The sequence below is a fragment of the Melospiza georgiana genome, chromosome 4, assembly GCF_028018845.1.
Source record: "Melospiza georgiana isolate bMelGeo1 chromosome 4, bMelGeo1.pri, whole genome shotgun sequence".
Classification (NCBI taxonomy): domain Eukaryota; kingdom Metazoa; phylum Chordata; class Aves; order Passeriformes; family Passerellidae; genus Melospiza; species Melospiza georgiana.
The window spans coordinates 29,636,917-29,709,005 of record NC_080433.1 but is presented as its reverse complement, the minus strand read 5'-3'; positions in this window follow the sequence as shown (position 1 = coordinate 29,709,005).

The following is a 72,089-nucleotide window of genomic DNA, read 5'->3' as shown; positions in this document are numbered from 1 at the left end:
CAGTCTTTGCAGCACCTATACATGCAATTTTAAGAAGTTTATAGTGGGGAAGATTAAAATAATTTGTGATTTTGTCTGTCAAATACCACAAACCATACTTATCTCACAAAGTGAAGGGAGTGAACTGATCCTGAATCCTCTTGCCTGACAAGACCTTAAGTATTATTTCAGGATGAGCTGGGATGGTTTGTATTAATTTCTTTACAGGTCCTGAATAGAAATGGCAGGAGGGCATGAAGATATGTCCTCAGAGTCATAACAAATGTAGTCCCAAGAGGAGAATAAAGTCTTTTCTGACAGAGAAATGAGAGCAATAGATAATGAAGTCTTAATAGCAGAAGATTCTGGGCAGGAGCAAGACACATCTGCAGAGCAGACTGGAGATATCACCCTTGCAGCCTGTCCTGTCAACACATCATCTTCATCAGTGCTAAAATTCAGGTCAAACTCCATGAAGAGAAAGTAAAACAGATTGCACTGTAGCAATTCATTAGTTCTAATTACAAAACCTGAAGAAAATGTCACTTCCAAGTTTAGACAAAACATCAAAATTTCAACCTCTGCCAGGGACAGTCGTGTTAGGCAGGCCAGATGGCAAAATGGCAGAACAAACTAACAGTCCACTGAGGGCCTGCAAAAATCTTGGGAGAGCACAAGACATCCATGTACAGACTAGAGAAGGAAAAATATCACCTGCAGGCACACAAAGGAGACATTCTTCCACCTGCCAAGGAGGTACAAATCCCTCTTGCCTGGCAGAGCCCACACACCTCCCAGGTTCCTTCCCTCCACTTAGACAGCACTGCAACTTTCCCTGTCCTATCCATGGGGATCCTGAGAAAATGATGAAGTGCACAATATTCCTAGGCTCTCAGCATTTTGCTTTGTTTAATGGGCTCCTGTGGGAACTCCTATTACTCCACTCTGGAGGGAAGAGCTTTTTTGTTTTTGTTGCTGCTGTTGTTGTTTGCCCCCTTTTGCCTGAGGCAGGTCATGAATTATGTGCCTGATGTTCTTCCTCACTCCTGGACTTCTTGTGATGCCCCTCGGGGACCCATTAAGAGCTTCCTTGCTGCATCCTTCCAGAGAAAGGCCAAGTGCTGAAGTGGCAGAAGCAGGGGTAGAAAGAGGCTCTTGTGACTCAAGGATCTTTGGAGGAGAGCAGCAAGTCACTGTCAGGGTTTGGATGGGCCCATGGGGGTCTGCTGGGAAATTGAGTTGCATACCAAAGTAAACTGTCCAATTACAGGGCAAATGCGTGGTTTGCATGGTTTTTCTCCTGAGGTTGCTCTTTGAATCATGGTGTTTCCACTCATGTTGTGGCACCAGAACTCAAACTTCAGAGAAATGGGCACTTCTGATCTGCAGCTAACTGCAGATCCTTCTGTGGATCGGCCCACGGACTGCACACACTTGAGCCAAAGTTCAGATCCAGCTGCTAAAGCTGTCTATGCCTTTGAGGCAGGAAAGCCCTAGTTTGGTTCCTCTGGGTGACATCTAACACAGCCACTTTCATGCACTTCAAATACATTTTCTGCAAGAAACCATCTCATGTTTTTATAACCACAGACATTTCAAACATGTTTCTGTATTTTCTGATGTGCCATTGGCACAGGCTATGAAAATTGTTTGGGCTATATATAGTTGGACTTTTTTCTTTTTCTTTTTTTGCAGTTTGTTACAGGAAAGCAACATTTCTGTAGCTGTGTGCCAACCCAGCCTCTCTTCAAGTGAACTGTCTGCTTTTTATCCATAACATCACACACCAGAAAGTCTGCCTAAAGAACATTATTAGCTGAGGCTGCAGAGTCAAGTACTGGAAAGCTAAGGCAATGCCAGACTTGAGATTGCTTCTGCTCATACATTGAGGGGCAGATGCATTAGGACATACGAAAAGCTTTTATAAATGGCCAGAGTCTCTGCAGAAGGTGGGATGATCTGTCTCACGGGCAGGACTGATGAATCACCTGAAAAGTGACTCATTGAGACAGTCTCCAGCTACCTCAGGGAAGGGATAGGTTGGATATTAGGAAAAAATTTTCACCAAAAGAATAATGAAGCACTGGAATGCTCTTCCTAGGGAGGTGGTAGAATCACCATCTCTGGATGTGTTTAAAAAAAGCCTGGACATGGCACTTGGTGCTGTAGTTGAGGTGTCAGGGCATAGGTTGGACTCGATGATCTGAGAGGTCTCTTCCAACCTCATTATTCTGTGATTCTGTGTGATTTGCATGAACTCTTTCTTCCTCAGCTGTGGCCCCCAGCCCCCTTCCCTGCGCTCGTTTTGGTCCCTTGTCTGTGTCCTCAGCAAGTGCCACTAGGTGCTAAACGCACCGCGGCTGTGACACACGCTATGGCACTGCCACAGGGGGAGAAAGGGGAGGAAGAGGAGGGAGCAGGTGAGAATTGTCTGGTTCAGACAACTTGTGAGGGGATGAAAGGGCATTTTCTCAGCCCAGAAAGCAAAAGACAAGAGCTGCTTGATAGATCACCCCTCTCTGTGGTTTTTTTTCCTGACTCATTCAGCCTCCTTTGCTGATGAGCTCTCAGTCACTGGTGAGACGCTGAAAACGACTACGAGAGTTGTTATTTTATGATCCAGTAAGTATTTCCACAGCCTGTCCGGAGGAGAAAGTGAAAATTTTCCCCCATTACATATCAACAGAGCAGAGGGGAGCTGAGCTCTGCGTGGCCGGGACAAGGCACTGAGGAGCCCCTGCACAGCCAGAGAGGAATCTGGGCACAGATTGGTGAGCATTGCTTGGGGCAGCTTGTGCAGGGTCTGCCTCTCTCCCCCCACCCCTGCCTACAATAGCGGTAATGTAAGAGGACAGTTAATTTCCTTTCTGGCCGAACACTGAAGCTTGTTTGCAGTTTAGGTTGCCAAAAATAAAACCAATTGTCTGATATATTCCATTTAGCTGCCTTATTATGGGAGTAAGCTTTGAAAAATGAAGACATTTTCAGATTGTCAGTGCTCTTGTTATGGAATCCATGAAAATGGAATTTTTAAAAATGAAAAATCTTCTCTGTCTTCTTTATTTAGGGGAAAAAAGTCCCTGTGATTTCCTTTTGGCTTTAGATACAGCCCTTCTCTCTGCTGGACGCTGACAGCAGATTCAAGCAGATGTTGCTCTATCCATGACACACAGGTTGTCATTTCCAGCTTTCCTTCATGGCCAGGAGGGCTAAAAGCATTTCTTAATAAGGAAAACACAAATGTTGTTGACATCAAAGCAGAGTTGGAGCCCCAGGCACACTCCTGTGCATTAATCTGTCCTGGGCATCATGTAGATTTGTTCCTCTGCATCTGCAAAGGCAGGTACAGCCTTGTGCTCTATCCACTGGATCTTCCCTGCAGACTACATACTAATTGCCATCCCTGCACTGGAGACACAAGGCGGTCACTGCCAGCTTTGGTAGGGGTTTTTTGGGTAAATACTCTCTAAATTTTTAATTTTTTTTTTACAGGATAGTACACTAATGGTAGGAATGAAATGTGGTTAAGAATCAGCTTGTTATTACCTATCACTTTCTGTTTTAAAGAATAAGTTTCTGTTACTTCTTTGATGAACTATGAAGAAAATGGAGAGCAAAGTCACATTATTTTACATTATTTTTATATCTCCAAATCTGTCACATTTAGTTCAGTGCTCAGTTAACCACACATGTAATGTCACTTGACTAACAATAGTGACATGGGAAGTATCTCTAGATCCCACTTCATGTTCTGGCAATGGTTATTTAGAAATTGTGCTACATAAACCAAAGTGTAGTGCCAAGTAATTTGAATGCTGCGTTCAAACATCCTCCTGGTTATACATGAAGACCTCCAGTTTCACTTAAATATTTTTTAAAAGTTATGGACCCACCTTGAATGCCATAAACGTAAAATAAAATGTTCCTTTGATTGAAATGCTGGTTGGATCAAGCTTGCAGCATGTCTGTGTTTTATCATTATTACAGAAGTGTTACAACTACCAAATACATCTGAAATTAATTTTCTGAGAATATTCTGAGAAGAGTTCTGAAGATGCACATTTTGGACTTGGGGCTTATAGCTCATAATAGAAATACCACATTTCAATAAAAATTCACCTCAGGCGTAACAAGCTAAATCACTAAATATTCAGTTGGCATTACCTTAATACAACACAGCTACACAGCAGTAAAATAATTACACACACATAAACAGTCATACATAGGCAAGGACTTTTTTCTCCTGGTAATGCAAGGTAAAAGTGATACAGAAAGGCATAACACAATTCACAGAAAGGAGTAAGACAGCTGGCACTGAATGCATTTCAAATAGTGTGGACAACATGCAGGGAGGAGACAGTAGAAAAAAGGATGTGGTGAGGGACCTTGTCAGTGCAGACGTGTTGAAGCTTATGTCCAGCAGAACCAAAGCCTCACTTGGGACACTGTAGCACCATGCTGATGTTCCCTTTGGACGTGGAAATAGCATAGTTGTTTGTGTGGAGCATCTACAGGTGACTGCACAGTTAATATCCAGCCTATGGATAATGGACATACAGAAAATCAAGAAGAGCTGCAGCCTTATCTTTTTGTTACCTTCATCTTCAAAAAGGATAGTCCCTGCCTTCCACAAAAATCTTTTTACTAGGAACTTTTCACCATCTGTTACTGAGCTAATCAAATCCAGAATACTTCAATCCAAAGAGATTGCATGGGTCCTTAGTGTGTGGACCCTGACAGACTCCCCTTTTTTTTATAAGAAAGATTAAATTAGCTTGCACGTCTCTTCTATTTGCAGCTGCAGCAGGGAGAAAGATGAGGAAACAACATGTTAAACCTTAAGTACAAGCTGGTTGCTTAACCTGGCTCATCCCTACCCAATTTGCAGTTGCTTTTCAGTGCTAATGGTCAGCTTCTCCTCCCGCTATTGTCTCCACAAGCAATTGTTGCTGAGTCTTCTCGGTAACACTTTAGAAAACCAAATACAGAGAGTGTGTTTTAAAGACACAGAGAAAGAGAATTTGCACAGCCTTGAGTCTGTCTTGAAGAAGCTGCTATAAATGCAGTTTGAGAGTATTTTTATTTGCTTTGTGAGAGATAAAGAGAGTGATAACAAGTAATTTTTTGTTACAAGCCAAGCTGGATGGGGATTTGAGTGACCTGGTCTGGTAGGTGTACTTGCCCATGGCAGGGGGACTGGAATTAGATGAACTTTGAGGTCCCTTTCAACCCAAACCATTCTATGATTCCATGGTATGCTTAGCCACCCTCTGCATGACAAAACACAGCTAACAAATGATCTGTGTGATTTTTATGATCCATTCAGTCAGGCTTCCTGCCTGGGATGATGGCTAAGTATCCGTGGACCACACACAGCTCAAGTACTAGATTTCAAGGGCACTAAAGACCTTTACACATGGAGCGAATAAGATTAATGCCCTTCTGCATTCCTCATATGGACCTAGTTCACAGCTGAAAAAAGCACTAGGTTTTGGATCACACTATTGAAGTGCAGTGGCAGCAGCTGGAGGAACACAGACAAAAAGAGTTTACATTTATAAATTGTGCAATGTACATGATTCAGGTGTTGGCTGGCCTGGAATATTGATCAGGTGAGGGTTTTGCTTTTTGGCTTAGAATTGCAACTGTTAACAAAACTTTCCAATTGAGGTTGATTTAATGCCTCATTTGGCACCTGAAGTTTCCCCCGGGCCAAATAGTATACGTGCTAGGTCAGAGGAAAAGGGAATGGCTCTGTGTCTTCCCAGTCACTCTGCACATCATGACTGCATTCAGCCTTGCAGTGGGCCCTTTCCATGCAGTTCAGGCGTGTGTCTTTCAGACGAATAGCCTGCAAACATGAGTAAAGGTGGAAGCTGTTTGCTTGGAAATGTGCTTCAATCTGATGCATTTTTTCATTGTGTATACTGTAGTCATATTATTCATTGATTTTGTGTTCTGTGCTTGTTCAGTGCTCCAAAATGTAGCTTCCAAATGGGCTTCTCAAGGCACTAGACTGAGTTTGCAGCTCACCCTCTTTTAACACCTAAGAACCTCCTTGTGCTAGATACTGGAAAAGCACAGAACTAGGAAACACTTCTCTGTGTAAGATGAGAAGTGCCCAATTAATGCAGTGATCTCAAGGGGGAAAAAAGCTACAAAAATCTTATTATGTCTTCACACTGCCATTAATGGAATTGGGCTGAACTGAGATGAGCTAAACCATGGCTGTACTTTCAATGTTTGTATCTGAACTTTTTTCTATGTGCATAGGGCATGTTGCACCATGCAGTTCAGAGATGTACAGAATCGTTTCAAACATGCTGGTTTCTCCAAGTAGAATTGTGCTGGACTTTCCTGTACCATGATGCTGTTTCTGCTGTGGAACTCAATCTTTTAACTCAGACTGCCAAACAAATGCTTTAGTCCTCGGGTGTGAGCCTGAGAAGATAGTTATTTTTTTCAGCACTGGCTTTTGGTTCGACACACAGTGCTGCCCAGAGTGAGGGAGATGAACCCCCCTGTTCTCAATGCAACTTCTTTTTCAGTGTTTCTCACTCTGCATTCTACAGACACAGCTAGTCTTCCCTGAGTTAACAGCATGCTGACAAAAGCACTGAGCTCTGAGTCACAGCAGGTAAGTTCTCAGCTGAAGTGTGCTACCCTGGCAGGGTCCTGGGCTCCCTGTTCATCAGCTATACCTTTTCATGGCCTTCAGTTAATTTTTCTTCATCCACCTCCTCTAGAAGAAGATGGGAACAGAATAGTGAACAGGATTTTTTGGGCTTTTTTGCCTTGTAAAAGTATTCATATCCCACTGTTGCTGGGACTTGCATAATTTCTGTGACAGTGCTATGGCTTGGGAAGGACTACGGCAGCAAGTGCAGCAGGGAATGACTGGCGGTCTCAGCAGGGCTCTGGGACCGTGCCGGCCGGTCGCCGCGAGATGGAGCCCTGGGCACGGCCGGCCCGGAGGCTCCCGAGGGGTTGAGCCGCACGGGGCTGCCCCGGCCGGAGCTCCGGGAGGGCGGCGGGCGCCGAGGGCTGCGCCCGCGGGAGGGCGGGGCGAGCTTCTCTGGTGAGACACAGCGGGAAGAAAACCGTAACTCTGGGCGTCACCTCCCCGCGATGGGCTGGGACCAGGAGGCCTGGCTTTGTGAAAGGTAGTTTTAGTATAGGAAAAAGGCATGGGCTATGAGTCTCTACAAAGGAGCAGGAAAAGTCACATGGCCTAGGTACTCCAGAGATATTGGGTGTTTCGGAGACTCACTTTGTAGACGTTAAAAGGTAGGGGCAGCTTCACAGAAGAGGAAGGTTGTTGGTGTGGTCCCACAGGCACAGCATGCCTCTAAATACTCTCCTTGAAAAAGAAGTGAATATCAATTGGCATATCCAGCTGCTGACATCCCGTTATTTACCACAGTTAAAGATAAAATTGTTTGTGAAGGCTTAAAAAAGGAGCTCAAGAAACTGAGTGATTGGGTAATAAAATGGCAGATTAAATTCAGTGTCAATAAATGCAAAGTAATGCACATGGACGAAAACAACCTTAACTATACATCCACAGTGATGGACTCTGAATGAGCTATTACCACTCAGAAAACAGATTTGGGAATCATTACACATAATTCTTCAGAAACAATCACCTCAAAGCTAACAGTGGTCAAAAAGACAAATGGGATATTAGAAATTATTAGGAAATAAATAGATAACATGATAAAATACTTTTTTTATAACCATGCAAACCAATGCAGTGCTCACATCTTAAATGCCAGGAGGGAGGGAACAATTTCTCAGACAGTTTACAAGAAGTACCATATGTTTTCAAGAGATGACACTGTGGAACTCATTGCCACAGGAAACTGTGAAAGCTCAATTGAAATTAAATTAAAACAACAATTAAATAAATGTGTTGGCATTAGGTAAAAAAAAGTTTGCATCAAGTGATGTAGACAGATCTACAAGCTCAGTACTCAGGTAACAACATACTTTCTAGCTGCTGGAAAGGAATGGGGATAATCACTCTATGCCACCCTTGCTTCTGCTCTTTTTATTCTTTTTTTCCCCCCCTTTTTGTCTTTTCTTTTTTTTTTTTTTTTTTTTTTTTTTTTTTTTTTTTTTTTTTTTTTTCTTTTTAATCTGTTGGGCTGCACAGACCTTTGCTTTTAACCATCAAGGCCATACTTATATCATTATCCTGAAGATAAAGAAATATTTTGGTCCTAAGGAAAATCAATGGCAGAATTCATTGATTTTGAGAACAGGAAAATCACTTCTGCTGTAGCTGGGTCATGTCTCACTGTGTGAGGTGTTGCATTGATTGAAGCAGGACTGCTGGCACAGCATGAGCAACTTATAACAGGTATCTTTGAGCTGCCCAGAAAGCAGCAGTGACGAAGAGCAGGATTCATTTCAACCAACTTTAGCTGGTGGTGAGAACTAGGTGCTGAGGTACTTCTTCCTATCACAGAGTGTCCATGGTATGAGTTTTGACAGAGGAAACAATGACAAAATACATAGCATGTTCCACAGAAATACAACTAAGGCGTCAGGAGCACCTTACTGACTCTTTAGCATCTGAAATAGGAAATTAAGATGGTGTTTGGACACCTTGGGGTAAAGACATAAGATGAGAACTTAAGTTCCCGGAGGAAAGTAAATGTGATACTATTTGCTTTTGGTACGTAACAGACCACCCATCCTTTTCAAGTGTCTCAGTGACAGAATGAGTAAGCAAACCCCAGAAATGTTGTTTGCATTAGAAACAAAAATATTTCTGTTTGGTGCCTGATTATTGAATAGGGATCCCACTTCAGGGCCATGGGTGAGCTGCTGCAGAGCTCTGACTGCTCCCTCCAGCATGGTTTCATCCCTGTCTACTGGAGAAAGACCTTCTGCCAGCGAGGAAGCATTGCTTCTCAGAATTGGTCTTGACTACCGGGGTAAGCATTAGTAGCAGGCAAACTCAAAGCAGAATATTGCAAAAGGCAATACCAATGAAAGAATCCTTGAAGCTTTATGTTTTAGGAAGGCAGAAGAAGAAGACTAGGTATGATGGAATCTTTTACAGGGATATAGATTGTCTCTCCTTTTTTTTTTTTTTTTTTTTAAATTTGCTCATGTAGCAGTTGATCTCCAGTTCTTCCCCTTACACTGAGGGGTTTTTTTCTGTTTTCAGTGAAAAGCATAATGAATCAAAGATTTGTGAAATAATGAAAGTCTAGTATGGTTGTTCCAGAAATAATTTTAAAAATTGAAGACACCATTTCAAAATCCAGAAAATGTCATGGCTTAGGAACATCCCTCTCATTCTTACCTTATTTTTAAAATGGCCCTTTTTAAAAAATTTTTTCCATAAAGAAGAAATATGTATATACAGTTATGTATGTATTTAAGAGCAAAGAGAATAATAAAGATCTAATCGTCTTTTCAGAAGTAGGTACATAGGACTTGCCAGTCAGCTGATTTCTTTGGTATATACAATTAACGCATATTAATTATTATGTATTACACTGGTGCTTAGCAGCTGCCACTGAAACTGAAGGTGCCCTATCTACACAAACACTGGAAGAATCGCTGCCTTGAAGCCATCAGTGCTTAACTGAACGAGAGAAGCCGCGGGAAGAAAGATGAGATGTCTCCTCTGATTAATTTCATGTAACAATCCTCATAGTTTCTAAAGGAACATTTACTGAAAGCAGTGTTGGTCAGAGATCTCTGACCTAGTTAGTGCCTGAAAGCACCCCAGGGCCCTGCTGTGCAGAGACCCTAGGACAGAGCCTGGATCCAAACAAGCCTCACTGGTGAGGTGCTGGGCCACCAGACTGGTGTGGGAGGGCTGACAGGCTGATGTGACTTCCACCTCTACATCTAAAGCAAGTCTGTGGAGCATTGGCAGAGGAGCCATGACTCATTTTGCCTTCAGTGACAAACGCACCTCAAGTGGCAGAGCTGAGGCATACAGATGGGCAGCACTAGAATAAATTGCAGACCTGCCTGAATCTTCTAAATGAAAAGCTCCCAGTCCAGCAAACCTTATTCATGAGTGTGGTCACATCTAATTTCATGCCATTGTCATTGTGAATGACACATTGTCTCTGGGAAGAAATCATAGGTTTTTGCAGTGTATGTTGGTTCTGACTACACCTCCTGTTTCAGTGCAGTTTCTGGATCCTGCCTTGTATTTGTGTTAAAAAAGGAAAAGGCTTGCCATTAGTGCTTAGTGTTATTTCAACATAGTGGTAAAGTCTGCATTAAAAATGCATAGCTAGGTTAGATATTTAACATTCAGTTGGTGTTCTGGCACAGTCTGAGGGCATGAACTGTAGCCAAGAATATATGGATTCTTAAAACTGTTTCCTGTGCTAAATCTCAGCATCAGCCTGTCCATAAGTAATAAGGAGAAGGACGATGTAAAATAATGGTATTGTTAAAATTCTGTCACCTCTCCCTCCCCCACATATTTTAAAGAAATATATTGCAAAAAATTCATAATGCACCTGGCCATCTTTCTTATGTCTTCCTTTCTTCCTCATCCTGATAGAATCAGTTCTCTATATTACTCCTTAGATTCAAGAGATTATGGCAATCTTCTCTGTTTTTTTCATTAGCTAAGCTGATTCCATGCAAAAGCTGTTTAAGATTCATGAGTGATTTTGCCTCTGCAAAGAATAGGAATGCAGCTGAAGGAAAAAAAAAAAAAAAACCCAAACCATTTCCAATAGTCTAGACTGATGACGGGATACTGATGAGAAATATGCACACAATTAACTTGAAATAAAATGCAACAATTTCTTCTTTAAGACTGTCCGCACAAATTGAGGTGTGCCTAGCTTGCTGTACCCAAACCATCGCATCCTCCTTTTTGCACACAGGCACATGCCTACTTTACTGGGTAAAGTAAGCTTTACTAGTGGCTCTGCAGAGCCACAAGATCCTGACAATTATCACAGAATTTTCTCAGTGTGGGAACCTTGCAGTCTGTGGTTTCTGTGGCCAGGACCCATTCCTTTTGGCCAAGTATCTTATTTTCTCACACCAGAAGACTTGCAGACACGGCAAATCAGATTCTGGTGGCCATTGATCCTGAGAAACTGGAGGGAGATGAATCCCCTCTCTGCCCACAGTTGCCATCGTGCCTGGGGTTGCTGCATGGGTGCCTGAACAGCCTGCCAGACTCTGGCCGAGGGTGAACTTGGGCTTAGAAACTTGCTGTGCTCCACATCTGTCTGTAGTTCCCACTTCCCACCTCTCAGTGGATGCAGGGATTATTCTAACTGTGTAAGTTTGGACTGATTGTCACGGACCTCACAGGAAGAAAAGCAGAACAAGTAACAAGATCCCTGCTTGAATGGGCTTATTGTGCTCAGAGGTGCCAGTTACAGCAGTGCAATGAAGTCCAGTTCAGTACAATGGCTTGCCCAGGAAGTTAAAGAGGCTGATGTAAATGATTCACATCCCATGGATTTGCTCAGGAGACCATCACTTCAGGTGTTATGTAGTGTCAGCTGTTCCATACTTGGAATTTTTTGTCAAAACTGTTTGGAAATAACACTTGTCTCCCTTCCCTTCTGGTTTTCCCCTACTGTTTCTGCAAGGTGTTTGGAGCAGGATTATTCTAATGAACACAAGACAGTCTGAAAAATTACCTTCAGGCTTATGTTTAGGCCCACGTGCTTCATTACATTCTTGGATCAGGGCCTCAGCATCCTGCAGTCACCAAGTGAACAACCCTAACGGGAAGCCAGTGCCAACTTTGAGTGCCTGAGCAACAGAATGGGCACATTGTACTGATCTTCTCTTCTTCACTAAAAAAGATGATTAAAATATTATTTCTTGAAAAGCACCCAGTCTGTGAAAAGATTCAGACAATGTTGATGAAGTTACCATGGATTTCTTTTTGGACATTCAAGCTATTAAGAGCAGGAATGTTTTGTCTGAAATTTGATATAGAAACCTAGTAATAGAAATAATCCCTTCCTAGGCTGTTACCTTTCATCTTTTGTACACAAGTAGAAGTTTACCATGTTCCTAATAGCAGTGATTTTGATTAATTTGTCCTAACAAATCAAGCCAAGCCATTCAGAGAGTGAATATTTTCTGGAAAGGGAAGAGCAAAAAAGACTTCAAACAGTAAGTCCAGAATAAAAGGCTGTGAAGATGGGTGGACATGAGTCATAAAGGAGGGATACTGCAGGTGTCCTTCATACCACTGCTCAATGTTTTTCCTTCTTGTACAAATGAAATTAGTAGTGTTGTACACATTGCTTATCTTTATTTGATGACATAATTTATTGGAGCTTCTTAAAGAACTAGTCACTAATTCATATAATGATGACAAAAACATTTGAGACACCCTGGAGCATGCAGGTTCTATTGACCACAAGAAGATAATTTCTACTTTCCAATCCCTCTCTAGGAAGTTTCCAAAATGAACTCTGGAACACAACAGGAACCATAGAAATAATTTTGTTCACTGCAAAACGAAAAAAATGAGGGACTGGTCTAAGAAAATGTGTATGGCCCTTTGTTCTCATTTGCAGAAAGATCTTTAAACAAATTTTAGTAGTGTAGAGTTGAGTGGAATGTGACCACAGTCTAAGAAAGTGGGGAAAAAGGAGCAGCCACTCCCAAACCTGTGGCTAAGAGACTACATGGCAGCCAGTATGTGCTGTAATCAGACCTATGGCCCCATCAGCCCTTCTCCCTATAAGTCTGTCCCTGTCACAACAGCAAGGAAAATTTATGCAAAAATAGCACTTGCTCCACCTTAGTGTCCCACGCCATTGTAAAGGTAGGGGAAATTAGAATCAGCATTTCTATACATAAAAGGACTGCTTGTCATTATGAGCCTTTGCGCTGTCTTCTTCAGGGTTATGAGGTATAACTGCAGAATCACTCTCTGAACTTGTCTGAGGTTTCAAATTGTTCTAAATCCTTCCTCAGGTTATAAGTTAACACAAATATCTCCCCTCTAATTTAATCTAGAGGATGCCAAAACTGAAAGAAGCCCAGATTTCACTCACATCTGTGAATGGGGCAAGCTCTGGGGCAGAGCACTGTCACTTTCTAAGTGCCTCTATTGCAACTGCATAATTGACTGGGGTAGGACAGGAGGCAGCTGAAAATGTAAGAGCACTCCTTGGTGGATGCTCCCTGCCTCTGTATGTACTGGAGGAGAATCTGAAGGTTCACTGCTACTCCTTGGAAATCAGTTAGCTGCAGAGGACCAGTTGAGGATAGAGGTGCCACATTACTGTGCCTGACAAAGGAGACTTTGAGATTCATGATTTAAGCTCTCATGTTCCCAGAAGGACTCAGGGAGGATTATGACCTATCCTCACTGAGAATAAGGTGACTTTAGTTAATATTTTCTTGATTTGGTTTCTTACTGATTGATTGCACTTCCTCTCCAGCTGGGTCAGCTGATTTGGATGGGGATCCCCAACTTCTCTGCAGTTGAGAATCACTTGATGAGAAAGTTGCTGGGATGCCCTCATGCATCACTGGACACAGCTCCCCAAGGGCAGGGATATGGAGGCTGGGCTGTCTCTTGCATGGGTGCTACTTTTTTGTCTTGCCACCATTTTCAGACACTAATGTTATTTAGCAAACACTGCATGACAGGATCTTCAAACAGCTGGAGTTGGGCAAAGGGGAGAGATTATGAAGTCATGCTAAATCACTTCCTATATGAGAAAGGCTGCAAGATTTGCTCTGTAGAGGCACCAACCAAAAGAGAGTATTTGTTGTAGGTGCAAATGCTGCTTCTTCAAATACAGTACAGCCAGTGGTTTTGGGACCAGCCAAGACTTATGAGTTATGTGTTTCATCCAGGTATTCCTGTCACTTTTTGGACTGGGGTTCCCTGGATGGAAACACACAAGGTATCAGGAGCTAGACACTCTTTGTTTACATCACAGCTGCTAAGGGTGTATCTTGGAGGCAGAAAATTCATGTTTTTCTGGACTGATTATGATAAACAAAGATACTTGACAAGAAATATTTGTCTGAATCCCTAAAAAATACCAGACCCCAAAGATTTTGAAGGTCACTGGTACTTCAGCTTGTACAGGCAGAGGAGCAAAGAATATGACCCAAGTACTGTGGATAGATGGCAGCCATAGTTGAACAGTGTCTTTTCATTAATTGCAGATGAGACATCCCAGAACAGGGGAGAAGCTGGAAAATCAGATATACAGGATGGCACAAGACCTGTTGGTCCAGTATGTCCAGCCTGTGGGGGTGACCCAGTGCAGATAATTCCATGGGACTTTTTCTTTCCCATAATGAAAAAATGGCTCCTTAGATCTGAACTGCTACTTGACCTCTGTTCTACACCTGAGCTTCATTCTCTTCGTTCTCTTCATCAGCTTCCAGGTGGCTGCTGCATGATGATTTATCCTTGCCTTGCTGCCCAAAGTTTGTGCTTCAGGGCTACAATCACTTCTGCCACCTCCCATTTAAACCACTTAAACTGAGCTGAATGAATTGGCTTGGCACAAACTATGGAATGCTGACACAAACTGCTGCGTGGGCTGGTTCAAAAGGGTGCTTAACACTGGAGGAGGGAAGGGGTGGGGAGAGGATGGAGAACACCACAGATGAGCAGCTGCAGTGGAAACACCCAGCAGCACAGCTGGATCTGAAGGAGGATGTTTGTCCACAGCCTCTGAGAGCAATTAGACTGGAGCCTTGGGGGTCTGGCACATCTGAGAACAAGTGCTACTTATATTGTTAGCTAAATAGGGATTTGGATATCTGTCCTTATTTCCACAGTGCAACATTCATGAGCTTCTGTGTAAGCATTGAAGGTCTAGATGCTTTAATTACTGGTAGCTGCTGCTCCTGTATTAAATGTTGTTTCTCACTTGAGAAGACAAATGATACTGATCTCTTATGTGAAGTAGGGGCGAGGATAGTTTTGCTGCTGTTTCTTTTCTTCAAAATCAGACTGCCTAAACTCAAAATGACACAAAAATTCAGAAGAATCCAGCTTTGGAACAATTTTTTTTCCTGATTTCTGCATTATCCTTGCTTCTTGAGGTGCCCTGTGACTGCTGCATTCCAGAAACCTGTCCTCCCATTGCCTCCAATGCCTGTGACCATTTCTGTCTTAACCCCAGCAGAAGGTCAAAGGGACAATGCTATACATCCTTGAGCAATGTTATCTACATTTCTAACATTCTAGGCCATTTTCATTGTTTCTAATTCAGCTGTAGTAAATTATTTAATTGTGTGGCACCTCTGCTCCTCACAGCAAGCACAAAATGCTTACTAGTTTCAATCGGAGTTATGTGCATGTAACTATGCAAGAAATGAATATAACCCTTTGATTACAATAAGGTTATAAGCAGCAGGAGTCCATTATGATTTGCAGTAAAATGAAGAGTTCTTCATAAATCATAAACTTTACTGTATAAATTTCCATTCCTCCTTATCCTTTTTCTTTGTGTGCACCTAGAAAATTATATTTTGTCCTAATTGAGGCACCTTTTGTGCAATTGTCCCCAAAGCTGTTACTTATTATTACCCAAAATAATAAGAACAACAAATGTATTAAAATCACCTGATAATATTTGCCTGAATTGACTGTCTGCTTCTTTGCCCTAGGGTGAGATCTGACTTGATTGTATCTTTGCATCCTTGCAAAATCTACCACATCCTGAAGCACTCATATGCCCAAATGGCAACAGAGGCATGATTGGTATCAACTTAGCGACTCCAGAGCAGTACAGAGAGAAGCAGGAAGGCAGAAAATGCTACTTGCAGCTGTAGTGCTACTGCTGCTACCACAGTGTCTGATCGAGGCGGTACAGTGGGACATCTTTTCATTTGGTTGCGGACTTCTGCTCTCAAAAGGCGTTTCCCTGCCATTCTGCCACCTAGTGGTGGTTCTGGGAGACCAGGGTTTTCATAACAAAACCGAGGGGTGCAGTGCTTGTACAGGCACACTGGGACCCCAGTGGCCATGGAAGCTTTGGGGCAGCATTGGAAGAAAGGTGCGGTGGTTCTGAGGTGAGGGTGGAGCCGGGACTGTCTCCTGGGCTGTAGCTGTGCATCCACAGCTGTCCGAGGTAGGACCGTGGACTAGGCAGAGCTGCATCTCATCTGTGTCAGCTCCTGCATTGCACACATATCTGCATGAAACTGAAATTCAGGACAGTGCACGTGCTGTACAAATGGCCAAGAATTACATGATTTTTGATATTAAAGAACACCTTTATTCCAAAGGTCAGGGAATCAAAAAACAAAAGAGAAATTCCTTGGCAGTTCAGGTGCAGTTACATATCTCGGCAAAGAAGGCAGCCTTTCTCTCCTGACATAGGAACCAAATGGCAAGCTGTGTTTCTCGGGGGCAGATTTGGAATTCCTTGCTCTGGCACTGTGTGCTGAGTGTTTATCAGAAAGGTCTGTTAAGCCTGTTGACATTTCTGTTGTTTTTCCATAGCTGCTTTGGTGCTGGCAGAAGCCAGAGTTTATGTGCCGTTTTGGAAAGTGCCTGTCCTGTGTTTCGAGGACCAGCCCTTCCCATGGAGCAGGTCTGCTGCCACAAGGAATCATACTGTATCTTCCATTAAAAATTTTAAAATAATTTAAAAAACCCAAATGCTGTGTGAGTTTCTTCTTTAGTGTAGGAAAAGCCATGAGAAAAATCCTTTACAATGATCACATAAAAATCCTTACAAGATAAGAGCAGAATGATCTCACTGTAAAACCAGGTAAGTCAATGCTTATTGCAACACCTGCAAACACTAGTACTATCATGCTTCTTGTGCTTCAAAAGTAAATGGAAAAAAACCAACCTGAATTTTTTTCCAATTTCCTTCATATTTTGCACTTTCTTTTTGGCCACTTTTTTCATCCTAAAAGCCTAGATTCAAGATACTAGATGCAAAATGATGTCTTATTTCTATGTTTAGAAAGACATAGTATCAGCTATTAAAGTAAGAGACAACTATTTCTGTATTGAAGCGGGTAAACTTATTTATAAAAAAGTGTATTTTTCAATAGTTGTAGCTTGTGAAGTATCTACCTTGTAGACTGAAATGTGCCATGCTTGGTGAATAGTTTTGAAAAGTTTTTATATAAAGTATTCTGACTATTTTTAAGTGAGAATGAAAAGCAAAATGCATTTCTCCCATTGTATCTTGTGACCCTTCTCAACCACTCATGAGCAAGATGGCTGAAAGTTGAAAACTGTGATTTGCCATGTCAAAAGCTGTACTTTTGCACGGTGCCCAGCCTTATTTTGAAGGGAATTGATTTTTATTTAGCTGTGATTTAAAGGTTTGAAAATCCTACACCAACCATGCGCTGTAAAGGCTTTCCCCCCCCCCTAATTTTGCCTTACAACCCCAACTTTGGAAAGACCTACAGAAATGCTTAACTTTGCGTTCCTTGAGTGATTCCAGCAGAATGACCACAATGTGTACGGCCTGTGTGAGGAGCAGATTTTCATAAAATAGGTTTACATGCCTCTACTTTTTATTACTGAGATATCCTGTAACTAATCTCAATGCATAATGAGGTGGCTACATTTCAAGTGCTTCAGCAACTTAAAACATGTTGGAAGGACCCAGATTCCCAGCAAATGAAGGACTCTTGTCAGGGTGTACACATTTCTCTCCTACTGCTATACTGATCTATAGGGAGCATACATAGGACAGGGAAGAAAAATACTCCTGAATTTTATTCTGATCTTTCTTCTGTGATTGGACTTCACAGCTTACTGTAATTTATGGCCTCTCTTTGCTGCACTCTAAACAGGGTGTAATCTAAATTGTGGGAGCTGGAAATCTCTAGTTCAGGATGCAGGCTGGCATCAATAAGCAGCCATCCCTCTCCTTGTTCCTGAAGAAGTATTTGGCAATTGATCAAGAGATGAACATTTGCAATTCCTACACTGCAACTGACAGTGAGCCTTTGGCAAACAAAAAGGAGTCCAATCTCACAGGGCTTAAAGGTGATAAGGAAGTTGCCCACTGAAGGAAAATGTTGGGGACACTCTTTCTACTGGGCCTTGCTTTCCAGTCTCTGAGCAACTCTTGCAGACAAGAGTGCCAAAGGTTGTGAAGACAAGAGACAATATGTTAGAGACAGACATTGAAAGGTAGGTAGAAAACAAGGATTTTGTAAGAGCTCTGGAAGCACGTATGGGATGGTCTATCAGAGCGCTGCCACTCACTTGGGATTTCCATACATGCTCTGTTCTCTGCTCTTCTGTGGCACTTCCCACAATGATGGACTTGGGTGTCTCCTCAATGCAGCAGCACATTGCAAGGTGAGCTCCAGTGAAAGGTTTCAAATCATATTCATGTGGCCAAGCTAATAAGCTCAGTCTTGGGGAGTTGTTGCATTACATTTCAACAAATGCTCAGGGTAAAATTCCAAACCCGGACATTCTGCCTGCTGAGGCAAATGCTCCAATGAATGGAGTAGAGAGCAACAGAGCAAAAAGTATTTCCTTTCTGTCTGACAAGTGGTTAAGGGTTGGGAAAGCCTAAAAGATTGGGCAGGTTGTTACACAACTCAAATGTTGGAAAAGATACAAGTGTCTGTCTTTACTAGGCACAGAAGCAAACTTGGTTTCCCACTAGGAAGAGAATGCCCCAAACCCATCACTAGATAGGGACAAAACTTCTACTCTCCATCCTTGGGAAGTAGGAAAGGGAACATCTTCCTTTAATGCTGGGGACAGCCCTCTTACTCTCCTGAAAGACAGGACACACCAAGTGCTAAAGCTGGCACATCCATGTGCTCATTAAATTGCTCAGTGTCATATTCAGGCTGCTATGACACACCAGCCCCCTCTTTCCATGCACCATAGTGTTTGTGGGCCTTAGTACAGATTTTGGATGCCAGTCTGAGTATACAAGCCCAAAAGTTCTGTGCTGCAGCTGCTATGATCTCTCTGGGTTCTGGCCTGTAGAGCCATATGGTGGAGCTGGGAATGGAGAGCCATATGTGAGCTGTCACATTACTGACCCACATAGCATCTTCTAGGGAGGGAGGGAGGGAAATGGTGGGGGGTCTGTGGAGATGGAGTAAATGCATGATAGGACTGTGCTGGACATAAATAAGGCTCATTTTTTGATTTGCTAAGGGCCATTTGTGATCAATCTCATAGGGTGTAAGTGGAAGGAAAAGAGCGGGTGCATTACAGGCCATTGGCTCTCATCTGGCAGTGGGGCCAGGTATCAAACTGATTTTGCCTTATTACAGGCAGTCAGAGGGCTCACTGTTAACAACACCTTGTCTGAACAAACAAGCAATTGTGTACTGCACACATACTATTTTATCCAGAGGCTATGATAACTCAAGCTTCCTTTCTTGCAGCTGATGGCATCATTAGAAAGTTTCTGCTCTGGATGAGAACAGAAAGCCTGGAAGGAATAATAGCCCCATGATTCTTAGCCTGAGGTACTTTATTTACTGTACAAAACATTCAATCTCAGTGTATTATGAGGGTGAGCCTGGGTAGACTGGCAGGGGCTGAGGCATGACCACATGCAGGACAGCCTCTCTGGGGCAAACTTTAAGCAGGGTGGCTGCTTTCTTTATGCTGGAGAACTTACTACCCTCACCTCTTACTGGTGCACATTTTCCACCAGCTTTGAAGAATGGAGAGATGAGCTGGCCTCGCTCCAGTTGAATTTAATCACTCATAGCTCCTCCAGTATTTCCTAGGCTCAGCGAGTTGTAGAAAACTGTCATTAAACATGCAAAAGCAACACTGAGGTTTACTCTGCAAGGAGGGAGAGAACATATGGAGTGAGCTTCGTGCACTGCTGCACTTCAGAAACTGGATGAGCGTCTCTTTTTTCAGTTCTAGTTTGGCCTGGAAGGTTTGTTAATTGGCTAGTGTTGTTAGCATGGCAAACACATCCCTGTGTTATCCTGAATGCATCTGCAAGCATGATCCTAATGTAATTTTATATCTTCTGATGCATGATTTCTGGTAACTTCCAGTAGGTTATCACCAGTATTTGGCTGCTGATATCACCAGTGATGTTACACCTGTTACAAAAATGCTTCTTTCTGGGTATCTCTGTTTTTCATCACCACAGCCTCCCCTTGCTGTGCATCAACATGCAGTCATTGTGTGATAAAATGTTTGGTTTGGTATCACTGACAAAGGCTCCAGAAATACCAAACTTTGCTGCGACTGAAAACTCAGTGGAAAATACACAATTCAATTTTTACATGACAACATACATTCCAGGTATGCCATTCTGAGAAAAATGGGGATACCTTTTTTAACCCCCGTTCTTCTATGTTTGCAGTTTAATATTTTCTATTTGAGGTGAAAATGCAAGCAGTAAATAGTGATTCTCTTCTAGAGGGAATTGCTGCAATGATTACTTTGGAATTGGAGCTTAAGGTCTATTTTGCACTATAAATGAAAAAGATGGAAGGGGGGAGAAAGTCAGTTGTAATTGGCTCATGGATTTGCAGTTTCTTAACTCTCTTTTTCTCTCTCTCTCTTTATAAATATATGTACACATGCATGTATATTTAATGTACTGAATTATTGCTCCTTCATGACTTCCCCTAGTCCTTCCAACTCTAGAGGGAAAAAAAGTCTAAGTTTAGGAATCTTGATGATAGGAAAGCCACAGGAGAATCCTGGGCTTCCACCTAAACTCTTCATTTGCAACATCTTCCTGGGGCAATGGTAATGATGCAGGTCTAGTGACAGTGCTTTTGGAGTGAGCTCTGGAACAGCATTTGAGGTTAGAATTAAGTTGAAGTTGGGTGAGTTGGACTTCATCTTCTACAAGCTGCAGTCCTCATCTGAGCAATTTCCTTATTCAGCACTCATTTCCAAGTGCAAGAAATTAGGTTTATTGCTTTGACAGCTGACCTAGAAACTCTGGGTCAAGTTCTCCTGCTTATATGTAGAGTTTTATATTGCATCCATTACTGCAGCCTCCAAGCAATTTTCATGTGAAGAAAATTCATTAATTCCCTCACAGGGTTCAGGGGCTCTCCTGCAGCTTTCCTTTTGGGGCCAGCACTCCTCATGAAAGGCTGTTGTCTTAGGAGGGAATAAGGGCATGAGTGGAGAATAAAGGTTTTTCTATTGATGGTATCAATGGTGCCAATAAAGTTGCCTCCAAGAAAGCTGAGTGACACCCCTTAGAGACCTCCAGGCTTGGGAGTGTTTTTGATCTCCAATTAAACAATTTCCACACAGATTTACTTCCCGTCCATCAGAGCTCTTTTGTTGTCCATTCTCAGAGGCATTGGCTCAGAGGAGCTGTCCACCAAGGACACAGACTGAAATTTGGTCCTTCTTGGAGAACAGATTCAATCTTTCAGCTTCTTTGAGAAATGGGACCTTGAACTGATGCCAGATGCTACTGAAGAGCTGGAGAAGGGACTAGGAAAGAAGATCTGCATGCCTTCTGAGGTTTCAGCCAAACAGAAGGCAGCTTTTTTTTTTTTTTTTTTTTTAATTCAAAATTGAGTGGCAGCCTTAAACTGAGGCCCAGGTCTGGTTTCTTCTGATAATCCATCCAAATGCAGATAAATGCAAAGATTGCATTAGCCATGTCCACTCCTGGAAGGAAGAGATAAAGTTGCCTTGCAAGATGAAGATGAAAAAACAGGGTAGTTTAATAAGGACTCTGGTGGGACTGGACCACTCTTGGCAGATGAGCTTCACCGATGGCGCCTCGCTCAAAAGCCTGTTTGGCCCAGAGCTAACAGCAGGTGGGCCACTTTGTCACCAACTACATCAAGTCTGTGAAACCTTCTGTCTGCCAGGTTACAAACACTCCAGCTGTGGCAGGGGATATATTGCCAGGGAAGCAGCGGGGGTGGGTTGGTGGTGAGCCTTGGGTCCATCTGCTGGGGTAGGAAGGGGAGGCCCTTTCCAAACTTTCCAAAGGCCAGAGGCTGCCAAGTGTGTGGTACCACAAGGAGAACTCTGCCTGGGAAATCCTTTCTGAATCTGTGTGTCCCTTGAAGTGTAGATGTCACTGTAGGCAGGATGTTCTGAGGTGGCAAGTGAGAGCAGAGAGTGACACATTTTGTCCTGGGGCTCCCTGCCCTGGTTGCTTCAGCTGTTTGGTAACACAGACAGCTTTTTTAGGGATCCATGCAAAGCAACAGAGCAGGCTCTGTGGAGAAAAGTGGAGAGATGTCACAGTATGGTGTGGGGTAAATAGGGCAGATGTCCAGCCGAGGAGAGCATGGCAATCAGGAGCAATAAAAGGCTGGGTATCCAAGAATTATTCCCAGAACCGGCCATGGAAGAAACATCAGAAAATGTAGCAAAGTTAAGGTGAGAAAGTACCATTATTGGTGTGGAATTGAAGGCCTTTGGGCAGAAGAGATCCTGAGGTACACTGGATGTGAGGTGAAAGAATTGTTGGTCTGGTGCAAAACAGGCCATAGGTTTCCACTATGAGTGACCTTAGGGAGTCTGGCATCTCATGCTGGAAGCAAGTCTTACAGAGCAGCATTCAACCTCACCACTGAGATGGAGAACCCACTGTTTCCCTGGGTATTTTGTTCCAGTGATTAATCATCTGTGCTCCTAAGAAGTTGTGCCCCATTACTATGTTAGATTTGCTGGGCTTCACCTTCTGGTAATTAGTTCTTTTTATGTGTTTCTCTGCTAGATGAAAGATCCCTTTTGTAGCCAGTATTTTCTCCCCATGTGGGTAATTATACCCTGTAGCCACATCACTTCTCAATCTTATTTTTGATTAACTGAAACAGATTGAGCTCCTTAAGTCTTTCCCTGAAAGGCAGCAGGCTCTTTCATTCTTTCTCCACTCCCAGTCATTGAATTGCGTCTTGTGACTCCCCTGTCCAGTTTTGTGGTACCTTTCTAACAAACAGGCAGTAGAACGAGAGTCACTGTTCAGCAATGTTTGTAGTGGGTTACCAACTGGGCCAGAAGTTTTAATTTTAGTATTTTTATGGTAAACAGTATGTTATCATGTTTTGTTAAAAAACCCAAACAAAAGCCAACACACCAAGCAATCCTCTGGACTCTGAACTCTCACAGATGCTCAGATATCACCTGTTGGCTGCTGCAGACTGGGCCCTGGTGTCTCCTGAGCTGTTGTTGATTTGGGGCAGAGCTGACTCAGAAGTTGCTGCCCTGCCATCAGTCAAGGAATTGCAGCAGCACGGGGCATCTTCTCCTCAGTGCTTTGAAGACTCAGCAAGGAGCGTGGGGCTGCCTGCCTTACCTGGAGTGGGTTTGAGCTCTGTGCTTCCTCCCAGGGAGAGGCAGGGGCTTCCACATTCAACTGTAGTTCTGCTTCAACCCTCCTGGCTTGCTGCACATGCAGTCTGTTCCTGAAGGACTGGCCCCATGGAAGGGACCTGCTCTGGAGCAGTTTAAGAACTGCAGTCCATGGGAAGGACCCATGTTTCAGGAGTTCATGGAGGACTGTCTTCAGTGGGAGGGACTGCATGCTGGAGCAGGGGAAGAGTGTGAGGGGTCTTCCCCCTGAGGAGGAAGGAATGACAGGGATTGTGTGTGATGAACTGACAACATGCCATGCCCTAACTCCCTGTGCAGCTGAGGAGGGGGAAGAGAAAATGGGGAGTGAAGATGAGACCAGGAAGAAGTTGGGGTGAGGGGAGGTGTTTTAAGAGTTGATTTTCTTTCTCATTACCCTACTCTGATTTTGACTGGTAATAAATCAATTTTCCCAAGTTAGTCTGCTTCACCTGTGATGGTTACTGGTGAGTGATCTCTCCCTGTCTTTATCTCAAACTACAAGCCTTTTGCTTTATTTTCTCTCATCTGCCCAGCTGAGGAGGTGAGGGATAGAACAGCCTTGGTGGGCACTTATGTCCAGCCAGGGTCAAGTGGCCACAGCTTCACTGACAGCCAGGGCCAGTTCTTTCTGTTTGTGTTGATATTCAAATCTTCAGGCTGTGATATGGAACCGCTCAAGCATCAGACAAAGAATAAGATAAAAGTTTTAACCACAGTAGTTTGAACACGTTAACTGTTTTCTATTCCAGATTCATTTGTTACACATAAGATGTCATCTTAAGGCTTTTGTTAATTCATTACCTTCAAATGTAGAGGGTCTAGGTGCAGATAAGTTGCTGTTGCAGACTTATCATTATTTCTCAGGGTATTTTGCCTTTTGGAACATTGCATTTCAGAACTCTAATGTTTTACTGAGCCAAAAGGCTTATGCTAAGGTATGAAAATACTGTCATCAGTGTGCAAATTCTTCAAGTAAACATAATCCACAGCAGCAATCACCTAATTCTGATATAATTAAAAATAGGCAGACAGGAAGATAGTCAGAGAGAAAAATATTCTAACATATTTTTTGATGATATGTGCTGAAGGAAATATCAGAATAAACAGATATAAACATAGTTAGGAGCTTAGATCATATACTATTTTTTTCTGTTTATAACACAAAACTAAAGGCTCTTTCTGCCAAGCTTGTCTGATTGCTTGTGACATGATTTGGAGGGATGCCTTTAGAACAAATGGAGGTTTTTCTCTTCAGTGATCCCAGCCTGGGCACCTCAACTGGGCATCTGTGAAACGTGACACAAAGCTCCCTTGATCACAGTGCAGGCTTCTGAAGGAGGGCAAGATGAATGGTGTGGATACAGGGGCAGGGGACACACCTCCACATTAAGGAGATAGAGAGGCTGTGCTGTACATCACCTCTGTGATATGTGCCATAAAGCCCCTCGGGGGCTGGGGTTGTTTGTGTCAGTGCAATGAGCAGTCACCAGGGCACATCCCTACAGAGGGGGCACAGTGAGATGGGAGCCTGCTGCAAGCTGTGGGGGGTAATCTAGTTCTTAGATCTGGATTAGCCAGGTGAGCCCAGCTCAGAGCTGGAGGTAGGGCCTCATCCTAGGAGTCGCACACAGGAACACAGAGCAAGCAGAGTTACTCCTTCTCTGTACAAAACGTTTTACAAATGACAGATGGCAAGCTGACACACTGGTGGCACTGCACAAATCCCCCAAACACAAATGGTACACAAAAAAATTATGGTCAAGCAGGGCCTTGAACATAGATCATCCAAGTGCTGCACAGGGGCTGCTGGAGGGGTGGGAGCAGGCAGATGAGAGTCAGGAGAGAGGACTGTCAGGAGGGAAGAATCTTCAAGTGACTCCAGGAGACATGGCAAAGTCAGCAATTGGAAAGGGAAACACAGACCAAAGCTATTCTGTATTTAATCATTTTAGATGCTGTCTTTACTGTGAGCCAGCACCAGGGCATGTCAGTCTTACATGTATATAAGTCACACATTATCTATCTGGTACTTGTATATGCTCCTACCCTCCAGCCTCATGGACATTTTACAACCACAATCAATTCCCCCAGGCCATCAGACAGAGTTGTCTGAAATAATCAGACAATAGAGGGGACAGGAAAAGAAAGAGAAATAAAGAAAACAAGAAACAAGGGAAGAAGATGAGAAAGATCTTTGATCAAAGTGTTTTTAATAGGATTTATTACTATTTTTCTAATGCCTTTTACCACATTACCAATGGCGGACCTTTCTTAGCCAAGAGATGCCAGGGACAAAACAGGTGCAAAGCTGATTCACTTTACAATGTGGATTCTTGCCTAATAGAGGCTGAACTCCAGCCATCAAATGCATTTCAGTTGGAGTCTCAGGTTTGTCTCTGGACTGTCAGACAACTGTGACATTCAGCCAGCTATGCCCATCTTGCAGGTGAAGCCTCTTAGTCTGTGGGTTGAAGAGGGCTCAGCCAGGACCCATTCCCTTCCTGTGGCTAATTCAGTGCTCCCTTAGAAAGCAGATTTGGGTGAGAAATACAAACACCACAAGGTCTTTGCAGAATGGCTTTGGAAGGGAAGCACACCCACACTGACTTCCCATACCATCTCCCTCTAAACATGGGGTGCATTTCCAAGCTTTACTCTAGCAAGATGAGAAGCAAGGTTGAGTTTACAAAGACTGAGTGTCACCAGCTGAGCATCACCAATTTTCTTGGGGTCTACAGGAGATCGTTGCTGAGATGCATTCTTGGAAACTAAGTCACATTTGGCCAGCCTGAGTTATAGCAAGGGGAGAATTTTCATTCATGCCACTACTCCTGAGCATGGTGGCAGGAGGGAGACTACTGTCTTAGTCCTTTTCCAATAGGCAAGACAGTAACTGTCAGCTGTACCAGCATCACAAATGAAGCAGCAGAGACCAAGATGCAGGAAAACAGCAGCTGGGTTTCATGGGGACTAAGAGAGAGGAGGAAATTTTTCACCAAGATTTAAGTGACCCCATAGAGCAAAGGGTAAGACCCTCAAGCAACAAGCTGTTGGTTTGCAGCAGCAATATGAGCAAAATAAATTCTCATAATCTGACCTTACCTTCCTATCTACGTTATCTTTCCTAGCTGAATGATGCCTTCCCATTAAATGAGGGCAGGAGAAGAAAGAGGGCAGAAGCAGCCAGGGCTGCAAACTGCACCAAACTTGGACCTTCCAGGCTCAGAAGTTGCTTCTCCTTATGGATAGAAAAGAGTATTCTCATTTTACAAATGACAGTTTTAAGTAGTTTTCCTTAAGTCACAGAGGAAACTCTGCAGCTGAAATAAGCAGTAGCTTCCACTTGGCTTTCACTGAACACTTGAGCCATTATTTTTAAATAATGCTATTAAAGGAAAAACCTAGATGCCCTGGCCTTGACAGGACATATATGTTATGTTACATTGTCTGGTAAGTTTATAACAAGAGCTGTAATCATTTAAAGGCTAAGTGGATGAGAAAGAGAAAAGGAAAAGGATAAATTCTTGTTAGGAGCTAGCTAAGGACTGTCCTGCCTAAAACCAGTTTTTGCATACGGGAAATTTTGTCATGAGAAATTTCAGGTTTGACAAGAAATTCCAGTTTTCCACTGAGAAAATGCAAATGACAGTGCTAGTGCTGCCTGCCTGGCAGGCATTTGTCAACTTAGTTTTCTGTCTTCAGGGACGCAGTGGAATCAACAAGAGCCATTTTGACAGGCAAAAAGTCAGCAAGCCAAGTAATAGAATAATAAATTCTGCTCTAAATTTTCTAAAGAGCGTATGTGTGTGTGATTCCTACCTAGAATTTCACTTCTATGGAAAGCATTTGTATTTAATTCCTTCCTCCCAAATACTTGGGGAGCACAACTGCACTGAGCTTTGTGTATGGGGCAACAAGTAAAGAACTGAGGCACAGAAGAGATGGAAAGTCGTAATTTCCCAAGTGACACTGTTTGTTTTGCCTGACTCACACTTTCAGAAGGGTTTTGGAGCTTTTATCTGAACACCAAATCAGCTAGCCACATCTTAAAATGTAAAATCAGAAAATAATGAAACAATTTCTGGCAGAAGGTTTGCTTCTGGAATGCCAACTACCAAATTGTATGAGGTTGCTCAGGATCTTACCTACCTGAACACTGAAAATCTCTCAGATTGCACAAATCCCCTGGGCTGCTCTTGTGTTGTTTTCACCACACCTATGGTAAAAATATTTTCCTATATTAAGTTTAAATTTCCATTGTTGCAAATTATGACCTTGCCTCTTGTCCTTTCACCGTGTACAGTGTTTAGTGTCATACACCCATAAATCATTTAGATTGGAAAAATCCTGCAAGATCAGCAAATCAAAGTGTTACCCAGCACTGCCAAGTCTACCACTAAAAATGTGTTCTTAAGTGCCACATCTACATTTCTTTTCAATACCTCCAGGGATGGTGACTCCACTATTTCCCTGGAAAGTCTTAACAATCTTTTTGCTGAACAAATTTTTCCTACTATCCAATCTAAATTATCAATAAAGGTATTAAACCAGACTGACCCAAATACTGAGCCCTGGAGAATACCACTAGTGACTGGCTGTCAACTGGATTCAACTCCACTCACCTCCATTCTTTGGGTTTGGCTATCCAGCCAGTTTGGCAGCCAGTGGACAGTATCCCTGCAGTTGTAGTAGTAGTGGAGGTGAGTTAGATGCTCTCAGCCTTGCCTCTCCTGGCTGAAAAGTCCAGCTCCTTCAGCCTCTTCTCGTAGAAATTTATTGAACCCCCCACTTTTGGCTCAGAAAGGTATTTTAGTGCAGGACACTGCCTAGCCAAACATGTTTTACAATGATTGCTCCTGTCTGGTGAGCCTTAACCTGATTTAAAGGTGTGTTATATAGCAGGGAGTGGAAAAGTAGCATCACTTATCAAATCTATCATTCCCTGTCAGGTTAGCAGAGACTAATCACTATGACTTTTATGTTCTCTGCTCCTTAGTTTAAAGTGTGCTCTTTGCACTGTGGTGTAACTCTGTGAACTGTTAACCTCTTCATGGTGTGTATTTTTGGCCAAATCTGCACAAAACCATCAGGGTGTGTACTGGGGGTTGAGCACATCAGCCTTTTCTCAGTAGCCAGCCATTGGTTCACTAGTGACTCCAGCAATGACATACAGGGAGGTGGAGCTACAAGATGAAAAGAACAGGATTTTCTGGACTCTTGCAGGTGGATGTGAAGCTGATCAGAGTAAAGAAATGTTTCAATTAGGGGAAAGGTTTGCAGTGTGAGAGTGATAACCAGCACAGGGGTAGTGAAGGGGAATGTCCTAAAAAAAAGGTGGTCAGGACAATATATGCAACATGCCATGCTCTCATATTTGCTCTTTCCCCTTTTCCTCTACCTCTGTGCCTCCCCAAAGACAAATCTAACCTGGTGTTTGCAGAAGAGCACTGCCCATATAGACCCCTGAAAGGACAAGCCAAACTGGCCCATCTCTGAAGTATTCTAAATACTCTCATATGGTTTTTTTCTAGGCTGAATGAAAGAGTAATCTATTATTAATCTTGCTGCCATTCCAAGATTGTTCCCTGCAGTATATTTTACAGTGCTTTGTCCAGGATGGTTTTAAAGCATCCAAGTGATGCGACTTCCACCAGTTTACTTGGGGGAGCTGTTTTACAGGCTAACAGACGCCACCATTAGCACTATTTCTTGTCACATGCATCAGCAGCTCTCCCATAAATAATTGCTCACACTACAGTTATTCTACAGGCCTTGGGAAGGTGAAGAAATAGAAACAGGGAGTCAATATTCAGGTAAATAAAGGAAAAAAGATAACAGAAATATCTAGCTCCTCTGGGAAAATATGGTGTTTAGGTGGGTTATGGACACTTGACTAAGTGACAGAGAGGTAGCCAGTAACCCTTGCACTCATCCCTGAATAAATGAGAGGTAATCTGAGAGAGCTCAGGCACAGAGGGAAACTGGGACCCTCAGGCTGCAGAGTTCTGCTGTGCTGGCACCTGGTAGAGTTGGCTACAGTGCCTCCATTCCCCTGTAAAGCCACCCCTAAGCAAATTACCTCACATCTATCATGGGGTAAAAGTATAACCAGGAGAGTTTCTGCAGAGGAGCTTAGAGAGTTTGCTGTTACTGCTATTGCATCTAAGGAAATGGACACATGACCCAACGAGTAATGTCTTACTTAATGTGTCTTAGATTCTTTTATTGAAAAGCTATTTTCTGCTCTTCAAGTTCTCCTTCCGCAGAGATCAGCATCTGACACAGTGGGTGAAACCTTGCAATCCTGTGTGTAACTATATATGTATCTGTTCTGTATAAACGAAAACAAAGCCCCTCTCTCTTGGCCCTTCCTGACAAATCAGCATCTTTGGTGCAGCAGTTTACTGTACATGGCTACTAATCCAGTGCTGACTAATGGCTGTGAGCCAGAAGATACTTTTCAAGCATCCTTGCTGCAGTGTTTCAATCAAGGTCTCCCTTTGACAAGCAATTCAGTAGTTTTAATGTAATGTACTGGGCAATGCCACCTCCACTTCCTTTGTTCTTTATTACACGTTAATGTATCTCAACTCTTAATAAAGGAATCTACTGAACACATCTCACAGATGGCCTTTCTCTTAGAATACAGCACCCTGCTGAAGCAGTGAGCAGGCTGGCTGGGCATGCAGCACCGCTGGTATTCTCACTGAACAAACAACACATGCCATGGCAGCTTCAAAGACAAGAGGATGCCTCTCTCACAAAAACTATCAGCTAGCCATTTAGGGCCTCTGGCTTTAGGAAGAGGCCATCTGACTTCAGGAGAGTGTTCCCTCTTTTGATTCATGTGGAATGGCTGCTGAACTGTTCTGTTGTACTGGGACCATTATGGTCTAAGCACTTCTGGAGAAATGTTCCTCCAGAGACCGTCCACATCTTATTAGAAAGGAAGTTTTTCTTAACATTCAAACTTCACAACTTTTTCTTCTCTGAAGTTCATCCTATTATGCAATGCCCCATTGTACTTAGCCTGCACAAAGTCTCTTCCTCTTGGGATTTTCCTTGAATTTATTTGGAGATGATTAACATATCTCCTCTTAGTTGTTGCTTTGCCAAGATGTACACTGTTTGCTCTTTTAATCTTTCCATATCAATCAAGCTTTTCCACTACCTAATAATAATTGTGCCTCTTCTCTGAAGCCCCTCCAGCTTTTCCGTATCTTTCCAGTGATGTGGTGCTCAGAACAGCACAGGAGATGCCAGCTGCATTTGCAGCCATGTGGAGAAGATCCTTTGTTCATCTGCTCTGCTGCAGAGTGCCTTGAACAGGATTGCCCCCAATGCCCCCATGGCTGGAGAGCTGCCCAGCAGAAGGAGTGTGCTGGAACATGAGCCACGTGTGCCCACGTGGCCAAGAAGGCCAAGGGCATCCTGGCCAGGATCAGCAACAGTGTGGCCAGCAGGAGCAGGGCAGGGATTATTCCTTGTGCTCAGCACTGGTGAGGCTGCACCTTGAATCAGTTTTGGGCCTCTCACAACAAGGAGGTGCTGAGGAGTGTGCAGAGAAGGGCAGTGGAGCTGTGGAAGGTCCTGGAGTATTTGGATGTGGCACTTGAGGGTATGGTTTAGAGGTGATTATGGTTGTGCTGGGTTTGTGGTTGAACTAGATGATCTTGAAGATCTCTTCCAATCTTGGTGATTCTGTGATTGTATCGCCGTTCCATGCAAAACTTCCAAGGGCCAAGGAAGAGTCTTTAGTGCTGAAAAGCTGTCAAACTGATGGAAAATTCCTCTGGATTTGTTATACTGTGATTCACCCTAAAAACCAGTACTATACCCCTCAAGGAGAACATGCTGCCTATTTCTGGGAAGGTACTGATGACATAATGCTGAATATGGATTAGCTTTTTTTCTGCTTTGGTCAGCTTTTGGTGGCAGTACCATTGGAATCCTGAATGGCCAATGATGCAAAGTCTCTGTGCAGGAAATGAAAACCATTTTGACTTTTGTAAAGCAGTACACCACATTGAGAAATATTTTCTGATTTACATTTATGACTTAATCTAGTAAGAAATAAATCTGAGAATCATACTTAAGTGAAACTAGTTAATTACCGAGGCACAGCCCTGAAAAACCAAGCATGTGCTAAGTTTAGCATCAAAATCTGTTTGATATTATACTAAGAACAATCAAAAGGAAAATACAAAACTGCTTTGTCATGCTTCTACCACTATTTTATAAGAAGTTTTCTTTTAGGGCTCTTGAGCAACAGGTGTATTTGGCTTATGGAAGCATTGCAATCTATCAAGTAACTGGTCTGTCCAAGAAGTTAATTCTTGGTGAGTAATTGCAGATCATATCAGGAAAAGAGAATCAAAAATAGGCAAAAGACAAAGACAAAAAACAAGAGAGAAATAAAGGAAAAATACAGTAAGAGCCTTTAGGATTGCTAAGGTTTGAACACACACAAAGAGGAGAGAGAAGAAAAAACACCAGAACAAGACAGTTGCCACGACATTGGTAATAAAATATGTTGCCTAATGATCGATCACTCATTACTGTAGTTAGTCAATAAACCAATTCTTCTGGGTCAGTTTGGGGTTTTTTTTCAGGTTTTTTATTTTTTTTCCAAATCTTTAACATACAATTAGAATTCATCACCTGGGATCTGTAATTAAGACTGGATGCATTTTGAGGGGACATGTTCTCACATATTTTAGAATGCCTGGCTTCTAAAAAGCAAGACCTAGCACTTGCTTTATTTCCTTTAGGGGGGGAAAAAAAATCTCTGTCCTTGCACCTCTCTTTTTTCCTGAATGTTTTTGATTTTGCTTTTTATTAATCCCTACAAGGATTTAAAACTCCCCCTCAGTTCAGCATTGAATGTGAATTTCATTAATGTGCTGTTTGTTTTTCTTCCAGACCAATTAATGAGGGTGATAAATGAGATAGGACATAACACCAATCCCTGTGGCACCCCAGTAGCTGCCTCCCCCAAATTCAAATACTCCCATTTATCATTACAATTTGCTAATGTTCTTTCTGCCAATTTGTAGACCCCATGGCAGTACTCCTACTGAAGCCAATCTCAATTAATTATTCAAGTACATTCATGGGAGATGCAATATCAAATACTTTATGGAAAACCAAAATGCGGTGTAGCAACTGAATTTCCAGTAGGCACTACTACTTTAATTATTTTAAACCCTTTTATATCTGTTTGTGAAGATTTATTCTTCTATTATTTGTACTTTACTGGCGCCTAGAGGATCCAGCTGGGCTGAGGACCCATTGTCATGTTACTGAAATTACATTACTAAAATTTTATCTCCAGCTGTTTAGTGATTCTCTTTCCTCCTCTCTTCTCTCATATTTGCTTCATTTCCACCCCAAGGATAGAATTTAAATTAATGGAACTGTAATTGCTAGGATCCCTGACAATTCCTTTTTTCAGCATATCAGGTACATTTTCTATATTTTGCATATTTGCTGCTTCCACTTTTTCTCTTCCACAAAACCACTTCATTATGGGTTCTTGTTTGCATGAAAACAGGCTTCTCTTTCTCTGCCTCTTCTGTGCATCTGCTCCTGCTGTGCATTCCCCACTGGAGTCCGTATCACTGATAATCCTGTGCCTGGAAAGTCTCGGTGAGTTGCATGGAGATGACTGATGTCACACTTGGAGGATTATGTAGGGAGTAAACAGCAGGAGCACATCATCTCTCAAGAAACTGTGACCCCATCTTGTCTGTGCTAGAAAATGCCAAAGACAGATTTTAAAAAGATGTCATGGTGCTTCTTGATACAAAAAGAAGAGAAAGCTTCTATACACAAAACTGAAAGCAGACTGATTCAAAAGGAGCAGGGGAATGGCTATTTGAACAAGTCCCATCATATCCCGAGTCCAAGGACAGATGAACTGTGAGAAAAACCTCATAAGCCAACTTTGTTCTGTGAAAAACTCACAGGGTGCCACTTTACCCCCAAATTTACCATTGACTTATTTTTTATTTTCTGTCCTTCTAAATAAAGGTGATTAGTTTCTTCACATTCTTCCTCATGTTACCTCTCCTGGGACAACCTGGTAGCAGTGTCTGGCAGAGACCTCATCTTCCCTCTCACCCAAGAGAGTGCACCCTGAGCTGGAAAATATTTCAAGGAAACACTAGAGAATCTTGTCATTAGATGAGACCTTGGAGGAAGTATTTCCCCCCAGCTCTTGGAATCACAGGTTCTACCTGACTAAAGTGAGTTTTCCCCCCTACTCACACGACATCTTCCCAGCATTGCTGGGGTTGTCCCATCTCTCTGTTCCTTTGTAAGGAAGCCATTTTATGGTCTCAAATTCACAAATCAACTGCACTCTGATTTTTTGTGAGATCCTTTATCTGTTGCAGAAAAAGGACTAGTGCTTAAATTCCCACCATGTTCTTACAGATGCTGTGGAGGAGCCCCTTCCTTAAATGTCTAGTGCTGTGATGTCATGTTCCTTATGGTGCTTCAAGGAAAATTGGCCAGTCAGCAGCAACTTGCCCAAAACAGGGCCATCTGAGTGTGAGCTGCAGTTGAGAAAATCTCCTAAATTTCTCCCACCTAGAGCATGCAGTTAGAGTAAACCCGTTCTTTTTGATGCTGTAAGCAGGCTGTTTACCCAGAGGGGTTCAAAACTAGTTTCTGCCTGCTTCTCTCTAACTCTGGCATTATTCAAGAGTCAATAATCCAATTCAAAAAAATGCAGTGACAATGAGGTGGAATTTTTTTTAATGGTGTTTACTTGTTCTTAATGATGTGCTGTATCTCTCTGTTACAGAGAGCAGCAGATGATAAAGAAGGGAGAAACTACACAGTAATGCAGACAGTAAAACAAAAAAGAGACACTCCTTTTTAGATGAAAGAGAGGATCCTGTTAGTTTCTGAAAACTCAGAAATACGGGACTTTTACTCCCACAGCTGAGGTCTTTCTGCCAACAAGGGTCCAACTGTAAGACCAATGAAAAATTTCCCAATTCTGAGCAGTTCAGAACTCTTTTCAATACAACCATTTTACTCCCTAAGGCAACTTTTTGAACAAACCAGAATAATTCTCTGCTTCCTGTCTCTTTTCTTCTCCTTCTTGCCAGATTTCATATTCCCAAATGTGACATTTCCCCACCCCTCAGTTCAGAGAAAATAACTGAAAAGGGAATGCTCTTATACTCAATGCCTTGGGAGAGGAGGAAGGGAAGGGAAGGGAAGGGAAGGGAAGGGAAGGGAAGGGAAGGGAAGGGAAGGGAAGGGAAGGGAAGGGAAGGGAAGGGAAGGGAAGGGAAGGGAAGGGAAGGGAAGGGAAGGGAAGGGAAGGGAAGGGAAGGGAAGGGAAGGGAAGGGAAGGGAAATTGGTCTCTACCCTGATTTACAAAGTCTTGGAGTTGTTTCAGTTTGAGCAGCTCAGTACATGAAGCCAGCTGCAGTGTGAAGGCCTGGGATATCTTTGCAGCCCCATCACAAACCTTCCTCAAAGGGTGTGAGGAGAGACAGAATAGCAGCAGTTCAAAATCTCTGCCTCTCTGTTTTGGTCAGCCATGGAAAAACAAGTGAGAAAATTCTTCATGCAAGACAGGATGTGCTTCACCTTTGCATCTCTTTAAACATAGTGCATTGATTTTGTGTTCATATGGTGTGAGAACAATTCCTTCAATCCATGACGGATCCTGCCATCTTGCAGACTTGTGGTCAGCTGTGAGACCACAATTATTGTCACTGTGGCTTTGCCATTTTCCTTCTCTATTTGTTATTTGTCTGTGATTGCTACTATGGTCTGTGTGCCTGTGGGTCTGAAAACCTTTTTGAATTGGAAGTAGGTGTGGTTTTGAGTTTTGTGAGAAGGGTGACATTACAAGAAACTGTTTCATGAGAGACTGAAGTGGGCACCTGTGTTGTGGATGCTGCTTATCACACAGATAATTCCTGTTTGGGCTTGTGGTTCCAGCAAAGGTTGTTTCCTGGTTTGCCTGTAAGTTGAGAAGCATAAGATCTCACAATGATTTTTGCTAGAGTTCTGGGAAATACTGGGAAGGAGCTGTTGACCACCACCCCCAGTGATATATAGGGAGATAAAAGAGCAGGAACTCCTTGGGAGCTTTCCCCAACCATTCTTGTAATCAACTCTGGGCCAAGCAGATATGAACAGGTAATGCTGTTTGGAAAATTATATACATAAGAGATACCAAAGCCATCAAGACTAGAGAGATGTCTGGATGGGAGAAAGTGTGCCCAGGGCAGTCCCAGCTGCTGATGGTGCACAGGAGGGTGCTGAGGAGCACAGGGTTGGGAGAACATACTGACACTACAATAACTCTTCATCCTCAGGTGAAACAAAGCACAAAACCTAGAAATTGCCAAGTTACAAACAAATGCACAATGGCACAGATAGAAGAAAGTGAAAAGTAATTTTATACATACATCTACCTTAACAGTAGCAGTTAAGGAAGATAGGAATATTTAAAATTAAATGAATATAAATGCATAAAAGATATATTGGAGATTTTGTGGAAAGAGAAGCAGATGGACAATGTAATACTAATCTGAAAAATGATACTGAAAGGACAAAATTATCTCTCTAGATGAATGGATCACAGTATAGCCTGAAAGAAACTTTGAGTCAAACCAAATTAACAATCAAGAAAATCTTGTCAGCAAGTAACAGAAACCCTATGAATCAAAATCCAGTCCCATGTAGGCAAAATACAGCACTAAGGCTGTATTGCAAACTGCCTGATGAAGATGGTGATATAGACTGACACACTGAAGGACATCCAGGAAAGCAAGAAAGAGCAATAAAAGAAGATTACAATTGTCCTCATTTACTGATTAAACTTCACTGTGGGGAGTGATGTGTGGGCTGAACTTTCAGACAATGACAATTTCTTTTTCTATGGAAATACAATACAAGGAAAAGGAATGAGAAATCATCGCCAGTGTACAGGACTTGGTTGCTGTCACAGAGCTGCTGGGAATGGTGGCAGTACTGTATGTCCAACATCCTCATTCCTCCTGCAGGAGCCAAGAGGTCTGCTGTTGTACTGATGAATTTTAAAAGTCCTAATTACACAAAAAATAAGGGGTCTTGTTATAAAGAAGCTAAAATAAGTGGTTACAATATAAAAATCTTTTTATTTGGACAGCAGTGAAATTTTTCGAAGACGCCATGGTGCATGGTCACAGCAAACACTATCTTTCTGTAAATATTTGAGAAAGACCAAAAGATAACAAGCCTAGCTTAGCAGAAGGATAGGGAAGCTTTTTTAGGAATAAGAAGGAATTATTAGACACACACAAAGCTGTGTCCTACTAAAGCTAAAAATCAACAAAAAAAAAAAAAACAAAAAAAAAAAAACAAAAAAAAACAAACCCCAACCAAACCAAAACAAACCCAAAAGAAACAATTGTCTGAGAATGCTGAAGTTCAGTAAGAAGGACCAAAAAATGAACTGCAAAAAAGCAGAGATGCTAGTTATTATGTAAGGCCAAGGAAAGATAAAGGAGCATGAGGCTTCAAAGACAACAAACTTATAGCAGAAAACTCAAATTTTCTGACTGCACTAAAAATGAAATGTTTGGGGGAGTATATACTTGGACTCTTCAACCTAGAGAAAGACACATGGGTGAAAAAGCAAAATGCAGATTTGTTAAACACAGGAAGCATGGAGCAGTTCAGGTCATTTATTGACAATGTGATTATGCACTGTAGAAAGCAAACAAGCCCTACACCTTATGAGGCACTCTTTCCAACCTTGGTGCATATCAGGTGCTCTGAAATTATGGGAAAGGTCAGTAATACAATTGTAACCAAAGATTTAACATTTACTGTTGTGGATGTGCTTGAGATGAGAACATTGCATATGCCTAGCTGCCATGATTATATATCATAAAAGCAGACAACTTTAGTAATTTAATAAGTTCCCATACATGTCTATATATGCAGCAAATTGGACTGCTAACCTATTTTGCCTTGTGAGGTGAAATAACATTGAAGTAACATTGTAGAAGGAGCTGAGGGGTTGCACTGGTTTAGTTCACAGGCTGCATTCCTGGAAGTCCAGCCAAGCTGAGCTGTAGGCACTCCAGGTTGCCAGTTAAAGGCTGAGGCCCACTTTACACCAGTTAGTTTAATGCCACTTTGCATTACAGAGCTTTCCATTGCAGTATAAATCAAGGCAAGATAGCAGATGTCTGTACAGTTCATTGCCTGATATTGCAAGTGCACAGCTTGAAATTGACTCTTCTAATACTAAATATTCAGTGGCTGAATTTCATAAACAGGTCCATTGGCTGTACTTGTTTTTTAGGGGACTGAGAGTCCAATTAAAGTTTCCGCAGAGAAATGTGCCCCTGCATGTACACACATACACAAAAGTGCACACACACACAGAGGAAGTCCGGGAGTTTTTCTGATCCTTGGAATGAATTTGTTCTATGCCTCTTGTGCTCAAATAACAGATAAGTTGTACAGGATATACGCACAAATGAGAAGCATAGTTCCAGCTGAACTAAACCTTTTCAAGTACTTGGAAACATGAGTGATATCTTCAAGAGCATTTGCAATGGCTGAAGGCAAGGGAGATAGAATGTTGAGCTAATAAAAACAAGAGATGAGGAGGTCACAGTCTGCATGTCCTAAAGCAGAGAATCTCACAAGGGAACTCATAGTGGAGTCCGTGTTTTAAGCTCACTGTTTCACAGATAGAGAAATGCATGTCAGGGAAAGCCATTCTCCTGCCGCTGCTTACAGCTGCAGCAACTGAGGGCAGTGAGATTCCCTTGGTATCCTGCAGCAGGAGACAAGGACTCCAGGTGGTGCATGGACATTCTGCCAGTGCTGGAAGGACTGGCCTATAAGATTGTCAACCTGCCCCAAAACACAAGTCATGGCTGTTCCACAGTCTCCCATCTGCAATTGCTTGTTCAGCCCTCTGGAAATATATATATAAATCCAGCAGAGGCATTGCTATTAATACATCTTATACCTCTTCCATCCATGTACTTTGTTTTTCTGTATGAAATATCCAGCTAAGCCTGATACAGAAATTGCTCTTTCTCCAAGTCCTTCTCAATTAATCAGGACCAGCTAGACTCAATGTTTCTTCTACCCCAACTGCTGCAGAGACAATCCCTGTGTATGTGGGGATATATAAAGAGACTTCCAGTCCTTATACAGAGCATGTTAAATAAAACATAATCTTCAGTTCAGGCAACTAACCTATTGATGTTAAGGTTCCATCTAACTCAAGACATGGGTGCACAGTGGAACCCCAACTCCTCAGTTAACAATGTCTTCTTACAGGCTGGAATGTGGCAACTTGCTCTGTAGGTAAGAAAATTAAGGCAAAGCTCAGGAGTGGCGCAGCACTCCAGCCTTGTATCCTCACACACAGTACTGACCTGGGTGCCTTGAGACACTCAGTCTCACACAGGTCTCAAACCTCATAAAAGACACCCTGTACTTTCCCTCAGATAGATGCTCAAAGGTGAAAGGCTTAGACTGGTGGTCACAAGTGGGCAACCAAAACCAATAAGCCTGTCATGGAGGATCCTGAAGAACTGCCTCAGAATGAGAACAACCTGTGAATTTCATTTCATGTGGCAGTGCCCACTAGTCCTAGGAGAGGCTGTGTACTTGGCCCCTTGGGCTTATCTGTACAAAAGGCTTTACAGGTAACTGAGAAAAGTAGGATTGTGAGCTTCATCTTTACATGATAAAATTTTTAATGAGATGACTGTGGAGAGAAAAGTTGAATAAAACCCCTAAGGTCACCCATCCAGAGGTGTCTGAGCCAGAACCACAAAGGCTACAAGTAAAAATTGTGTGTTTAAAATACTATAATTATAACTGCAAATTGTACTTCAGCCCAGGGCTTTACAGCAAAGCTGTAAAAAGTAAAATCAATTTTAATCTTTAAAGGCACTTTGCTATATTTTTTTTTCTTCAAGGCTAAACCCAACTAAGTCAGTCCAGGTAGGAGTTGAAAAAAATATGAGCTCTTTCTCCCTGAGCAATAAATATTATCTTCAATATCAAAAGCTGGAATGCTACCAAGTACACTGCATGGCTCCTTGGGGTAGCTCAGTCCTGGGTCTGAGAATCTATCAGAGCTGAACAAAAGCATCCAGGGTTGGGAAAAGTACACCAGATCAATAGACAAGAAAATCTCTCACTCATGACCTTTGGTGATTATCAGGCAGCAGGAAGAGTTACTGCTTCCTTGGTCTTAATGTGGGTTCATTCATTGACTCCCACTGTGGAAGTATCCTTGGGTGAAAGGGTTGCTTATTTGACACTTCTGTCTTGGAGTTCTCCTTCTTCATATCCCAACTGAAGAAAGCTCTCTTGATTTGAATTGATGCTAACTCTGTAACTACACACTGCAAACCCTCCAGCCTGTGGTACAACATCCTCTTTCAGGATCACTTCTACAGAGCTCAGTGCTTTCTCTCTGGAGTTTCTCTCTCTAGTTTGACACTGGAGATGAGGAAACAGGAACCTGGACATAATTTCACTTCTGTCCTCCTGTACTGTGTCATGTGGGGTAGCTTTCATCCTATCTGAAGATGGGCATGTTGCTATGGTTTCAGGAAAAAGAGGCACATCCTTATTACCTTCTGGTACTGCTTGATCTTCTTTTAGTCCACTAAAAAGTAAAAATTAGTTCCTAATTTAGAAAGATCATATTTAATCACAATAAGTATTTTATAAGCAAAAAGTCTTCCCAGAATGCTCAGATATGATTATTTGTGCCCCCAGTGACCGTTTAAAAATGCACTTGCTAGTAATGAACTGTTATTTAGAGTTGGTTGAACAATATTAAGTGGATGATTTATATAACAAAAGTTACAATTTCTTAAAATAAATTACTCATCTAGTTTAAACGTATTATTCACAAAGATAGGGGTAGAGTGAGTTATTAAATATATTCATCAACTAAGTTGTTCAAGTTTTGCAATATATTTGAATAAATTATTCAGCTTATTCATTATTCATTCCATTCTAATTATTATTTTAAACACTTATACAGCAATATTAGTGCACTGACTTAAGTAGTCAGTGACAAAAATGACAGGTCTTCTGATGTGTCCACTAAAGTGGCACGGTAAAAATGGGCTTCACTGTGCTGAAAGGGGGGGATTACTAGTTAACAATCTTCACATCAGAGATTGCAGATTTGTGCCTGTGCTCCTTGTTCCAGGAATGAAGGAAGTGCAGAGGGCCTTTTCCCCTGTATGATTGGGATAAACACGTTGCTGCTGCTGCCACGTTGTTGGTAGTGTGTGAAGTGCCAGGTCCTGCAGCTGGGTCACAGTGAGCCCATGCAGGGGCACAGGCTGAGCTCCACAGAAGCCTGGCTGGAAAGATGCCTGGAGGAAAAGGACATAAGGGGTGCTTGTCAACAGCAGCTGAACATGAGCAGGCCTGTAATCAGCACTGGTGTCTTAAATCCTGTGTTCAGCTCTGGGGCCCTTCACAATGAGAAGGACGCTGAGGTGCTGGAGCACAACCAGAGACAGGCAATGGAGCTGCTGAAAGATCTGGAGCACAAGTCCCATGAGGAGTAGCTGAGGTAGCTGAGGATGTTCATCCTGGAGAAAAGAAAGCTTGGGGGGACCATATCACTTTCTACAACTGCCTGGAAGGAGGCTGTAGCCACATGGCTGTCACTCTTCTCCCAGGTAATGAGTGATAGGATGGGAGGAAGTTGGCCTGAAGTTGTACTGGGGAGGTTTAGAATGGATACCAGGAAATTTCTTCATCAGAAGGGTTGCCAAGCACTGGAACAAGCTGCCTAGGAAGTGGTTGAATCACTATCCCTGGAGGTATTTAAAAATGGTTCAGAGGTGATGTTTATTGGCAGACTTGGTGGTGTTATTGTTGGACTTAATAATCTTAAAGGTCTTCATCAGCCACAAAGCTTCTGTAATTCTATGGTTCTACTAAAATAATGCCATAGTAATGTCAACGTAAATATGACAGCAGCCAAAACCAGCAGCTTGGAGGACTCTGAGCATAGGTTTGGAGTTTAATTCCAAGCCTATGGCTTTAGGAGCAGATGATGAGAACTTTATTCATCCCAGCTTCCTGGGAGCTTTAGTGCAAGTTAGTTCCCTTTGGCATCAGGAGATGTGCTGCAGGAAGTAGGAGAGTTCAACCACAAACTATAGTCAGGATAATCACAGGGCTGTGAGCTCACCCCCAACATGCCTGCCCCTTCTGCTGCTGTCTCACCATCTCACTCCACAGAAAGCTGTGGGAAGATGACTGGCAGTACAGCCCACCTGCTTGTCAAAAAAAACCAAGCTTTTTTTTTTTTCTTCTTTTATAAAAAGCTCTTCTTTCAAAGAACTGATGAGATATGCTTTGCTTTGGACATCTTAAGTTTTATTCTATTACTTTAATGGGGAGGGAAACCAGTTTGATAGAGAAGAAGGAACCAGAAATTGCCATGCTGTACCCCCTAAATGGAGCTTTATCACAGAGAGACTAAAATTCTTCCCAAGGCTCATTTTTAAAACCAAAACCAGATTAGACTCTTCCTGCTTCTCCTGAGATTTCAGAAAAGAGGGTCAGTTTTTCTGAAAGAACAATGTAACTCAAAACCTAACAGATTTGAAGGGAATAGACAAAAATTAATGTTGCACATATACATTCTTAATTTTCAAGGAAACGGTTCTCTTTCATGTTGTTTTCTGATATCGTCTATCAGCATTCCTTTTCTCTAATTTTCTGTCACACACTAGCACAAGTACATACATGTTGAAATATGTCCTCTTTTCAGTATTCCCCACCTTTCAATTTTGCTACTAATTGAAAATTAGAACTTGTGAAATAGCACCTGATGTTTCTAAAGTAAGGAATTATGCCACAGAGGTTTAAAAAAGCTTTTCAGTGGTTTAAAAAAGCCTTTTTTAAACCTTTTCAGAGGTTTAAAAAAGCAGGTTTAAAAAACTGCTTTTCAGTGGCATGTTGCATATCTGAAAAGCCCAAATCGTCAGTTTTGGAAAATGTCTTGTGAAATAGTTTGCTCTGTGTGGAGCTGTCTCCATGGTCCGGTACATCCCTCCTGTGTCCCAGTTGGGGTAGGTCCTATTATAACCTTGACTATAGGAGGCAATTTACTTCAGATGAGACTGGAAACTTAGAAATACATCAGGGATATGAGTTACATCCACAAAATGCAAATTCTATACCATTAGGAGGGGGGAATCACCCCTCCCAATATATATATTTTTTTTTTAATTTAGAAAAAATATTTAATTGTTTTCTGGTCTGGAAACTTCACGCTAAATATGAATGCAATCTTTGAGCACTGAACTGAAACTCTTCTGGGCTGCTTTCTTGTTGATAAAACTTGAAAAAGCAATTTACTCTCTCTCTCTTGGGCCTGCTTAAGAATTTATAGTGCAGAAAGGGGAGGGGTAGAAAGACAAGCCCCATCCTTTTATCTCTCTCCAGTTCCTGCCTGGTTTGTAAGAAATGAGATGGAAGGGGAAGGGCAAGGAGGGAAGACACACACACCCCCACAGACCCACACCCATACCTGTGCACGCACAGCCCAAGGGAATGACAATGTTTCCCTTTCCCCTTCATTATATTCCTTCCCCTTACTTTAGAGGAGCACTTCCAACCATCTTTGGTTTCCAAGAGGAAACTTTGCTCTCTCAGAGGAGAAGCAGGGCAAACATCAGAGCCTTTCCTGAAGTGTCTGGAGAGCTGTGAACTCCGAGCTCACAGAGAACAGACACCCTGCCCTGCTTCCCTCCTGGCAGGCAGGCTCCACACTGAGGAGTGCAAGTTTTGTGAATTGAAAGCGCTGCCATTATCTTTTGTGAAAAGGGGCTCTGTCTGGAGTCAGTGTGAATGCCTGGTCCTTTGGGATGAGAAATGGCAGTTAAGTTGTGGCAGATGAGTTACGGCAATTAAAAATAAAGGATGATCTAGAAGAAGAGATGGAGTGAGGAGAACCTTGATGTTTGATGAGTTCTCTATCTTCCCTTTTTCACCTTCCTGAGCATGTTTGATTCACAGGGCCAGTGCTCCAACTCGTATGAGATCCTTCTGCTGCAACATCTTCACACACCCTGGCACCTGGTTGTTCAGCCCACCACTTTGGTGGGCTGAGCAACACTCACAGCATTCCTTTCTGCGGCTAGTTGCTCTTTGTAAAACCAAACTTGGAAAGAGTCTGTGACCTTCATATCTTCTCCAACCTCAAATTAATGATCATGGATGTTCTGAAAGCTCTCCTCCCTGCCCAGTCACTTCTCTTTCCTTCTACTGGTGTTATCTTTGCCTCATCTAGGATAAGGCTCACTCTGGTATGGGATCTGTGTGACTTAAAATTGCTTCTTTGTGCAGCATGTCAGCAATTCACAAGTCATTTTATGTTTATTTTGGCATTATGAACACCAAATATGCTTGGGTTTTAAAGGACTCATTTTAAAGACTGTCTGAGAGCATCCCTCTAAAACTCAGCAACATTCAAAACTAGATGAGCCAAGGAAAACTGTCCAACAGGAAGGATATGATATTACTGCTGAGTGTTAACATTAAAGTCATGCATACTAGGAACTGCAATGCTAGGCTGAAACAATGTTTTCCAGCAGCAGCCAGACCTGGGGAGAGCAGAGGGATGTGCCAGCTCATGATTGACTTCTATGGAGATGTAAAAGGCACAGGGATGACAGCTGCTCATATCTAAACACAAATTAGCTGCAGCAGCGCTGAAAACAGTCGCATGGAGAAAAGTGCTCCCAACTTTCCCTCTCATGTCCACCTTTCCCTTGACTCCTTCCCTCCCTGTTGAAGACCTTTCCATGCTTATACCCAGATTCTGTGCAGGATCCAAAGAATGAGCCGCATTCCATGCCCTGCTCCATTTCCCAAACATACATGTTTGTGCATATCACGTCTAAACGTTACATTTCCCTATATCGTCTTGGACCACAGCATTTGTGAATTTTGCTGTGGTTTGGCTTATTTGTTGGACCAGACTTAGCTAACTCGAGGCATACTCATGAATCAGAAGAAGGGTAGATCCAGAGTCCACACTGACTGGCAGAGATGCTATTACTAGGAAGGCCATAACCTCATGCTGCCCAGAATTTTGGGTGCTTTCTTGAAAGTCTTATTTTTCCAGAAATACTTCATTATGACTTCCAGCATTTTTAAATAACTACTAGGAGACAATGTATATTTCAAACACTCCATTATTTTGTGCTTACACTAAGACATTTGAAGGTCCTATTGCATTTCTAGGATGTCGAGTTCTACTGTACAGATACATTCTTTAAAAACTTATCACTTGTGGATAAATGGTTCAGCTGAAAAATGAATTTATGAACTTAGGGTTTTTGTGAAAATTAGTCCTTATTCTAGAGCTGTGCTTGTTATTCATTAATAGTAGATAAATAACACCAACATATTTGAGTCTAAATTGTTCATCACCTTCACTCAGAGGGTGGTGAGGCACTGAAAGAAGTTTCCCATAGAAGTTGTAGATTCCCCATCCCCATAAGTGTTCAAGGCCGGGTTGGATGGGGGTCTGAGCCATCTGGCCTAGTGGGAGGTGTCCCTGCTCCTGGCAGCAGGAGTTGGAACAAGGTGATCTTTAATGTCCCTTCCAACCCAAACCATTCTGTGATGCTGCTTGTGGAATGTTGGCTGACCATGGTCAGCTGTACTGAGCAAGAAACTCCCTGAGGGCAGCGTGATGTTTCAGTCTCCCTGCCAAACCATTTGGAGCAACACCAGCTCCATTTTACATGTCTAAGGCTGGAACTCGAATTTTGTAGTATTTGCAGATTTGTGGCCATGACAGGTGATTAAGGGTATTCATCAAATATGTGAAATTCTTTGGAACAGAGTCTCTTGTTGTTTTTCTAAGAACTTAGCCAAAATATAGGGAACTCAAGATTCTCTACCTACTGTTTGCAATAGAGGAAAATACTGTATAAAGCTAAGTGGTCATCTGACTCCCTCTGCACCTGCTCAGTGAGTAGGAAACAGGCTTTTAAATTGCCAGAAAGAGAAGAGAAACAATTTTATCCTTTGGATTTTAAGGTAAGTAATCTTTAGGGAGTAATAGAGAATTTTTACCCTCTGTTTATACTTTTTTTTTTTTTTTTTAATGTGAGTTAGGAACAAGAGGGTAAGTGAAGAAAGAGGAATTTATATTCTGGATTATCTAAAGCCTCCATTTCTTGTAGAGGATTTCAGGTCCCTGTCCATCTTGGTTCACCAGAATTTTGTAGTATTTACATCCTAAATGAATGATGAACTAATGGGGTTGTTGAAGTGATCTGTATTTGGATAGTCTCACCCACCTATGAATATAGCTTTAATCCTGGATGTAAATCTTTCAAAAAGGAAGTTTTGTCAAAAGCAATACATTTCCTCAAAAGTCCCACAAGTCAGTACTTGCAAAAAAGAAGCAACAAAATATTTTGCTGCCTGACTGTGGGAGTCAAATGGTAATCATCCATGCTAACATTCAGAAAACATTTGGTATTTTTGTGAATAAAGTAGTAAAATAATAAGCACTTGAACAGGAGGGTCCTATGAAAAATAGCAGAGAGAATTTGCATTTTTTGGGGGGTTATCTTTGCAGTCTCTCCTGGTGTAACTCAATCTGCCCATATCACCTTCCTAAAGAATGCTTTGTCTGTCAACTGCATCAGAGAAGCAATTAGATCATTTTTCAAGGCTGTGCTATTGAACTAAGCCTCACATTGATGTTAGAAAGCAAAAAAAAAAAAAATGGAGTACAAAGTAAAGAATCTAGGACATAGGCTTGTCAAAAGCATCTGCATATGGAATAAAAAGGAATGTAAGGCAGTGCTGTGTACTGTATGGACTTCAGCAGTGTGGCACGCTGTGGGTTAAAACTCATGAATAAGAAAGGGTACAGGGCAAAAGTCACAACAGGCAGAAATGAAATTCTTTTCTGAAGAAGTTCTTTTCTGCGTGTGTGCAAGACATAAGTCAGGGGTGTACATGGGGTACACATGCTGAACTCTGAGATTATGCACAGCAGTCCAGCAGCATATTTGCTCTGCTGCCTGCTGGCCTGGATCACAACCTGATGATGTGAGTTTCCAGCCCTAACATCATCCATGCATTTGCCATGGCTTATATGCCTGATATTTCTTTCCAATAATAACTTCCCTTTAGGCATGGTTATTAAGACCTCCGTCACTGTGAAATAGCTTGTGTTCAGTGAGGCAAGCTTTTAATGGGATGTGATGCTCTATAGCAGGGTTTCATCTACTACATTCAAGAAGGTCAATGATGGACTGTTTACTCCCCTTATCCATCTAATTATGGCAGCTTACAGAAAATTGGAGAAAAAGAATTTGTGCCATAGGTGATGCTGAGAGAGATCTGTGAGCACATTGGTTTAAAAGGCCATAAAGTATTGTCTAAAGTATATACAGAGTAGCTTGTTGATCTCACTGTAAGAAATAGCACTGGTAATTCAGTCCCCCCAGGGTGATGGCCTGTTACCAGATACCATAAAAATTTCTAGTTTCTTTTGTCTTCCTTTGAAGGGTGGGAAGCTCAAAAGAAAAGCTGCAGAGCTGTCTTTATGAAGACACATCCAAGTATGGAGGGGAGAAGATGTGGAAGGGGAGTTGCTGCAGTAATAGCAGAGTCACAGAGCTGGGCCATGTCTGGGGAGCCACACAGATTGTGTAGATCCTGTCTGCTCCCCACGAGCCTTCTGCCATGCCCCCTGCCCTGGCAGCAGCACTGCAGCACCCATAGGGGTGAACGTGGCCTTTGGTGAGCCACCAACCCCTCCTGGTCACACTGCATGTCACAGAGCAAAGGGAGGAGGGCTGCTGCTTCTGTCCTCACCCACAGCTACAGTGAGAAAAGAGAACGAGGAGTTCTGGGAGCTCTGGTGCAAGTGGAGCATTGTGTCTGTAAGGATATCTTGCTTGGTCACTGACTTTGGAGTTTAAGGAGGTACAAAGTCTCCCTGAAACCTTTTGCCAGGTGTCCAACAATGACTCATCTCCATGTGGATTGTCTGGGTTTTCATTCACAGGTGGGTCTCTGCCTCTGACTTCAAGGGAGATGCACTTGTGTATGAGAAGGCTATTTCAGTGAAACTTGATGTCACCTCTGTCAGAATGAGTGAGTTAAAATTCAGCACTCTGTTGGAAAGCAGAGGAGGAGATTATATTCACAAAGCGCAAGGATGTAAACTTCTGATAGGAAAGCAGACCAAAATGCAGCCTCTTTTAGTTCACTACATAAAGCTGAAGTTTCAACTATTTCATCACTTTTCTAGAATTCTCCCTCTTCTGCAGCCTTATTACCTTCTACAACTGACACTGCAAATCTTCTAATTTGTAGGTTTATTTTCTTACCCTTGTTGCTTTTGCATACCTCAACATTTTAAAAATGGTTCTTTCTTCTCCCCACACCCTCCCACTGCCCCCTCTTGCCTTTATTAAGTGAGATCAGGTGTGTTTATGACTAATTGCAGCTAATTATCTATAAAATAATTAGTATTTCTAATATGAGCTGCTTCTTGGTTTTCATTGGGGTGCAGGAGGGCAACAAGGTAAAGAGTTTGACAATTAAAGCTTCATTATTATGTTCTCCCCTTTACGTTCTGTTTAATAAATCCTTCACAGCAGAAATGAATAGACTAGAGCTCATTTGAGATCAACATCATGAGGAGCTCAAGATTATTTTTTCATCAAGGTGAAGTAGGGGAAAAAAAATTCTAATTTGAAGAATTAGGAAGTAGTTATATGGAAAAGATTCTTCTTGCAACCTGTTCACCAGATGGCCTGCCAGACACAGATACCAGGCTGAGAGAATTGTTATATCTTCTTGTAAATCAGAACTCAAAAATATGGAGCCTGTTGATTGTGTGTGTGTGTGTAAGGGATAACATTATGGTGACCAGAGACTGAAATAAGGGCTTCCAGAAATGTAAGCAGGAAGGGCTCCCACATGTTGCCATAATATGTTGCTCTCAAAACCTGAAAAGAAAACTCCTGCTAAGTCTGTAGCAAGTGAAAGGTGCAGATATTGTCTTTCCTGGTGCAGATATTGTCTTTCCTGTTCTAAGGCTGCAAGACACCAACACGTCATTGAACAGCTTGCATGGTGGTTTTAGTGGTTTCCCTGTGATTTTGAACAGGGATGAAGTGCATGAGAATTTTGCTTTTAGGCAGAGCTTTTAACTGGGTTAGGAATGTGTGTAGAGGACTGAAACTGTAGCTTTTAAGTTTACACCTTTAGTTTATGTCTGAGCTAAACTGCAGTTGCAGAATGCGATGGTATTTCTTCTCCCAGTCAGTAAAATGTGCCCAAGAGCTCTGCAAAGCCACAGTTCATCCCTCACTCATCCTGCAACAGTGAACCCTGTGGTCCCTTCTTGCTGACCCTGTATCATCCTGCCCCCTTGGACCTGAAGGCTTTGTCCCTCCAGCCATTAACTGTGAAGGTAGCAATGGCATGAGGAGGTAGGGACAGCAAGGAAACAGGCTCAGTGAAGTTCAGCTTTACAAAGGGATCTAGATCCTTAATGGCATTGGTAGGTTATGTGGTTATGGCCTTGGTAATCCCAGTTTCCACATAAATCTCCATCCCTGGTCTTCAGAAAAGGCAGGCTGTACTGAAAAGAAGTTTAAGAGGCTGAAATGGAAGTGATGAGCAGGAATTAATCTAGGGGCAACCTAGCAAAGGCATCAGCCAAAGGTGTTGCATGAAATTCACTCTGTTTGCAAGTCTTTTAGTGAATTGCAATCTAACTTTCCTCCTAGGGTGGTAAACACAGGGAGTAGGAAAATGAACACTCATAAGAAAAAGAGCATTTTATTTCCCTGCTGCCTATATTTAAAACAACATGAAGGGAAGTAAAGCTGATAGGTCACTGGGAGGTCAACAGGGCAGCAAAAGAATAGTAAATGTGTTGATAGAAGAGCCCACTGTCCCCTACAAATCCCAGCTGCTCGCTGTATTCTTTCCCTGTAGTTCCTGAGCAGTGGATGTAAACACAGTAAAAACCAGCAGCTGGGACTTTTTTGCAAGGCAACAGCACCAAGCAGAATTCCTCCCTCCATATTTTATAATTTGTCTGAAGGCTAAAGACATCTGTTCAGATGGCCAAGGGGAGAAAAAGCATGAGGGATTCGGGCTAAATTCAGCACAACTTAGGAAGGATGCACCTGGCCTGCCATTTGTTATGTTCTCTCCTCTCTGCTTTATGATTTATATTTTATAAATTCTTTCCATTGTGTCTCCCCCCCTTTCCCCCTTCTGTTCCAGTTTGATCAGATTGTAAAGGTTCAAAGTGTGGTCCTGTTACTTTAATTAAAGTGATTTCCCTCTGCCCTCCCTCTTGGAACAGATGTATTGGAAATCCCCAGGCACCTCCTCCCTGAGCAAAATTGGACACTAAAGTGTAAAACTGCATTAAGACAAATTCCTTGTGCTAACTGCTTTTCTCTGTGCAGCAAGGATGTGCAGGAGTGAAGGCATTTCTCCATGCCAGCAGGTCTGGTTTGTCCTCTGCAGAGAGCTCACGGTGGCTGCCTGAATTCCTTCCTGCAACAGCTTGCCACTTTCCAAAAAGCCTCATGATGATAGAAAGCTACCAGGCATATCTGGTATGATTTGGTGCTTTTGCTGCCTCTCCCAGCAATATCCTGGTGATTCCCTGCCCCTGGCTGGTTTCTGAATTTAACATTTCATTTCCAGTAGAGGATTGTGCCTGGCACACAGAGATCATTTAGGCACCCTTATCCCTCAACTAGGTTTAAGGCTGAGAGCAGGAGAATATAGCCTGAGGTAAAACCAGACTTGCAGTATTAAGTGATGATATAATGAAAATAGGGTCAGGAAAATACATTTCTATGATTATGCTTAACAGAAAAGTGCCAGCTCTTGCATTTCAGCTAGCTCATGAGGTAGCTAATTAGTCTACATAAGCCTGTCCAGGAGAGCATTTAAAGCAAGCTCTTTTCTGCTATTTGACTTAGCTGCCCCCTTAGTTTCCCCTCCTCCTCAACCTTGTTTAATGGAGATTTATTCTACAGATGTTGTTTATAACCAGGCTTGATGCTGATTTCCTTCTCTTGCAGCTTCTTCAAAACACTGCAGATATATTGCTGTATATACCTTTCCCATCTGCTCTGAAAGGATAGCCCATACAGCAGAAAAAAATCCATATCTCTGCAGAGAATAATTTCATCCTGGCCAGAACATGTCAAAAGGCCTAAGGACAAGCAGTGACCAACCCAAGCAGCCACTTGGCCAGCAAAGTTTCCTTTAGCCAGTCAAAGCATCACGGCAGGCTATGGAGGGGAGCAAAGACTGTGTGGCACAGCCAATAATGCTTTGCTGGTTTTGAAGGAGTAAAGCCTAGTTACATGCCGGGTTTTAAAGGGAAGTAGAAGATTGAAGCTTTTGTCCTTGCATGAAGGTACATGCTGTACTGGCCTGTCCTGGAGTTCTGGCTGTTCTCTCCAGGTGACATTCCCAGCCTGTGCACAGTCACATGCACACAACTCTGTACGTCAGCAAAACCTCAAAAATACCCAACCCTATCAGCAGTCTCCAGCAAACCCCATGCTTTTCCTGTGAGTAGAGCTGCCCTGGATCACCAAGCCAGTACCAGTGATTTGGGTACAACTTAACATTCCTGGATCCCAGAGCCAAACTGCTTCCCCACCCTCCATCTCATCAGAATTGCAGAGCTGTGTGACTCCTTGTCCTCCCCAGAAGCCTACTCAGGTTTACAGTAAAAAAGAGAAGGACAAGATCACTAATAAAGACCTTTCTCCCTTCTCTGCACATTCTCTTCTAGTGACAGTTTTCCTCTCTAATTTTACACGACACATTGGGACTTACCATCTGTTTCAGAAAGCCCTCAGATGAGCAAAAAACATTCTGTATCTTATAGGAGAAGAAGAAATCTTTGAGCACCAAACAGGCAGCGCAAGGGTTTGGAGAACATTTCAATTTAACATGGTAAACAGTTCTGTCCCTCCCTAAGAGCTTCCCACAGAGCAGACAAATTTTGCGCTGTCAATTCTCAATCCCAGCTCTTGCTCCCCAAAGGATGACAGAGGTCTGTCATTCTTAGGAAAACTCTCATTTCTCTCTTCTTTCTGTTTTTGTTTTCCTTTTTTTTTTTTTCTGGTGGAAATATTCATTACACATCAGTTGTACCCACCTCTGTGCTGCATTCAGTCATTGACACTGAGATTCCCAGCCTTCCCATGACACTTTTAGTCAATGTACTATTCCTCAAAGGTCCTAAAAATGTTGAGATTGTGTCTAAATCCATTTAAAATCTTTCCATTCTTCTGTTAAAGGGAGATCAGACTGGATTGATCCATGTTCCTAAGTCAAAGTCAGCATGCCCAGCACCCAGTCTGCATATTTGGAAATCTAAGAAAATTCAAACTTATATATTTCACATTTCAAATCTCTAGGATTGTAAGCAAGCATCCAGGACAGCACGCGAAGCATTCATTTTTAATTAAAACTTATAAATAATTAATATGATTCAAATGTTGAAATCCAATAGCATGAATATGACTGCAATGCTAATGCATAAATACAGGGAAAAATCCAGTCATGCATGCTGCAAGAGCATGAACTCAATGGGAAAAGCTAGTGAGCAGGCAAGGGTAATGGCCATCTGATGGATAGATATTATATGGAATTCCAAAAACAAGCAGTAAACGTGCCCTCTAAAAGAATGCAAAGACAGAAAATCAGAAGGAATGCACTTAGGCATGAATTTTTCATTAGAAATCCCTTAGGCTAAAACTGATAAACATTTCACTACTACCAAAAAATTCCATAAACTATCCCACGCCTCACCAGAAATGCCAGGTCAATAACAGGCCACAAAACCTCATTGCTAGACATGGGTAGGTCCCTGTTTACTATTTTTATACCTGGAAAATATCTGCAAGTAAATTTTAATTTTCTGTTCCAGCCAATTGTTATTCCAGAATAAGGCAAACACTTTCAAAAATGTGTGCTTAGCAGAGAAGGGGATACAGATGGGAGCATGTTCTGGAGCAAGCACCAGTGACAGATTTACAGGATAAATGATGAGGCTTTGAAAAGCAGGTTGCACAGGATACAAAGGACACCTTGTGCCTGTGAGGGTTGAGAGCACTGATGCATATGCTGACAAGGTTTGCACAGCTTGCTTGTGTGTACATTTGCCTTTGCACACTATACTGGATGTGAGAAGAGCCTGAGCAGGCATGAAGACGTGCAGCTCAAATATGACATAAAATGAGAGTTAGTGATTGTATATTTGCTGGAGGATGCCTGTAAGCTTTGGGCATTTCTGGGGCTTTACAAGCTAATTTAATTGCTGTTTCTTATGAATTTGCTTCTTACAAATTTTTAAAATAAAAACCAAACATAATAAATTGAAGTGAAGTTATGAAGGTGTCTGGGAGCTGCACTGGATGAAAAGGAAGGTCCTAGTGGGAACAGGAATAAAAGATCAACTTGCACATGTGTGTGGATATGCAGAGCAGTCACAATTTTGATGATCTCTTCTCTTCTCTTCTCTTCTCTTCTCTTCTCTTCTCTTCTCTTCTCTTCTCTTCTCTTCTCTTCTCTTCTCTTCTCTTCTCTTCTCTTCTCTTCTCTTCTCTTCTCTTCTCTTCTCTTCTCTTCTCTCTTCTCTTCTCTTCTCTTCTCTTCTCTTCTCTTCTCTTCTCTTCTCTTCTCTTCTCTTTTTTTTCACCACCTCATTTAAGAGCTGTTTTGTGCCAAGAAAAGGATGATGTGCCTTATAATTTTTGCCTGCCTGGAATTGTATAGATAAAGAACAGCTGGAATAGTTTAAATCTGTGCTTTCTATTTTAATGAAAATAATACAAGAGTGGATGGTGCTTCTGAAAAGCCCAGCTCCTGAGTCTGATAGAATATCTGCCTTGGTAAAGACAAAACCAAATACTTCTATCAGCACCAGAATGAAAGATACCATATTTCTTAAAAGCCTGTGGAATTCTACTGGGATTCTCAGCTGTGTCACATGTCAGGCTTAGTAACAGATTTCAGCGGATTTCACATTTCTTCCTTGTGCAGGTAGCTTTGGTCCCAGCAGTGGATGGTCTGCAGCTTTCTGGTGGCCATTGCTCTTTTCTCTGCCCAGTTGTCCATTCACACAAAATATAATGGAAAGCAAGATGTCTGAAGATTTCTACTGCTTTCACATCTGACTGATATTTGACAAAAGCTCTTCTTCTACTGATTTCTTCCAGAGATTCCCCAAGGACCATGTGGGCCATTCCGGGGAGGGTCAATAATGGTGGGCAGAACCTTCTGCTCCAGCAAACTGAGCAGCAGTCACTGGTGCTGGAGTCAGGAAGAATTCCAGATCTCCAGGGCTCTCTCTTCCTTAACAATCCTTCTTCCCGTTTTCCCTCTCTATGCTGAAGAATGAAGATCACAAGTCCTCAACCTCTGTAAAATTCAGTTTTTCTTACTCTGTTGAAAGCCACTCAGATAACAATCTGCACTATGCAGAGTACATCCTTTTACTATGGCAGAAGTGTTGTAATAATCTATCTGAATTGACATTGCAGAAACTAATCTTCCCAATCACAGCACTTGACTCTGTTGCTATCAACCTGAAATAATCCCTGTAAAACATGGTTTCCTTCTCAGCATTCTTACAATGGCAGGGCACTTAAAACTCTTCTCTTTTTGGAAGTACCCAGCCATGAAGCCTAGTTTCAGTCTCTAATGTGGGGAAGAGCAGTTAGAACTCAGGAAGTGCAGTCCAGCAAGTTCCATGTTTAGACAGAGTGAAAAGGGAGACTTCAGTAAAAGAGACACACTTAGTTCCTTGTTCCTTCAAGGATAACAACTCACAGTTATGCTTTTTCTTCACCTGAGTATCCACATCAACTGGACTCTAATACGAGAGGGCAGGACACTCATGGATCTTGGGACTCTAAAGATTTTTGAGATTTTTAGAATAAGATTATATAGTGCTCCATAAGTCCACAGGTAATTTCTGGGAAACATAATATTTATTCTTTCGTGTTTACTGTGCATGCAAAGCTATCCTTCTGGAATTCTGAAGGTCCATACTTATTTTTTGACAAATGAGTAGGGAAAAGAGAATGTTAACTGTGCCTCAGAAGTGAAAATCCTATTGTTTCTTATGATACTTTGACAGCATATCCTTTGAGGCAGGGCACCATGCTCTTCTGGCATGTCCATACAACATGATTACCTCATTGCTCTTGTATGTCAAATGCTGCTGGTTATACAAGCCATGGGCTTAGGAATGGAAATCAAAGTCCTGATGGAAATCAGTCCATTAGGAAACCATTTCTATCCTAGATAGAAAAATCGGTTTCTCAAGGTTGGCTCTCACTGAAGACAGAAATTTGGTTGTGATTTTCCAGGTGCAGTGATAGAATGTTTGTTCACAGAGTTTCACCCGAGGCAAATATCAGTGAACTAGTGAAAATAGGCTACTTTTCATCCATTCATCACAATGTCAGATCACCCCATCCAGAGGCAGGAAACCCAATAAATATTGCAGGTAGATGTGGTATTCTTTTAGAAATTTTATATGTTGTTTTTTTGTCCGAATCAGGAGTTACATTAAAAACAGCAGCAGACTTAGATTTACATGGATGAGAAATAAAGAAGAGGAGAAAACAGCCTAACAGTTATTAAAAAGATATCTTCATTTTGGCTAAAGAATTGATCAAGTATCTATTCCTTATTGTATTGAGAACACTAAAGTAAATATCTTCTTAAATGGTTTAAATTAGATTGCAATTAGGGCTTGCCATATTGGCCTGGTAGCTGAGTTTTTATGGTGCGACTCTCTCTGAGATATCTAGAATTGATATTTAAATAATTTTAGAGCATATTAGATTGGAATGGCTACACTCCTTTAAGATGTTTTCTTGTTGCCTATGAAATACTTATGCTGAACTTGCATTCTTGATGTTTGGAAAATGGAAAATATTGGAGTACTTACAAACATACTGGAGTACTTACAAACATATGCAGGAGTTGGGTCTGCAAATCATGCTACATTGGCTTTACATGGTTCTTTGATTCATTGTCATTTGTTTTAGAGTTGGTGCAGACACATCTGTGCTACACGCTCCTTGAAACAAAGAACACTGATCCCAGGGAATTGTATTGCACCCATGGGACCTCATTTGATCTTTGACTCTTCTTCAGCTCTCCAGAACAAAAGAGTTTGTATCAGAAAGCCAACAAGAGGCTTTTGTAAGAAACCAAAGTTCAGGGGTTTCTTGAAGAAAGCCAGTGAGCAGATGTGGTTTGCTCTGTTGTGGGGAGAGATGCAGGAATTAACTGATGCTGCATGAGGAGCAGAGGGAGCCTCATCTCTTTGTCTTCAATTTTCTTAGCAGAGAGGAAGCTGGACAGAAAGCCATCTGAATTATTTAATCTACCCTGCATCCATCATTTGCAAGCAGGCCATCATTCCTTTTTATAGATTGAATGATCAAGCACCAAGCAAGGGATGATGTTTTTTCCTTTCCTCCATCCCACTGTTGACAAGGGACCATCCTCTAAAGCCATTTGGTCTTGTATTGATATTCTTTGGATTTGGCAGACAGCAGACTCCCTTCCTACAGTGTTTATCCACATGAAGTATTGCTAGGCAGAGATCACCAGTCTCTATCAGCCCTAAATAAGAGCTAAATAAACCAAGCTTGATTCCTGGCTTATGCAGGAAAAGGCTTCAGTGTTCCCCCTGTGTTTTAGCAATCTGTTTCTGTGGCTATTCTAGTTTAAATTAACTATCTACATCACAGCTAGCCAAAACTGGACACTCCACCAGGCCATATTTCTTGGTATTAACCTTGCTTCAATGCATCTTGAGATCACAGATGTTTGCTCCTCTCATTCTGGTGGGTCACAGACAGCCTGCTTTTGACAGTCACTTGCAAGATTTTCCTCGTGTGAGCTGTTGAAGTTCAGTGTGTGATGTTATGTCTTACATGTCCTTCTTGTTTATTTCAACTTTAACAGGTTATCCTTTGTCCACTCTCTCCTCTTTATTATTTTAATTTTTTACACATAATGTTTCCCCACATTTTATGTGCATCTGTCCCGTGTAAAATATGTCCCTCAGGACAAAGCTCCTAGGGTAGAGATAAGGAATAAAGAGAAAGACCCTCTGGGTCCCTTAAGAATCACAGATCTATATCCTCCCATGGAAGGCAAATCAAAGCCAATTTGCTGGCTTTTGTTAACTCTCATTTGTTTCAACACATGATTTATCACCAGGGTCTCCTCTCACATCTCTGAAACAAACACCAGATGCTTTCCACGTTTCCTTATTTTTCCAGCCATTTCAGATTTAGCCAGCATCAATTCAAATATCTCAATGAAGGCCCTGTTTGTGCAGTCTGACAATAAAATCTATATCTTTATTTGCAGCATTTAGTGAATTCCTAAAATGCGGTCGATGGCCTCTTAATGGGTATTTCATCTCTGGGTCAGCTTTTAGCAGATCCTCAGAATAAAGATGGATGCAAGCCCTCTGGAAGCCAAGGTCCCCATCACTGTGGTGGCACAGTGCAGAAATGGCAAGCAAATTAGGAGGGAGGCTGGGCATGGGAGCTGATCTCTAGGCAAACAGTGTGAGCACCAGTCCTGACTTTTCCCTACAAAGAGGTGGAAAGAGGAAAGATGATTCAGCAGATTTTCTCACTGGGTTTTAGCCCATCAAGGTGGGGAAAACAAAAAATCAGTTGTATATAGACTCATGAATATCCCTACATGCTTCTTTTATTTTACTGATCTGATGGGACCTCATAAAACTTAGCATTGATTTTTGGAGGGAAAACGGGAAGAAAAAGCAAAAAGAAATGCATCAAAAGCGTTCCTTCTGAAGGAAAGACTTCTAGAAAGAAAATGTTGAGCACAATTACACTTGTCCCAGTTTTGAATTGAGTCAACAAACCCTATGACTAATTTACTTGCTTGGAGATAAAAATGTGCCCAGCTATACTCTGTGGAAGCCTGCAAGGCAGTGAATGGGGAACTTCTAGCAGGGTGTCAGTAGGGTGTCTCTGCTCAGTCTCTGTTCCACAGCTGCTCAGTCACCCCAGTATCTTCTAGGCCTCTGTCCCCACATTTGACCACTATCATTCAATTGGGAGTTTATTTTTCCCAGTATCTAATTAGAATTTTCTTAATTCTCTCACAAATGCTGAACTGAGTGGAAAAATCTCTTCCCTTGACACTAATGCAATCCAAAGACTGGTTGGCCTTTCCCACAAGGAAACACATCGGACTTGTGCTGGACTTGTGCATTAAGATGCCTGCAAGTCCCTCCTTACACCAGGACAAATTTCTCAGAGAAAGCAGAAAGTTGCACCATTTGGGCTACTCATTGCTCTGAACAAGCAAAGGCTGAGTGGGTGGTAAGCACCATTCTCAAGCACGACCTGTGGATTTGAACTCAGCCTCCCCAAAAGAAAGAAATCCCTGTGTTCTCCTGTGTACCATGAAAAATCTTTCAAGAAACTTTTTATCCTGCTTCCATTACAGAGTCCCAGTATTTATAGCTTTAAATGCTTTTATGCAGGGGGAAAGACACAGAAGCATCATTATCATGTTTCAAAAAGACAGTGAAGTGCTTTTTCATCTCCATTACTGAGAAATTGAGTCAACTTTACTCTATATAAATTCTGTCTCTGAGAGTTTTTGTTCAAATCATATTTGCTACTTAACAAACTTGATTTACTGAGGGGGACATGCTAAGAAGAGATGGAAGGGAAATATTAGCATTTCATTGGAAATTTTAATATTGATATTAAGTGGCACCAAAGCCCAGACAAATTGGTGCTTTTATTAATTTTGACTGCAAGGAACTAAATGTTTTTCTTCTACTGTTTCTCCTTCTTTTTCTGCTTTTATTACTCCAGCCCTACATATCACACCATTTTTCTCCTGTGTGAGATCTCACAATGGTATCATCCATGACTTTTTCCAAATTCATGTAATTTGAAAATTATGGACAATGTGGTGCCTATAAAGGAAGTGAAAGGCAAATAGCAGTGACTACCTCCAAGCAGAAAGCAGATGAGCCTTTCCCACAGAGGTGTAGCAGAACAGTGTGCCAACTGATGAGATAAGGGACACTGACCCTCAGTCAAGGTACACTCTGTTGCTGGCACTTCTGTTTTTAGACCTTCCTTCAGTCCTGTCAGTCACAGCTCATTGAAAGGATCCCAGCAAAAAGCTCCTTTTTGTCTTCATCTGTTGGAAGGGTCACCCAAAAACACTTCTCCTTTGCAAAGAGCACCTTGACTTGTGAAGTAAGACATGATTTGTCAGAATGGGTCTGGGAATGTTTATTAAGTCATGCATAATAATGATATATATTTCATTCCTTTTTTTTTTTTTTTTTTGATCACTGCTTTAATCTTGGTGAACATAAACTTATATTTCACCTGAAAGATGAAAAAATGTGGTATTTTTTATACAGGGAACAGCAATATCAGGACAATACTAGTACAGAACATGTTCATAAATCACACATCCATATAAGATCATTAGGAAGTCACTAAGTCTGACATCAGATTAGAGATGTGGAACTACTTTGAAAGATTCCAGCTTGAACTGAGGAAGAATATTTGAGCTTTACTTAAAAATTGACTGTAGTGAAGAATTGCCATCAGCCTTGTTCACTGCTCCAAGCTGATAGTGATACTCAATCTTCCAAACTACCATCTTATTTTCAACATGGTGTATCCACTTGCTGCTTTCCAGCCCAGATAATTTGGGATTTCTGCATGGAACTTGATGAGAAGTTGCTGTGCAGGTAGCATAAAGACATCTCAAAGCCAGATCTATTGATTGTCCTTTTTCAAGCCTAAAGGAAGAAAAACTTTGTTTGACTCAGGAAGAAGCGAGCCAGTGCTTTTTGAATTATTTCTTGTTGGTCTGCCAGGACTCAAGCAAAATTCTCTTAACTCTGCTCCTGCTTCATTGATCTTTACAGCAGGCTTACCCAGAATCTGTTGCTGTCACTGGTAAGCAGTCACACAGGCAAATAACACATTTACACCCTTGATGAACCTGCTCAGTAACTACTCTTGAGGGAGCCAGCGATTCATAGCTGGATGCAATGGAGAAGAGTATGCCACTTGCAAATAGTTTCCAGCTGTTCATTTAGATGTGTATGCTAAACACCACTAAAAAGATGCTGAAATGAAAAGGCCAAAGAAGTAAAGAATACTGGTGTTAAAAAAAAGTGGCAAACAAATAAAAAAAAAAAAAAATCAGGACTAGTTGCACATTCTTTGTAAGAGTAGAAAAACCCCACAAAAGCAAAATATGAAGAAGTCTGAAAGAAAGAGTTAAGAGGTCAGATCAGTCTTCAAGTACTGTATAATTTTCCACCACTCATTATTTACACCTCCCACACAGCCTTTCCCTTGCTTCTTGTTTTCTGCTGTGATGGAAATGCACTGCTGAATCTCTACTGTGGACATTATACATTGTTTATTAAGTATGTAGAACATATTTTGAAAGAAACACATCCCAGGGTACATCAAGATATGTCAGACTGTGATAGGTTTTCTCAGAGTGTTCAAGGCTGGTGAAGCAGAAGAATTTGCTTATGGTGAGGACTAAAATGATTGATCTGTTTGGTGGCTTGAGAGGTGTTGATTATAGGGTGTTGTAGGCTCATGTAGGTGTATGGGCAACTTACTAATTAATATTTCACCATATTGTACAGTAGCTAGCATAAGCAACAGGCGTATTTTTATTATGTACTATAATGTATGTTTGAACTTTAGCACATTAAAATCCCCTGTTTCCTGTTTAAGTGATCTATTTCTCATGGCCTAGAAATAGCCTCTCTTGAAATCCATACAGTTTTTAGAAAAAACTTTACGAATTAACACATGATAATTTACTTCTGAGGTGAAATAAAGATCAGGCTGGAAAGAAGACATTTTTAAGGAATTATGAAATGGAGGTAATTAACCCTTAACCACTTTCCACTTAACTAATTAACTGCTTAACCCTAAAGTATTTATAAAAAATATAGTGCAGTCTGTGATTATCTGCAGACTTTAAATCACACTCAAAAGCCTTTCTAGGAAGTACCTTCTAGCTAACCAAGTGTCAATGGAATTGCTGCAGGAATTGCAAGAATATATTTCATACCTAAGTAGGAGATTAGGAGATCAAATAACTTTCTCTGTAATTCTATCATTCGGAACTTTCACAGAATAAAAGGTCTTTCTTCTGCAGTTCTCCAAGCACTTAAAAAATGAATACATTAAACTTAATCATTCACACATCATCTGCCCCTTTCTCATTTGGGCAAACTGAGGCACAGGAAAGTTACATAGCTGGTATTTTTGGAAGTGATCTGGAATGCTGGGTGCCATCACTTTGAGATGTTCAGTGTTTGATGCACAGAGGGGAATTAGACATGTCACATTTAAAGGTCTGAGCTCCTGAGCTCCACCTGTGCAGTGAAAGTACACATGGCAGCAGGACACTGACATCCTCACATCCTCATTTTCTCTTTTATTCTTCTCCAGTGCTAAACAGAGCTTAGCACATTGCATTGGCAACTATGATTCCATATGACCGAGTGGATCTGGCAGTGCACTTCTCATCCCTTGGAAAGAGAGCCTTCATGTTCATGTGTGGATCCAAAGTCTACGCAGTAGATTTAGGAAGGTCAGAGAGTGTAATGAAAAGTAGGAGTGGATTGCAAAATGCTAAAAATGTTGCTTCTGATGCCAAAATCAAAGATAATCTGCTGCTCCTCCCTGGCTTTTACCCAAAAGCAATTCACATACCCGTAACACATTATTCTGTCGCAATCATTACCCACCAACCTTTAGAAACACAGGAAAAAGACTTAAGACTTGGGTAACCTGGAACCCTGCCTAGTTCCATGGCTTTGACCTCTCAGCCTGTCTCACAATGATGTCTCAAAGCACAGGCATACATAAGCTGCGTGTGCAACATTTTTGGCCTTCCTCCTTGAGTACTCGCTCTGGCCAATTTTTCTAATCAGTGATCAGTGATCACCAGACCATCAAATGGGCCATGCACACCCAGCAGATGGCAGTGGCTGTGCTCAAGCATGACAGCTCTTTGCACACAGAACTGGCTGCAGAACAAAGCAGACTGTTCAGGCCACCAAGACACAGCTCTGCCTTTGCTCTGAGCCCCAAGCAGAAAGCAGTTTGCTACCTGCTAAGGCACCCGAGTGTCCTATTGAAAGTCTGAAGCATTCTTTGCTGTAAGCTGGAAATGTGTCTGGGAAGCAAAAGAGTTTCACTGACTTCTGCTTTCTAGGACTCCATAGGAGGCCTTTCAGTTAGGTGAATCCATACTGTCTGGCATAAATGAGCAGGAAAAATAGGCTCTGTAGTACTAGTCAGCCCAGGGATACACTGTCAGCAGGTGTAGCCATACCTGTGACTCTAAAGGAAGCCTTTAGAAGGCTTTGAAGGACCCTAAAGTTTTGAGAGCTGCCAAAGCTTGTGTATGTACTGTATGGTTTTCTATTTATCCATGTATCCTACTTCCAAAACCTCCTGGAAACTCCCAACAGCCATCTCCAGCATTTGGTTCCACTTTTCCTGGGCTGGGGGGAGTAATTGAGCTCACTGCTAAGGGAACTGTCCTTTATCATTATATTTCATATATCATTTTGGAAATCATCCAGTCCCATTTAATCTAATCACACTCTTCTTGAATATGATAGATTTAATTCATAATTCCTCTTATGCTAGTATTTAATAGCTGTGAATATAGAGAAAGCAATTTTTTTTTTGTTTGCTTATACTAGGTAACAACTTCAGTTATAGGCTAGAGACCCATTATGCAGGAAGTTGTAAAAATAGCAGTCACAATAAGCTTGTAGATGGTTATCATGTCCCTCAGGCCTTTGGAATGTTATTTTTTAATGGGAGGAGAGTTTTAAGATAGATGAAACTAATCAGCTTTATAATTCATACCTTTACACAATTTTGATTAACTCATGTAATAAGGAAGTCCCAGAGCATCCCCATGGCAGCAGATTCTGAAGCAACTTGTCTGCATGCACCTCACAAAAAGAAGTCCAGAACAGGAGCCAGTACATCCATTATGCTCTCAGCAGCATCTTACAGGGGACTGCCAGGTCTGTCCTGTGACAGAGCATTTCCATTTGTGCTTCCCAGTGTTTGCACAGGTATTTTCTGACATTGGCATATGAGATATGAGTTTGTTACAAAAATTGGTGCATATTTCATGAATGTGCTGTGCTAAATGGAGATAATCTCTCTGCTCCTCATACCTGCTGGAAATCGAAGGCATGGAGGAGTGCAACACAGCCACAGTATTCAAATCAATATGTTGTCATTTGCCATTAACCTTTCCATTCACCTCCAGCATTGCTCTTTTTCAAATCAATTGGAATCAGTTCTGTGCATGAGCTTTCCAAAAGCGCCACAAAACTTTACAAAAGGCAAGCAAGAATACTTGGACTGGTTCATCTCCTTGTGGACCTAAACTTGTGACAAAGAAACTGGGAAGTCAATCTAGGTGAGGAGCTTACAGCACAGCATTTGGAAGCCCTGGAGGGAGCAGGTGGAACTGCCAATATCCCTGCATTTTGCTTATTACCAACTGCAAGGGAAAGTGAGGACACATTTGTTTGGTTGTAGACAAGTGTGAGTTAGATTACAAGATAGTTCTGGTCCTACCTTGCTGAAGACAGAAGAGCCCTGCATTCAAGTTGGAATTCAGCTTCTGCCTTCAAAGAGCTCATTTAAAAAAATATATCTGCTTCATGTAGCACCTGTATAACAAAGACATTGTCTATGGTGGAAGTCATTAGGATCCACCGGAACAGAAACAATCATCCATCTGCAAAACAGGAACATAATAAAAAACAGACTGACAATCCCTGCTGTAGAATTAACTGAATTGGATGCAAACGATTTTTTTGTCTGTATAAAGCACTCGCAGTTTTTTTTGGTGATCTATCTGTATTACATGTAGCAGTAGAATGTTAACCAAAGGTAGATTAAATTTAACTTCTCCTCCTCTCAAGGGTCATTCCTTATAGCTAGAAAACAATTCCAAATTTAAGAGACTTTAGTGTAAGATTTACTGATCACATTTCGACCATAGTTTTAACATATGTACAAGCAATAATAAAGAGCAATACAATTGAAGAACTGAAAAGTACATTTATTGCAGAGACTCACACTTCAGTTTTAAAGGGAAAATATGTTTTAAAATATAACTTTTATAACAAAACTTATTGGTCCACATTTAAAGTAGACTGTCAAAGGAATTGTAAACAACAATGACATTGCTACTATCAGAGTTTGTAAATAATAATAAGTGCAGGAGCTCAAGTTGTGGCTACAGTTCTGTCCAACTAGATATTGTAAAAACAAACAATGGAGGTGTTCTCTTTCCAAAACCTACACTTCCATGGCTTTTTCTGTGTTGTGGTTTAACATGGCAGGCAGCTAAACATCACACAGCCACTTATTCATGTCCTGCTCCAACCCTGTGGAATGAGGGACAGAACTGGGAAAAAATAAAAGTTGTGGGTTGAAATAAAAGCAGCTTAATGGAGTGAAAAAGGAAATTATGATGATGATGACAATGAGAATAATAATAATTAGTATATATATATATATATATATATATGTAATTTTTTTAATACAAAAAAGTGATGTATGATGCAATTATTCACCACCTACTAACCTATGCCCAGACTGTTCCTCAGTATCAGTCCCCAGCCAGCTTGCCCCTTAGCTTATATCCAGAGCAAGATGTCATAGGGTATGGAATATCTTTTGGGCCAGTTAGGGTCAACTGTGCTGGCTGCATCTCGTCCCAGCTTCTTGTGTGCTCCAGCCCACTCACTGGTGAGGTGGTGTTGGAAGCGGAAAAGTCCTTGAGTTAGAGTAAATATTGCTTAGCAACAGCTAAAACATTGGTGTGTTAGCAACATTATTCTCATCTGAAATCCAAAACACAGAACTGTCACAGCTACTGGGAAGAAAAGTAATTCTGTCTGAGCTGAAACCAAAACACTCTGGTGGAGGGCATAGTGAATGATTTGGCATACCTCAAAATTGCCTGCTAAGTCTCGTAAGCTGGAGTAAATGCAGTGGTTTAATACTCTTGCATGATCATCCTAGATCTTGTCCCAACATGGAAACCTAGACACAGATGCCTCTATTTCCACCAGAAGGAATAGGGTCTATAATTCTTAGCAGAATGTCTAGCTGCTTACCAAAACAGGCACAACACCCAAGAGATGAAAAAGGAAAGCCATGAGCCAATGTCTTACGTCAAATGTAAAACTGCTTTTGAAATTTGCATTCTTTGTCTTCCAGAAATATTTAGGGGGTGGAGAGGAGAAACAACTCTCAGACTTTAAGAAATGTTTTCTTCTGCCTCTGAAGTATATTTCACATTTCCCTTCAAAATTGCCTTTAACAATATGTTTCTACTGATACTATAACAGTGTTCTGGTTGTAAGCCAGAGTCCTGGTATCTTGTCCTTTTTGAAAACTACTCTGTTATAACATTTATCAATACATAATTGACATTTCTTTTAGTTTTTCCTCAACAAACTACCCCATGTAACCCTCCTTGTTGTGGCTTTATAGAAATAGTATGCACACTTTTTCCTCACTTGCTTATTTGATGCCTAGGTCACTTTTGCTGTCAGAATCTATTTATTGAATAAAACCGATTTTTTTCCCTTCTCAAGATATAGTGAAAAATGTGCAAGATCTCCCAGTACAGGGATGTTGGTTACTAGGAAACACAGTCTCCAGAGAGCAGACTAGGAGCACAAGCCTTGGACTACAAAGATTTATTTGAGGAAAATTCCTACAACAAGGGTTGGAATTAAAATAATAGTAATCTAAAAAAATGCTTTTACTGAAGGACAAATTTAAGAAGAGAAATTGATATCTGTAAGAGTCGTACAACAGTTTTCTCTTGTTCTAAGAAGATGTAATAGTCCAAACTTGGTAGATATCTCTCAAGAAAAATTGAAAACAGTCAAGTGGAAAGCAAACAAAAAACCAACCAACCAACCAACCAAACAAACAAAAAGGTATAGGGATTCATGAATCATATAATGGCTTGAGTTGGAAGAAACCTTTGAAAGGCCATCAACTCCCCTATAATGAGCAGGAATATCTTCAACTAGATCAAGTAACTCAGCCCTATCCAACCTGACTGAATGTTTCCACAGACATCTCCCAGCTCTCTGGGAAACTTGTGACAGGGCTTTACCACCCTACACTTCTTTCCTATATCTAATCTAAATAACTCTCCTTCAGTTTAAAACCATTAGCCCTTGTCCTATCACAATAGTCTTCCTAGGAAGTTTATCCCCATCTTTCTTTTAGGCCACTTTCAAGTACTAGAAGGTCATAATAAGATCTCCTCAAAGTTTTCTCTTCTCCAGGCTGAACAACCCCAACCCTCTCAGCCTTTCCTCATAGGAGGGGTGCCTCTAATAGTCTAATAAAATCCATCTGCTTTGTATTTAAAAGATTTCTGCTCTTCTTTGGGATAGATTCTTACAAAGATACATTCTGGGCAAAATTCCACTTGACTAATTAGGAACTTGGTCACAATTCTGCATTTGAGATATATTGTCCAAAGCTTTTCTAAATGACTTTCTGTCTCTCCTATGAGAAAGTCCATAACACCCAGTGGGTTATATTGTTTGAAATTCCTCAGTGAGGTCTGGAAAATATGCAAATAAGGAAATAATCAAGCCATGAGTCACTGAAGACAAATTCAATCCAAAACATTTTTAGTACTGCAGCAAGGCTCCAAAAGGATCAATGTGTCTGTATTACTTATTAAGAATGACATATTTTAGAAAGAGAGTTGTAGGGGAAATCTTCCCTTTTTAGCCACTGTAGTTTCACTCATCTATCACCAAACAGCATAATACGTGTCCCAAGGAGATATGAAATGAATGAAGATCCCTGCATTCAAGTGTCCCGAATGTCATCACAGTAAAATGTAAAGCCCCCTTGGAAAATTCCTAGAGAGGCTGCCAGCTGATAGCCTATTATGTCTGCTCTGAAAGAACCACGAAAGAAAGCACTGCCTCTAGCTATTTGTCTTCGATGTAATTGGTGTTTGTCAGATGCTCTCATGTTCCAAAACACAGAGTGGGGGTAACTGCAAGAGCCAGCTGGAGCCTGGCCCTGCCAAGCTGGTGCCAGGCAGCTTGAAACAAACCCTGGCCTTCCCACCCAGCAGTTTGCAGTGCTAAACTCGTTGAAGGCAGGCAGGCAGGCAGGGACAAACTTGTGGAGCTAAGCACATGTGTATGATGGGGTAGATGCCAGAAGAGGAGGTAGCCTTAATCTTGGTAAGTTAAGTGAACAGAAAAATAACAAGCTTGCCTACTCTCAGTTCAAAGAAAACCTTCAGAAGAAAACAAAACACACCAAACAAAACAACAAAACAAAACAAACTAACAAGGTATTTGAAAATAAGCAAAGAAACCATTTTGGTCAGTGAGCACCAAGATAACAGTTCTGAAATTGTTCATGGTCTCTCTTGGGAAGAGAACTTTGAAGCTTATAGCCTGGGAAGGCCTTATGTACCCTTTCATGCTTAGGAGACTGAAATGCCTCTAGAATAACCAAAGCTTCTCTTGGACTCTGACCTCAAAGGTTGGAGGAGTTATCCAGGTCACAAATACACATCTGCTTCATGTAGCACCTCTATAACAAAGACACTGTCCATGGTGGAAATCATTAGGACCCACTGGAACAGAAGCAATCATCCATCTGCAAACACACAGGGAAGGTGTGTTTTCACATAGCACTGAAGATGGTGATTGACCCCACACTTAAAAAGCAACCACAATGGCCCCAGAAAAATGGAGGGACATCAGTAGACCAAGGATAATTGTAGTTGGGTTTACTATGGTGTAGTTTTTATCACAGGCAGTTGCAAACATGCTTTTTTGGTTTAGTCAAAATATCAAATTATGCAGAAAACCTGGGGCGTGTGCAGCTGGTTGAGGAGACCAGGAAAGATAATGTCCCTAAGAGAGGGATTCATGGCCATTTACAGAGAAAAAGTCAGTGTCCCATGCGCTGGCTTCCAGGGCCCTCCAAGGAAATGGCTTTAGTTAATACATACTCAAAATTGAAAAGGCTGAAGCATGTAATCAACTTGCTAAATTCCAGCTTTGATATTAAAAGGGAAGAGCTTCTTTTCTAAGCCCTCAGTATGGTATTTCACTCCATTCATTCATTCATTCATTCATTCATTCATTCATTCATTCATTCATTCATTCCCTCGCTTGAATTTTTGTGTGGGTACTGCCAGTTCAGAGAGAGGAAAATCATTGCATTTGAATTTTGCTGATCATTTGACCATGCTAAGCACTTGGGATAATGCATCAAAAACATCAGCATAGTAGAACCACAAGAATTGTCACATGTTCTACATCAACTGTTTCACAACAACTATCAGTAAAACCTGGTGTCAGCAGTGACTAAAAGCAATTGACATGGTCAGTGTCAGTTAAATATGAGAAATATTTAGGAGTAGATGGTTTGGACTACCAGAATCAGGTTGTACCCATTAATAGATATTTGGTTTAACAGAAGTAAAACTCTTCTTTTAAATAATTCTAGGAGCTTGAACTCCCCCCTGTGTTCGTTAGTCATGGATTCATGTACCTGACAGGACACATAAATGTGAAATAAAAATCATCTTAGGTGTAAAACACAAAGGGAGGTCAAGGGATGGCCATATCAGCTTGAACTTGTGACAACTTACTGCAATCAACAGCCGTGGGCAGTGGTCTTTGAGCAACTAATTTGCTGTTTCCTGTGGAAACGTGGTATTGGCATGGGATGTGGGTGGACTCTGGGCAGCAGCCAAGCTGCTACAGCCACTCCCTCCCTCCTGTCTTCTGTGGGATGGAGAGAAGATAGAAAGGAGCTGGGAAGACTTGTGGATCAAGATAAAAATAGTCTGGTAGGTGAAGCAAAGTTGCGCGTGCCAGCAAAGCAGAGGAGGAATTTGTGCACCGCTTCTCTCTCAGCAGCAGCCAGATGTTCAGCTGCCTCCTGGAAAGCAGGGACTTTGAATGCCAGTGGTTGTTTTCGAGGACAAGTGCCTCCAAATAGGCAAATAAAAGTATTTTCCTTTTCTTCCTCCTCTCCTTGAGTTTTGATTGCTGAGTATGGCATGATGTTGCATGGAGTATCTCCTTATTCAGTCTTGGTCAGATGTCCTGCCTGTGTCCCCCCACAATTTATTAACTACCCAGCCTACTCTCCAAAGTCTTTGGAGGCAGAGTGGGTAAAAGATGCATTCTTGTCACTGCACAAGCACTGCAAAAATAGCTGAAGGCTGGTGTGTTATCAGCAAGTTTTTGATCACAAATCCAATACTCAGCACTGTACACCCTGCTATGAAGAAATTTTACCCACTCCCCTCCAGACTCAGTACACATGGATTCATAAGACAATACCAAGCAGGAGAAATAAGGAGAGAATCACAGAAATTGCAGTCAACAGGAGCTAGTGAGGAGAAAAATCTTAACATCTTCAGTCCTAAACCAAACATTATAGTGCTAGGCCCAGAGGAATACAGTGGGTGATACTTTATTGCAGATTATGGGCTTCAGGCCTCGGATCTGAAATAACACCACATTCAAGCATAACAAGCTACAGAATGGGAGATGTATATTAGGACATCCTGGAAAATGTCCATTAATAACAACTGCATTAACTACAATAAGTGAATGCCTAAACAACTGCATGTGGCATTCTAATTTTGTCCTTATTTCTATGCTGGGAGAAATTTTCAGGTCATGAACAAGAAAGCATTGCTGATGTAATTCAGCAGAGCATAAGAGCTGTTCATTTGCTGGAGGTTCTTGCCCAGAGATACAATGCACTGGCTCTGCTGATGTATTAGCATGTACAGATCTTCCCCCATCTTCACCAGTTAGGGCTAGATGTTGTTCTGTGACTTTCATCTCAGTGTTAGCATCAAAAAATTCAAAAAGCAAATTATTGGTAACAGTGTTAAGACCCAGAGACTGACACAGAAGCTCAATAGGAGAGCAAACCCAGTGCTGTATTAGGAAAAGTCTGGAAATTGCAAGAATTTAATATCAAGGTCTTATCATCCTTGTCAGTCACCTGCTTTGTTCTCCCAGGAGGAATCAGAGTAAGGTGGCATAAGTCCAAGAACATACTACTTTTGAAACTTTGTCTGTCCTAGACAAGGAGAAGTTGCCAGACTGTTCAGCTGGAGGTGTCTGCAGAACTGCAGAAACATTTGACATGTCCTTAAGTGTGGTAAAATGAAAAATGATGCATAATACCTCATCTAATGCACTAACCTTTTGTGCATTTCAGTTTTCTGTTTCCTATTTACCTAGCTTTTCTGCATCTTTATTGCTTCGCCACCTCACTTTCATGGGATTCTTCTGCTTAAAAAAGGCTAATAAAAAGCATAACAAAAGTTATCAGTTTTGGTTGATAGAATGTCAGGAATTTTTTTCTACAGTCCATTCTGGAGTTTCTGAACGATTTGAGTGACTCCCTCAACAGAACCCTCCTTGTCTGTGGAGCATGAAGTGGAATGTCCCCCTTGGCACTAAAAAGCCTTGGCCTAGTTCTTTAAACCTAGCCCTTTACCCCAGCCCTTTTTCCTTATCTACCCAAAATGTCCCCAGAAAAACCATATCACCTCAAACCCTAAGACTGCTTCCTTTCTTGTGAGTTTTACCTCATGTATAGAGTTCATATCAGTGCTATTTAACATTTGCAAAAAAAATTTTGATAAGCGTAGGAGAACCCACACTTGCCATAAGGAGAAGGATTATCCTAAAATAAACCCACCAAAGACAGCTTCCAATTCATTCAGATGCATTTAGAGGGAGTGCCCTTAACAGACTGGCAAAAAGCACAAACACCCAGAGGAAGATTCTGACACAGAGGTACAAATTAGGCACAGGTAAGCGAATAACAAAGATTTAGGACAGTTATACATGACTGAGGTCTGAAACACAAGATAAGGGGATCTGTCTGGGGAGGCTTACAGCAAGTGCCTTTTCTGAATGTGCTGTGGTCCTTTTCTAAATTTTTAAATGTGGCTGTGGGGCTCACTAGCTGAGTCAAGGCAATTGTTCATGCATAGTCCTGCCCTGTGGCAAATGTGAATTAGTGTGTGATCTCTCAGCCTTCACATACTGAGGCAAAGCTCAGCTTATCTTTTATTAGCTGTAGGCTAACCCTGCACACAGACCATGGCAAGGGATCATCTGATGTTATCACCTTGTTCAGGAGACTGAAAGCTTCCAATGAGACACTTAGAAAGAAAGGCAATCTGACTAGTGTCAATAATCATTAATGATTACTTCTTGGGGATAATGACGAGGTGAAGAAGTCGAATGTCACAGTAATAAAGTCTCAAGTGAGCCACAGTTTGAATAAATCATCAAAAATGGATAAAAACTACCTGTTTGAAAGAGAGGTGTTTACAGGGAACTCATCATGAGTATGCAGATTTGAAAGTATTTGGGTCTTTGGAAAAGGTTGTTGATTTTTCCAGGTAGCTCCAAACCTCTCAAATAATAGATCAATACAATCTCCTCCTTTACCCTTGACACTAACTCCAAGGAAAAGTAGAAGTTTTGAAAGTATTCCTACGTGATTGTTTACTGAACTCTGTGAGCTCCAAGGAAGTCCAGGATGGAGCATTGGCCCCACAGCTTTCTAACAAAAGGCTAAAGATTGTACATTATTAAACAAAGGTAGACTGAACAGGCCCTGAAGATCTCTTCAGACAAGGCCTGGTGAGACCATCAGCAAACACCAGCTGAAACCTTAGATGTACCATTACCTTCTCCTTCTTAGGAGAAGACATGGATGGTTTCTGTCAATAGGGTTAAATCCTGTCTGGCTGGTGTCATGTGAATCTTGGACATTTTCTAAGTAAGGCTGAAGGATATTTTGCATAAGGCCATCATTGCAGAATAGCCCCTCCAAGCACTTACTCACATTGTTTCATTTGCTGTGCTGGTTTTTCTCCAGGGAAGGGGGATACTTTTGTGGGACAGATCTGGGATAAGAGGCATGATGCTGCTTTCCTTTAGATACAGGAATACAGCTCCTCTGCGCCTTGCTGATCATTGGCTATTGCAATAGCCTTCTGATTGCTGTGGTAAGACAGAGCAGCCCATTTAATTTACACTTACTGGGAGCTGGCTCTCCCCATATACAACCTGATGTTCAGAAAAGAATCCTTTCTAACTTCTCCTCTTTCCTTCCCAATATTCCCTGTGCCCCTCAGCCATACTCATGCACATGGTAGACCTGCTCTTCAGGAGGAAGATCTGCAGGGACCAGCTGGAAACACACAAATCAGCAAGCAAGCAAGCATTATGTAGTGCAGAGTATCATTTCTACCAGAAGCAAATACATGAAATACTTCTGCTCCATATATCTGTGGAGGAGAAACTATCAGTTTTTCTTTTCCTTTCAGTCTCATCTTTTTGGAGGCAGCAATGAATCAAGAGGGAAATGGATCCCTTAAACATTGTCACCTTGCACGGTTTAATAGCTTTCCTCCAGTCCTATTGCTTTTTTCTTCAACCAGCAAGCCCAACTGAGGCTCAGACACTGCTTCAAATGCATTCAGGATGTTTCCACCAAGAACAAGGTCTCTTGCAGGTGATTTATTTTTCTCCATGATATATTTTCAGCAAAATCTTGTTATAAGTTCAGCCTCCCCATCTATGAGACAGTGGTTCAAGGC